The sequence below is a fragment of the Ranitomeya variabilis genome, chromosome 4 (genome assembly GCF_051348905.1).
Source record: "Ranitomeya variabilis isolate aRanVar5 chromosome 4, aRanVar5.hap1, whole genome shotgun sequence".
NCBI classification, from domain to species: domain Eukaryota; kingdom Metazoa; phylum Chordata; class Amphibia; order Anura; family Dendrobatidae; genus Ranitomeya; species Ranitomeya variabilis.
The window spans coordinates 582838713-582910801 of NC_135235.1; the positions used below are offsets into that span (position 1 = coordinate 582838713).

The window sequence follows — 72089 nt, forward strand, 5'->3', positions numbered from 1 at the left end:
ACACCACGCGCCAGCCGGAGATCTAACTACCCCTATCAGAGGAATATACAGGCCTGCCTTACCTCCAGAGATGAACCCCAAAAGGAGCAGGCCCCCACAAATATTGACGGTGAGTCAAGAGGAAAAGACATACGTAGGATGAACAGCAGATTTAGCACAGTGAGGTCCGCTTACTAGATAGCAGAAGTACAGGAAAGAGTTACTTCACGGTCAACTTCAAAACACTACTCAAAAACACCATCCTGAAATTACTTTAAAACTCCAGTGACAACTCATGCCACTGGAGTGGCAATTTCAGTCCACGAGAGCTTCCAGCTACAGAGAGTCACATTGCAGATAGCTGGACAAAAAATAGCATTAACTAGGAACAAAATTCAACTTAGCTGAACTGGAACTTGAGGCAGGAGAATGCAACAGAATGCTACTGATACATTGTTGGCCGGCATCAGACCAGCAGCCAAGCAGGCTTAAATAGGAAACTCCCCTAATGGGTGTCAACAGGTGATCAAGGATAGAAGAAGGCAAATAAGTGGCAATACCATAAAACACCACCGGGGGAGCCCACAAACAATTCACAACACACCGCTATACCACCGTTAACAGTACCTATTTGCAACGGACGTCCCCCACTGACAGACAGGGCCACGGACCGGGTCTAGCCACCGTGACAACCCCAGGACTGAGATCCCCGAGGCCCGGCTCCGGGTACCCCTCGGCCCTGCGGCGGTGTGGGGGCGCTCCAAATCTTGGCGTCACGAACAGGATCTACTTAAGCCTGAAGAATCAGGTCATGTGTGCCTAGAGACTGTGATTTGTTGTGCATGAACTGTAGCTTTATTGAGAGACTGTGTGCTACCACTGACCAATAGAAGTTCCCGCCAAAAGCCGCCGCCATTGCTACTTTGGAGAAGAAGGAGGGCGTGCTATGGGAGGAGACTACCAGAATGGCGCGAGAAATGGATACCGCCCTCTGCGCTTCGGGCTGCAAGGAGATGACCTGCCCCAAAGCAGAAGACAACCTCCTGATTTGCAACGGCGGGAAGCAGGAGATGGAGAAGCCCGACCTCGGAGAAATGGCGGAGTCAGGTGCATGCACTGCCACCGACTATCAGGCAGCGATGATGAACAGCAAGTGCCTGAGCGAGGAAGATGCGACTCCGGCTTGCCCCTCTTCACCGGAGATGGACTTATGTCCCCTGCAGCCGGAGGACCTGAAACTCCTGGAACAGATAACAGAGCTGAGTCCACCAACCCTGACCTTGGAGTCCGTGGAGGAGGAACCACAGCGAGCGGAGCAGCGTTCGGGGGCCGCATCGGAAGAGCCGCGGTCCGAGCAGCAGCCGACTCCAGCGTTCTTGTCAGCGGACCGGATCGACATCGGTGGAACCACATCAGGCGTAGGTATGGAAGACGCCCCTGCTCCCCCTCACGAGTCCGCTTCCACGACCCACCTCCATCTCAGTAAAGGTCGACCCTTCTCGGCAGGGTTAATGGTGTTATCCCCTGGTGACCTGGGGAGGATGGTGCCACCGCTGTCGACTAGAGTGGGAGAGCCCGTGGATGTGAGTCTAGATGGAGTAGTTCTTCGGTGGGACAGCCCCTGGGTTGGGACAGATGGATCCCAGGAGAACGGGTCCACTCTTGCGGTGCTTACGTGGGAACAATATAGACAGTGCTTGATTCTACAGTGGAAAGGCCGGAAATAGGCCGAGCCGATGGGTCCATCGAAAATACAACAATCCCCTCCGGCATGGGATGACAGAGACGTGATAAGGCGGGGCACTGTGTTGGCCTACCATGCAAGAAGGGGGTGGGGCCTCATACACGAGCCGGGATTGGATACTGACGTTTTTGTTGCGCACTGTAACGTGAGGGCTCCCTGCTGTGGCCGAAGTGGAGAACCATTGCAAAAGGGGGATCAGGTGACCTACAGCCGCCACCAGAACCCGCTCGGGTGGTATGCACGGAATGTTCGGCGGTGTATGTTTGGAGCCGCGACCCTTACCACCTCGGACCTGGTCCCAGGAGCACCCGACCTTGTCACCATCGCGACAGTGCGCCTGGTAGCGGCCACTGAGTTGGCCAGTCGAGTTCATCTGCACGTTCGAACCGCGGACACTGGCACCACAGTGGCCGGGGGGCAGGAGCCCAAGCCACCTGAGCAAGAGTAAACCTCGGAAACCTGAAAATGTAAATAGTTACTGTTTGTTCTTTAAGTTGCTGCTAAACCCGTCCAGGGTAAACTTTAAAAAGGTGACCCCTTTGTTGACCCGGGGTCACTATTGTTGTTTTCTTGAAGTTTTGCACAAAGTTACACAAACTGCGAAATCATGGACTGTGCATGATTTGAACTTTCTTGTAAATAGTTTGCACCTTCTTAAAGGTGCTTCCTACTGGTTTTGTTTAAAGACATTTTGCGAAGATACCATTCCGGAGCCTTTGCATGGACTGGTAGGCTGAGAAGAAGAGCTACCTCAGAAAGACTTGATCTCCTCTTAAAGGGGAGGTTAGAATTGAACTTGAAAGTGATACTGTTTTAGAACAGTAATGTCAAGATAATGCTTTGAAAGAAATGTAACTGTTTTTCATGGAAAAGTTATGTGTGTTTAATTTGTTTAAAATGTGAAACCTAGATAATGTTCTTTGAAGAGAAAGATGTAGAAAGCCCGTAGGGGTAGATGTAGAGTTCCGTTTAACTGAAAGTAAAGAAGTAATAACGAAGGTGAGGATAGAAGGTAAACCCTGCGTCCCCATAGAAAGTTAGTTCGTTACTAAGGACAGAAAGTAGACCCGTAGGGGTTAGTGAGTGAGTCCTTATAGGAGCCAAGCAGAGTGTGCTCCATGCTCTCAAACTGAAAGGAATGTTATGTCTATACTATGTATAGTAGAGAAAGGCAGTAGGCCCTGGCTGAACGGGGCGGTCCTGTAAAAGAAAGGAGAGGCAGTAGGTCTGGTGCCATAGGGACAGGCGGTCCTGCAGGTTCAAAGTAGGAGAATGTGAAGTTACCTTGCCCTGTAATGTGATTATAGGAAGGCCTTTGATAAACTAAGAGTGTATGTTTCTTAAAGGCAATGTTAATTTATTGTTCCAGCATTTGCACTTAGTAGAATACCCGGTTGGGTAATGAGAGTTAATTGTAGCCTGTTGCTATGATATTTGATTATGTTTTGTAACGTTAAAGTGTCCTCACCTCCCATAAAGGGAAGCCTGTTCAAGTATGCTTATTGTTTTGCACTCAACAAATTTGTATGTCTTTTTGCTAACCTGTATTGTTGTTTTCTTCCCAGTCCCGGAGTACTGTGTTTAACCAGGGGGGAGTGCAGCGCCCCAGAGTCCTGGTCGTTGCAGTACTGTGGCTCCGCCACTAAGGGGAGCCATGGTGCGTTCGATGGCACTGAAGGAGTTCCTCCAATCAGGTATCACAGACACCAATATGTTTCACAGCTGGGCCTCCGGGGGGAGCTAAGGGTGCTATTCATTAGGCCACTCCCCACCATAGTGGGTAAACTGGGGGTCAGGCAGGAAGTTAGTAGAGAAAGCTGACTGGATCGAACGAAGCAACACCTAGTGAGAGAGGGTGTTGTGGAGGAAGAGACAGTAGGGTCTCTGCCAGGGGTGGGATCCTGGCAGAGGCTTGGCATTGAAAGAACGTAACGGGACCGTGCCTGCTCAGAATAGCAGCGGTGCCCTAAGAAAGGATTAGAAGCGAGATAGATTGTGCTGAGTGAGAAACGAAATCAAGCAGAAGGAGAATACCAGCAGGGGTTTTGTTGAAAGAGGCAGCACCTTGCTGAGGCGCATTACCGGTGGCCGGAACGCCGAGGGAGTGGAATAATATACAGCTTTAAGCCATACTCCAAACAGCGGCAGGACAGTCAGTCTCAGGCGGGCTGTCTACCACATATCACCTATGAAGTCTTGGGGGGCAATTGCGGGAGAGGGGCGTCTCTAGGGTCCCGGAAGAACTCCAGGCCTACCTGACAAACGGGTGCCGTTCTTACTGTAACATCAGGAAGGGACGGAAGATTAGCAGAAGATCAGTTAATCGAGTTGTGAGGGAACTTAAGAAACAGACAACAGTTGTGGGGTACTTTCCGTAAGCACAGCAGGGAAGGACTACAACACAAAGCGCTAAGAAGGAAGGCACTGATTTCCACTTGTGAGGAGAACTCTGGAAGTGCCATTGGACCGGCCGGACTTGCGCAGCCTGGTGGACCGGATTCTGGACTGAGGACCGAGAGATCTCCAGTAAAGAGGTAAAGAGACTGCAACCTGGTGTCCTCGTTATTTACCGCGACCTGCACCCCACAACTGCACCGCTATACCACCGTTAACAGTACCTATTTGCAACGGACGTCCCCCACTGACAGACAGGGCCACGGACCGGGTCTAGCCACCGTGACAACCCCAGGACTGAGATCCCCGAGGCCCGGCTCCGGGTACCCCTCGGCCCTGCGGCGGTGTGGGGGCGCTCCATATAACCCTGGGTAAAGTAATTTCCTAACACACACATACACACACACAATATTCTAAAAGGGAAAAAAAATGTAAACTATGCACTTAACACTTTGGGCTCCTGTCACAGATGTGCTCCTGTCCGCGACTGAGACCGTTAGATTATGCTCAAAGAGGATTTATCACAGTTCTTGGTAGAATGGGAGAAAACTTCCATGACGTTGATGGTGTGCTCCAATGGTCCTGACGATGTCGGTGCTCTCTGGTGGTCCTGACGATGGCATTGTCCTGTTGTGGTCCCGGCGATGGCGGTGTCCTCCCCCAATCCTGATGATGGTGGCACTGGCCTCAAAGGATGAAGGAAGGAAGGGGAATAGTCTCTTCTCTCAGCAGTGAGAGCCCTTACACTAGCGGGGCCTATGACACTGTCCCGACACTGTTTATAATGGCCAGCGCGCTCCACTGCGCTGTACTGTTCAGCGCCTGTATCCACACACAGACCTTGCCTCTCACGGTCACCGGCCAGGGCAGATTTGTTAACGTAGTCGGCCACGTCAGCAGTCTCGTAAATGTCCGTGATGTAAGCAGGGACAGCGATGTTAGCGTGCACAGTGGTATCTTCGGTGTGTCAGTGGGACCCCGTCTGTCGACTCCTGTCAGTGCGTCCTCTTGTCCCGAGCTCCAGTCAGCACTGCCCCATCGCCTCACAGCTGATCTTTTCTGACAGGACTCTCCTGCGAGCACAGGGACACCCCAAGCTCTCCCCCCTGTATCCTAGATGACAGACCCGACGGTTCTGGACCTGTTACGGATGAGGCAAACCTAGTTAGTTTCTCCCCGTTACAGTAGCACCGATCATGGGCATTGCTGCGGAGTGTCAGCTGTCACATACAGCTGACACCCGCACACAATCGCCGCGGCACTCACCATGAAACCACGCAATCGTGCCGCCATACTAGTACTGAGGTTTGCGGGAACGCAGAATCTCACAGAACTGGAAGAATTTTCTAAGGAAGACTAGATGAAAATCCCTCAAACAAGAATTGAAAGACACTTGTCTAGCTACAAAAAACATTTACAAGCTGTGATACTTTCAAAAGGGGGTGCTACTAGGTACTAACCAGGCAGGGTGGCCAAACTTTTGCATCAGACCATTTTCCTTTTTGTTATTTTTAAAATGTAAAAGATCAAAATAAATATTTTCCTCTAAAATACAAAGGAAATATGTCAGCTTGAACTTCAGTCCTTTTAGAGATCATTTCATCTTCAATGTTCACAATATCAGTAATTTTAACGAGGGGTGCCAAACTTTTACATGCCACTATATGTCTGTTGACTTGATTATGTCCAATACAGATATTTTTAGGCTCGTGTCTCAAATACAGTTAGATTAGAACTGGTGTGTCAAATAAACATCATCTCAGGGGGCTCACTGTTCAGCTGCATGCAAATATTACATTACTAAATTTTATATACTGTAATAATATACTGGGTAGTTTGTTCAATGATGGATGAGATGCTGCCTTTGTCTCTACGTAGTGATTCAAGTGTATTCTGCCAAGTGCTGCACATTTAAGGGGTCGGAGGGCAGAGGGGGGATGGCTCATGTATGGACTGTGGCCCAGCAGGGGACTCACCTGTTCCCCTGTGAGCCAGTCCAAGCCTATATACAGTTATACCCAGTGCAGATGCATTTGTACACACATGAATGAGTAATATTCTAGTCATATGTGGATAGACGTATATGATGTACTGTAGAACAGGTGCTGCACTGAATCCAGGAAAGATCCTGTTTTTTATCTCCCCTGGATTCTGGCAAGAACACTGGGTCGTCCTCTCAATGATGCTGGTTCCATCTTTTGCTTTGCGCTACGGGTTGCCATTGCATCCCAATATGCCTCTGTGATGTAATTATCTCTGGTCATATAACATCCTATAAGTATTCCGGCAATTGACATCCATGTCACTACCATGTATTTCTAGCCCGCTGGCCAGTTCTACCTGGCATCTATCTATGATAAATCCAGGGCCGTATTTGCCACTAGGCACTTGAGGGCACGTGCCTAGGGTGGGGACAATGCAGGGGGCGGCACCTGAGCAAGGTTTTTTTTGGGGGAAGTCCTGGGTCACCACCCGACCCAGCCATGCATACAGGAGGGAGGAAGGATATGAGCCATGCATACAGGGGGGGAATATGAGCCAAGCATACAGGGGGGGGGGGATATGAGCCATGCATACAGGAGGGGGAATATGAGCCATGCATACAGGGGGGAATATGAGCCATGCATACAGGGGGGGGGAATATGAGCCATGCATACAGGAGGGGGAATATGAGCCATGCATACAGGGGGGGGATATGAGCCAAGCATACAGGGGGGGGGGAATATGAGCCATGCATACAGGAGGGGAAATATGAGCCATGCATACAGGGGGAATATGAGCCATGCATACAGGGGGGAATATGAGCCATGCATACAGGAGGGGGAATATGAGCCATGCATACAGGGGGGAATATGAGCCATGCATACAGGAGGTGGAAAATGAGCCATGCACACAAGAGGGGGGGGGGGATATGAGCCATGCATACGGGATGGAAGGGAGATGAGCCATGCATACAGGAGGGGGGGGGGTCATTATACAGTATTGAGCATCATGTGGGATCATTATTCAGTATGGAGAACTGTGTGTGGCCATTATACAGTATTGAGCATCATGTGGGATCATTATTCAGTATGGAGCACTATGTGTGGCCATTATACAGTATTGCAGAGCAAGGTTTTGGCGTGCACTCAGTCTATATAAAGGCAAGGTGCTGGTGTAATGGGCCAATAGGTCCCAGTAAGTAATGAATTTCGTAATTCACCGCACACTCTAATTCAATATCGCACAATATGCAAAATAAGGTATGAATTTATTATTAAACCTGGGAGCATAACAGAATAAAGCAGCTCATGCGATCATATACAACGTTTCGGCTCCACCGGAGCCTTTCTCACGTAATCGCTTATTCCAATGTGTAGACGCCGACTACTAGCAAGGCGCGGGAGCGCCACTCAGCCCTACATTTGGCCATCACCATTTACATACAGGCAGTTACATTGAAACTAGTATAAGTGTCACCACTGGAATCTCTTCCTTCTACCCACTCTTCCGTATGTTTTCACACATTGGAATAAGCGATTACGTGAGAAAGGCTCCGGTGGAGCTGAAACGTTGTATATGATCGCATGAGCTGCTTTATTCTGTTACGCTCCCAGGTTTAATAATAAATTAATACCTTATTTTGCATATTGTGCGATATTGAATTAGAGTGTGCGGTGAATTACGAAATTCATTATACAGTATTGAGCATCATGTGTGGCCGTTATACAGTATGGAGCATCATGTGTGGCCGTTATACAGTATGGAGCATCATGTGTGGCCATTATACAGTATGGAGCATCATGTGTGGCGTGGCCAATGGCCATTATACAGTATGGAGCATCATGTGTGGCCATTATACAGTATGGAGCATCATGTGTGGCCATTATAGAGTATTGAGCATCATGTGGGATCATTATACAGTATGGAGAACTGTGTGTGGCCGTTATTCAGTATGGAGCACTATGTGTGGCCATTATACAGTATGGAGCACTATGTGTGGCCATTATACAGTATTGAGCATCATGTGTGGCCATTAAACAGTATGGAGAACTGTGTGTGGCCATTATACAGTATGGAGCATCATGTGTGGTGGCCGTTATACAGTATTGAGCATCATGTGTGGCCATTATACAGTATGGAGCACTGTGTGGCCATATTTTTTTGTTTATAATTATTGTATATAAAACAGTGTGATCAGCAGTGCGAAATGGCTGTGGTTGGGACGTGGATATGGGTGTGACTAGTTGTGAAATGGGTGTGGTCAGAGGCATGGCCTAAATTTTGCCGCGGCGCACTACACGCACCGCAAACTTTATACCTCCTTCCCTTCTTCAAAAGTTGGGTGGTATGGTACCGCATTTTCCAGATCATGGCAATTGCCGCAAATCCCATAGGGAATGAATGAGGCCGAACGCAGTGTTGCCGTTAGTGATCCGTTACGCGGCAGATGCAGAAAAACTGCCGGATCTGCTGCAAAAGGTGACTTTCACATCAGCGATTCTTGCCAAAGTCACTGCTGATAGTGTCATACTCACCAAAGGGGGAGGCAGCACTAAAATGCCTAGGGCAGCAGAAACTCTAAATACGGCCCTTGATAAATCCAAATCTATTATTTTACTGTTGGTCAGTTCTGCCTAGATTCTGTGACAATCCCAGCTATGCCACTTTGCTAGGTAATTGCTTCACTGCTAGCCACTTCTGCCTTGACTCTGTGTCAAACAAAGCTCTGCTTCACTGGGTATCCGTGGCTAATGCTGTGCCAGTGCAAGGGGGGTACAGACACTGTCCCATGTCCCTACCCCTCTTGAAGAAGAGTATAATGTGTTACTGCTGTGCACATATATCATCCTGCTAAGTGTTATGTCTGGAAGTAGAGATAGGGTAAGTGTAGTACCCCGAATCGGACACTAGATGGGGCACATTAGTGTACATAGTTATTTAGGAGGAACTAGCTGTGGTTAAGAGAAGACTTCCTGTTGTAAGTCAGAAGGGGCCTCCGCAACATTAAGCAGAGCACCCAGGCATCTTGAGTCCAGATGGACAGAAATGCAGCAGAAGCAGCCGTGTGACAGTAGTGTGGAGCAGAAGCGAGAGAAGCGGCCCTAAACAGTATGGGGACGCAGGTCGCTCATCACATGGCAGATCGTTGCATGGGCTGATGCCCTCAGATCCAGGGTGAAACGGACGAGGGAATCCCAAGTGTAGTGAGTCTGGACAGGGAGGATACTGCGTTACCGCAAGATGTGGTACGACCCGGTCACGTACTGAGGGTCGTAGAAAGAAGCATAGGGAAAGTCGAGAAAGAGGACTGTATGAAACTATATGCTGATGTTGTAACTGATGTGCTGCGAACAGAGGAAAGTAAAGTTTCACATTATAAGTTCGAAATGGACTCTGTCTCTTTGTATGCAACAATGCCGGAGGCCGTACTTCAGTCAGCCCGGTGGGACCCTGAAGTGCAGAAGGAGAAGGACAAGGTATGCTGCGGAAGGGACATTATATTCATGTGACAGGAAACCAGGGCATATTAAAGCACATGCTCTTGGCCATGACTACAGCCCTGGCGCTCCCTCACACTTGGCGTAGTCAGCAGGATCCCGCAACCATGCAGCTTGGGAATGCCGTGGAAGATATCGAAAAGGTGAAAAGAAAGAATCAAAATAATGTGAATGTGACTGAAATGCTGGACTTGTCTAAAACCTTGAATGTGACTGACACTGTAATGGCGACAAAGATGGCGTCCTTGCAGATGATGGAAAATGGTGCCAATAAGGAAAATGACAACTATGATGACACCATTCGTAGGCGTGACAACGCTGAGGTGGTGTGAAATTCTGGCCAGCAGTGTCCCATGCCCTAGCCATGGAGGGTGTGCCCAAAAAAAGGAAGACCTTGCCCTCTGCCACAGACTGCGAGGAAATGGGTGGAGTGGCTGGAATTGACCCCACCTTGGAACGGGCGGGGCCCACAAGAAAACCCTGCATGCTGCCACACGGTGCTATTACAAGACACGGCACCGGCAGCGATCGATCACTCCTGCACTTGTCATTGCAGAAGTGTAGGCCGAAAGAGTGGAAATGGTGTCAGGAAGAGGAGAGGACCCGATCTGGATGGCAAGGAGGAGATGTGGACGAATCCTGGACTCACCGATTCCCAGTGCCTTCACTGGAGCAACACAGGTGGCTGCCGGAGCTGGAACATCAGCGGTAGCTGGAACCTCTTCATCGGGAGCCAGAACAGATGTGTCAGGTGCTGGAGGCCGGAGGACCGGAAACAGCGACCACCCCGGCGGAATATCGCCGGACGTCAAGACCGAGCCAGGACTTCATCCTCGGAAATTGGACAACACCGCTGAAACCGCGGAGGAATCCAACGGGTTCAGGACGGTCGCGCTCAGGCCATTAAAATCGGAGGTGGAGAGTACACCTCGGCCCTTGACCCCGGAGGATTGGTCTTTGCCCCGGCCCCTCACCTCGGAAAGCCGGTCTGTCCCCCAGACTCGTATCCCAAGGAGCAGGCCAAAACCTAGCGTCCCAGGTGCCCTAAACTTGTCACAAGGTCACCGCGCTCAGGAGGCCAGATCCCCAGTCAGCGCTGGGACATCATTAGGCGCATCGCATTTCCACCAGGCGGTGGAAGGCCCATTTCTATCTCATGGCCAGTCCGCCTGGATCGTGGGCATAATAGAGCGAAAGAAGCAGCGAGAAAGAGAAATCTGGGCACAACTGCACTGACCCGGTGAGGATGCTATGGCCGGTCATCACACTTGCTGCCAGCTTGTTTATGCTAAAGTGGACCGAGGTTTTGGATTCATACATGAGGTGGGCACTAACGATAAAATCTATGTGACCGCTGCCTCTATAAAGTTTGAGAGACTCCTAGATGAAGGGGACTGAGTCTCCTTCTATAAAGAGGACTTCTCCTGGGGCTATTTTGCGGTGGCTGTGACCTTATGTTCAGAGGAGGATGTGAAACTGTATGGTACGGTCGGCTCCCCGCGCATTATCTACTACTCATCCCCACACTGTCCCTGCTGCATCCTGGCAGCCTACCGACTCTGCAGCTGCAGAGTCCTCTTCAGTCCAAACTCAGGCATGGAACCATCCTGATAAAGCGGCATGGGACGCATTTCGTTGAGCTGTAAGATACTTTCTGCTAAGAATTACTAAGTAAGTGCTCATTGCACCATATAGTGTTGGAGTAAAGTAATGGGATATACAGGACTGTTCTGCATCCAGCCCTGGAACACTCCCAAAGTCAGGAGTAATACGGCCGGTACGATCAGAAGAAACTGTTGTCTTTTTTTTGTTTTGTTGCACCTGTTGCACCATTTTGTGCTGGATAGCAGGACTTAGCCCTTGTGAAAGCGACGGGTCCCTGGATTAATGGATCAGGTGCGGCTGCAGCAACAGACTGCGTTCTAAAACCAGGCAGCACACATGTGGCACACTGGACTGTGCCATACACAAAGGGAGAGGGACGCCTCCCCTAAGGACTGAGAACCTTCAGTGTGGGTTCGAATTTCTTTATTTGTGAACTGGCAGTGCTAACAGAAGGACTATCTCCGGGCGCACGATTAAAGGTACTCTGGTAAAACGAACTTTGTTTCCCACACTGCACCGGAGATGTACCTGGAGGACTGTGAGCCAGGCACTTCTCAATAGAGACAGGACTCTCACGCGTTGCTGTAAAGAGACTTTGCTTTGTTTAAGTTTCTACCTCATTGACCTCCCTGTGAGGATTATACAATGTACATATTAAAAGTTCTGGGTAAATGGTCGGGGACAACCATTGTTAAAGGGAGGGGGAATGTAAGGGGGTACAGAAACTGTCCCATGTCCCTACCCCTCTTGAAGAAGAGTATAATGTTTTACTGCTGTGTACATATATCATCCTGCTAAGTGTTATGTCTGTAAGTAGAGATAGGGTAAGTGTAGTACCATGAATCGGACACTAGATGGGGCACATTAGTGTACATAGTTATTTAGGTGGAGCTAGCCGTGGTTAAGAGGAAAAGACTTCCTGTTGTAGAGTCAGAAGGGGCCTAGGTGCCTGTGAAGGTGGATAGCTCCGCAACATTAAGCAGAGTACCCAGCCATCTGGAGTCCAGATGGACAGAAGTGCAGCTGAAGCAGCCATGTGACAGCAGAAGCGAGAGAAGCGTCCCTAAATAGTACTGGGACACAGGTCGCTCATCATGTGGCAGATCGTCACATGGGCAGATGCCCTCAGATCCAGTGCGAAACAGATGAGAGAATCCCCAAACGTCGTGAGTCTTTGAGAGGAAGGATGCTGCGTTACCACAAGATGTGGTACAACCAGGGCACGTATTGAGGGACGTAGAAAGTAGCGTAGGGAAAGTCGAGAAAGTGGACTGTATGAAACTATATGCTGATGCTGTAACTGAAAAGGATGTGCTGCAAACAGTGGAAAGTAAAGTTTCACGTTATGTTTGAAATGGACTCTGTCTCTTTGTATGCAACAATGCCGGCGGCCGAACTTCAGTCAGCCCAGTGGGACCCTGACAGTGCAGAAGGTGAAGCACAAGGTATGCTGCAGAAGGGACATTATATTCATGTGACGGGAGACCAGGGCACGTTAAAGCACATGCTCTCGACCATGACTACGGCCCTGGCACTCCTTCACACTAGAACTGCCTTGGACTCTGTCGCTGACTCACTTGCTACTTAGCTGAGTTACTCTCCTGCTATATCACTGGACCAATTTTGTCTCACAACCTCCCACGTGACCAGTCGACTCTGTTACATCACTGTCCAACTTGGCTCTACAAGTCGCCATGATTTCTACTCTGCTTCCTTGGTTTGCATGGTCCAAGTTCTGCTGCTCCAGTTCCCCTTGTGCATCCTCAGCACCAGCTGGTCCAACTGGATTGTTCCTGTGCTTCAACTTCACCTGTCCATGCTGCATCAGAACTGTTTATCCAGACAAAGGATTTGTCCAGATATTTGGTATCCAGATTTTTGGTCCAGTGGGCGGTGCTATCAGTGACTGACAGCCTTCTTTGTATTAGTGTGCATACAGTGATAGCTGTCAGTCACTGATAGGACCGCCCACTGGACTGAAAATCCTAGAAAGAGCAGAGAATTAAATGATGAAAACACGGGCTATACTGAGTGTTTTCTCACAATACTATATATTAATCTGCTCTGCTCCACCTTCTCTATATCATGGTGCCTGCAGATCAGACTGCATTTTCATGTGACAGGTTCCCTTTAATAGCTATGTGGTGAAGACTCCTTCAACCATTTTACAATAGTTGTCAGCACTAGTTATCCCCTGCAATTAATGATATTTATTTTTCTTGTTACTTATATAGACTGATTAAGCTACAGGGGGTCACACAGCAGCCGCAGCTGCCATCATTATTGCTACTGTTATTACTGAGTGCTGCCTGTGACAGGGGAGATGTGCATCGGATCATGTGGGTGCTGGAAAGTGAGAAGGTAAGAACACAGGCGACCGATGTGTGAGCTTAGTATGGGGTATTGTGTATATATTACATGCTGTATAGACTGGAAATATTATGGATATACTGTGTACAGGACACGTATGGTTCATTCTGTGTATTGTACATAGTGTGTATACTGTATATAGTGTATAGAACATGTATACATGTAATACAAGCTGTGTACATTGTAGGCTGTATATTGCAAATAGTTTATAGTGTGTACTACTTATGGTGTATATTATATACTTTATATAGTATATGTTGTGTATAGTTTATACAGTGTAGACTGTATATAGTATATCATGTGTATAATACATACTGTATGCAGTAGATACTGTATATAGTGACTGCTGTGTATAGACTATATAGATTATACTGTATATCAGGGGTGTCAAACTGCATTCCTCAAGGGCCGCAAACAGGTCATGTTTTCAGTATTTCCTTAGCATTGAACAAGGTGCTGTAATCATTATGTGTGTAGGTGATTAAATTATCACCTGTGCAATACAAGGAAATCCAGAAAACATGACCTGTTTGCGGCCCTTGAGGAATGCAGTTTGACACCCCTGCTGTATATAGTACTTCAAGTGTATAGTATATACTGTATACAACACATACTGTATATAGTACTTCAAATGTATAGTATATACTGTATACAACACATACTGTAAGTGCAGCGCCCCAGAGTCCTGGTCGTTGCAGTACTGTGGCTCCGCCGCTAACAGGGGCTATGGTACGTTTGATGGCACTGAAGGAGTTCATCTGACCAGGTATCACATACACCAATACATTTCACAGTCGGGCCTCCAGGGGGAGCTAAGGGTACTATTCATTAGGCCACTCCTCACATACTGGTAAAACTGGGGGTCAGGCAGGAAGTTAGAGAGAACGCTGACTGGGTTGGAACCAGGCAACACCTTGTGGCAGAGGGTGTTGCAGGGGAAGATTCGGTAGGGTCCCTGTCAGGGGTGGGATCCTGACAGAGGCCTGGCAAACAGAGAGAAAGCTACGGGACCGCGCCTGCACTTCATAGCGGCGGTGCCCTAAGAAAGGACAAGAAGCGAGATTTATTGTGCTGAGTGAGAAACGAGATCAAAGCAAGAAGGAGAATACCAGTAGGAGTCGTGCTGTAAGATCGAGGCAACATCCTACTGAGGCGTAAACAACCGGCGGCCGGAACGCCGAGGAGGTACAGAGCTCTAAGCCATACTTCAAACCAACGGCAGGACAGTCAGTCACAGGCGGGCTGTCTCACTTAAATCACCTACGCAGACATAGGGGGCAACCTGTGGAGAGGGGCGACTCTAGGGTCCCGGAAGAGCTCCGAGCCTACCCGTCATACGGGTGCGTCCCAACCATAACACCTGGGAGGGACGGAAGATTAGCAGAAGATCATCTAATCGAGTTGTGAGGGAACACGAGAAACAGACACAACAGTTGTGGGGACTATCCCGTAAGCTCAGCAGGGGAGGACCACAACACATAGCGCTAGAAGGAAGGCACAGATTTCCACCTGCAAAGGGAACTCTGGAGGTGCCATCGGACCGGCCGGACTTGCGCAGCCTGGTTAACAGTATTCCGGATTGAGGACTTTGAGACCTTCAGTAAAGAGGTAAAGAGACTGCAACCTGGTGTCCTCGTTATTGACTGCGACCGGCACTACACTACCCCCATCATCCACATCTATTACTGTACGCCCCTCAGCAGGGTCACGGACCGGGTCTAGCCACCGTGACAACCCCAGAGCAGAGACTCAGAGGCCCGGTACCGGGTACCCCTCGGCCCTGCGGCAGTGGGGGCGCTACATATATATTACATGCTGTGTATAGACTATAGTTTATAAGGTATATAGTACATCATTTGTATAGTACATGCTGTGTATAGTATATACTGTATATAGTTCATACTGTATATAGACTATTTGGTATATACTGAATATAGTGCATGTGTATAGTATATACTGTATGTAGTACATGCTATGTATAGACTATGGTATATACTGTATATAGTGCATGCTATGTATAGACTATGGTATATACTGTATATAGTACATGTGTATAATATATACTGTATATAGTACACGCTATGTATACACTATATGGTATATACTGTATATAGTACATGTGTATAGTATATACTGTACAGTATATAGTACATGATATGTATAGACTATATAGTTTATAAAGTATATAGTGCATCATTTGTATAGTACATGCTGTATATAGTATATACTGTATATAGTTCATACTGTGTACAGACTATATGGTATATACTGTATATAGTGCATGTGTATAGTATATACTGTATATAGTACATGCTATGAATAGACTATATGGTATATACTGTATATAGTACTTGCTGTGTATAGTATATACTGTATATAGCACATGCTATGTATAGACTCTGGTATATACTGTATATAGTACATGCTGTGTATAGCATATACTGTATATAGTACATGCTGTGTATAGTATATACTGTATATAGTACATGCTGTGTATAGTATATACTGTATATAGTACATGCTATGTATAGACTATATGGTATATACTGTATATAGTACATGCTGTGTATAGTATATACTGTATATAGTGCATGCTATGTATAGACTATATGGTATATACTGTATATAGTACATGCTATGTATAGACTATATGGTATATACTGTATATAGTACATGTCGTCTATAGTCTATAATGTATATAGTACATGCTATGTGTAGACTATATGGTATATTGTGTATATAGTACATGTGTACAGCACATACTGTATGTAGTCTATATAGTGTGTACTGTACATAGTACATGATATGACTCTTCTATAAATAAAACACAAGAGTGTATAGGGGCGACTCTCTTTCCAATATTTAGATTGTCGGCTCCTAGCGCAGCGTTTGGTAATACAATATGACTAGTTACAATAAAATCAGGTTTTTTCTTTTCTCCAGACAGAGGATAAGATGACAAGAAGGAGTTATGACATTCCCGGATCAAGGATCACAGGTTTACAATGAAGCCTAATGGAAGGAGGAGTGAGGGGACATGATGGGAGCCCCTCCCTGCGCACCTCCCCTCACATAAGTAGTTGTGAAGAGTCTCATGCACTCACAGGGACGGCAGGAGAACCTGGGACTGACTTGTGGAGTTAACATCACCTGCCTGGACCACAGAGGGGCGGCTGCTGCCCGACTCCTGACAGGCTGCATCGTCTTATAAACAGGTAACCTGGAGGACATTACATCTAACAACATACAGGTCCCCGAATACATCACATAGTCTGGCACCCTAAAAGAGCACGCACCCAGAGATGTGCCACCTCTATCACCTGCACCCCATATTTACAGCACCCCGATATTCCATGTAGATCACGCACCATCACCACACCGCACCCCATATGTACCAGATTTAGTACACAGCACAATTACGTCACATAGGACAATCATTAACAGATAACAATGTACCTTCCAATGTACCTTTATTTTACAACTAATCTTTCAGTTGTACCCTAAATTAATAGGACACGTAACATAGAACACAGCAGGGCACCTAATGGATTCTATAACAACATCACAACCCATGAAAGTACCGAAATGCAGCATTTAGCCCCCCTGGAAGACACTTTATACTGCAATGAACCCCAGATATACCTGACATTCTATAGAAAATGTGCACCCCAATATTCAGCCCCATGGTTTATTTCATAATTGCACTTTACATTTACTGAAAATAGTTGAATGCCGTTTTGTAGCACCCCAACATTATACCCGTCACACCACACAATCTGTAGCCAAGCAGAGAACCCTATAATGCACCCCATTATTATTTGACTTTATTGCACCCTAATATTACCAGACACCGTCTATAGCACATGGCACAATGGCTTATCACGTAATCTGCACCTCAAAGGATCAATCACCCCAATATCTGCCAGCTCCGTGCCCTATAGAACCCCACATTTCCCAGACAGAACATTACAGAATGATGTGCCCCAAAATCATATCCGACAGTTAACCCCATAAAGCCCAATGTATTCTTACACCATGATCAGTATATAGTGTACATTGCTGACTCCCACTTCATTTTTGCTTTAAGGGCTGGATCCCCAAAAGAGACGCAGGACGTACAATCTCCCGGAGGACGACTCTGCTCCCCAAAACCTGCGGCAAGCAAAAAGGAACTTGAGGAGCGTCCAAGATTCCAGTTTCACAGGTACATTTTCCCATAATGAATTGTTGTAGGATACAGCTGACATATACTGTGGGGTGGTACAGACATTATTCTGAGGGGTCTGGGGTAACACAATGTGACGCATCACTTCCATTTCTACAGAAACAGTAACCCTGACATCTTTATAGTATTATTTGCTATGCAGGTTAATACAATCTATTGCTTCCTGTTATCAGCCATTTCAGCCTGATGTGAGGCAGACTGTAGGACAGGTAAATAGAGTCTACTGCTCCCTGTTATCAGCCACATAGTCTGTGACAATACTAATGTGATGAGTGGTTGGAGGTGCACAAATCTGCCTGCCCCTACGACAACTACTTTAGAACCCATATATCCAGTGCTGAGATCCTCTGCTGCTCCTCTTATAATGCTCCAGACCGGTTATATTTACGGTTAGTGTCCCTTTAAATAACTGGAATGTAAAATATCCAAATCTGTATTTGTGCCAGTTCCAATTGCGCCGTTACCTGGTGCATCCGAGCCAAATTTATCACATGCCCCGTCCTGAGATGCAGCAGATGGGTACCATTTCAGCAGAAAAGCGATGTGGGGTACTCTAGTGTTACACTATATTTACCCATTCTATGCCCCCCTCATAAGCACCACGTCATGGCACCTCCACCCTCCCCATAGTTGCATCCATTGCTGTAGGTTTGATAATGTGCCGCTCCCCCTGCCCGGTCATGACGTGAGTGACACGGAGTAGGAGAGGACAGGGAGATGCGAGTTATTAACTTCATTTAAAGCAATTTTTCACCCCATTACAATCCCCAGGAGGGCACGGTTAATGACCTGAATCTTCATTCAGTCACATAGAAAATGAATAATGAGAAAAGAGAATGATAATACAAAAGCAGACTGTAAACGGCGGACAAAAAGCTGTGTACTCCACCGCCGCCGAAACCTACCACATGATAGCCTGGGTATAGGGTTAGTGCCCTCTGCAGAGCTATAGTAGTGATTTAAAGGGCCAGTATCCCTCTAGTACAACATTGAAGAAAAAAAAGGCTTATTTGAAAAAGGTGAAAAGAAGCGTTCCGGAAAGAATAGAAAATATTATTATGATGACCTGCAATCAAATTCATGCCACCCAAAACATGGGCAGGCTGAAGTGCTGTGGGGTTTCAGAGAAAACAAAGTTTAAAAAACTGTCCTGGGACTATGGCCCTAAATCATTAAGACTGGTGATGTTCATGCCGTATGCCTTTTAACGATTCAGGCGCGTCTGTAAAGGGGTGTGCGCTTCGTCAGAAATCTTACTCCGAGTCAGGGACTGGAGTAAGATTTGCGGCGTAAGGGATGTTACGTCCCCATACAACCCTTGCAGCTTGCACATGTAAAATTAAGTTGAAAATGCCAAAAGTCGCAAATATTTTTAGAGTTTTCAAATCAATTGGGTCAGAATTCTGGCATAATCGCTATAATGAATCGTGCCCCATGTGACTATCTGAACCCTTTAATTAATAGGTTTCTACCTATACACACACATAGGGAGCAGTAAGACAGCCGTATAACAACGACGATCGCATTGCAATGCACAGACTGGCCGACGGCCGTCCTATCCTGGGCATGACAGCTGCATAGGAATACAAGCTGTCACACTCGGGTCAGGAGATCAGCCGGCCAGTCCAAGCATTGCGATGTGATCGCCGTCTGTGCTTTGGACTGTGCCCATAGGGACCGTCAATCTACTGGAGCAGGGCAGGCAGAAGCCGGCAAGGATTTGCCTCGGATTAGTCATAGGGACCTGGGTCACTAAGACCATTGTTGTTCTTGATGAGGGGGCATGCTGGAGTCAGAGGCTCCTCTTCATGAATTGGGAATGTCGGATAAGTGGCCTGCTCCTCTGTGTGTGCCTCACCGTAGATCCTACTCTAGCCGTTGAATTTGACATTTCGGAGGCATGAAACTGGCATGAGGTCTCAATGTATGCACAGCTCTGAGTTGCACTTAAATTTTGTGACTTTTCAAAGCTTTTACACCAGAATTTTTGAGTGAAAGCTCTGATGGATCGGACCCATTATCCCCATCCGGCATTTCAAAGTATCTATATCTATATACACTCACCGGCCACTTTATTAGGTACACCATGCTAGTAACGGGTTGGACCCCCTTTTGCCTTCAGAACTGCCTCAATTCTTCGTGGCATAGATTCAACAAGGTGCTGGAAGCATTCCTCAGAGATTTTGGTCCATATTGACATGATGGCATCACACAGTTGCCGCAGATTTGTCGGCTGCACATCCCAAAGATGCTCCATACAAGGCAGGATGGATCCATGCTTTCATGTTGTTTATGCCAAATTCTGACCCTACCATCCGAATGTCGCAGCAGAAATCGAGACTCATCAGACCAAGCAACGTTTTTCCAATCTTCTACTGTCCAATTTCGATGAGCTTGTACAAATTGTAGCCTCAGTTTCCTGTTCTTAGCTGAAAGGAGTGGTACCCGGTGTGGTCTTCTGCTGCTGTAGCCCATCTGCCTCAAAGTTCGACGCACTGTGCGTTCAGAGATGCTCTTAGGCCTACATTGGTTGTAACGGGTGGCGATTTGAGTCACTGTTGCCTTTCTATCAGCTCGAACCAGTCTGCCCATTCTCCTCTGACCTCTGGCATCAACAAGGCATTTCCGCCCACAGAACTGCCGCTCACTGGATTTTTTTTCTTTTTCGGACCATTCTCTGTAAACCCTAGAGATGGTTGTGCGTGAAAATCCCAGTAGATCAGCAGTTTCTGAAATACTCAGACCAGCCCTTCTGGCACCAACAACCATGCCACGTTCAAAGGCACTCAAATCACCTTTCTTCCCCATACTGATGCTCGGTTTGAACTGCAGGAGATTGTCTTGACCATGTCTACATGCCTAAATGCACTGAGTTGCTGCCATGTGATTGGCTGATTAGAAATTAAGTGTTAACAAGAAGTTGGACAGGTGTACCTAATAAAGTGGCCGGTGAGTGTATATAATTGTCTAAGGGTTTTTCTGTCTGTCTGTCTGTCCTGGAAATCCCGCGTCTCTGATTGGTCGAGGCCGCCTGGGCCTCGACCAATCAGCGACGGGCACAGTATCGACGTAGATGTCATAATGGTTGCCATGGCGACGATGATGTCATAAAGGTTGCCTCGACCAATCAGCGACGGGCACAGTCTGCCGCGAATTCTGGAATCATCATTGTCCATATACTACGGGGACATGCATATTCTAGAATACCCGATGCGTTAGAATCGGGCCACAATCTAGTCTATATATATAATTGTCTAAGGGTTTTTCTGTCTGTCTGTCCTGGAAATCCCGCGTCTCTGATTGGTCGAGGCCGCCAGACCTCGACCAATCAGCGACGGGCACAGCATGGCGACGATGATGTCATAAAGGTCGCCTCGACCAATCAGCGACGGGCACAGTCTGCCGTGAATTCGCCTCGACCAATCAGCGACGGGCACAGTATCGACGTAGATGTCATAATGGTTGCCATGGCAACGATGATGTCATAAAGGTTGCCTCGACCAATCAGCGACGGGCACAGTCTGCCGCGAATTCTGGAATCATCATTGTCCATATACTACGGGGACATGCATATTCTAGAATACCCGATGCATTACAGTCGGGCCACAATCTAGTATTTTTTAACCGCGCAGCCGGTGTCTGATTTATGCTGCACATAGGTCGAGGGTCATGACGGGTTTTCTTTCTTTCATGATTATAGCGATCACTGTGATGTAATATTAGTGATCAGTTTACTGCAGATTTATAAATGGGGTCATCGTGTGTTGGGGTTTATGGGGTTAATCATTGTACTGATAGAATAATATGTGTTATGTGATGGTGATGGGGATGAGCATGGGTCGGATATTGGATGATGTGCTCTACACCTATGGATGGACCTAGGTTTTTGCAGTGACGGAGTTCATGGATCAGGAATTCTCCTTTAGGGCTCATTTCCACTTGTGAGAGATACGTCTGTGTCTCGCAGGTTAAAACCCTCTTCTGGCGCCGGCACTCCAGAGCAGAGCGTGCAGCCGCACAGCAACACATGGAGCTGCACGCTCTGCTCCCAAGTGTCGGCGCCAGAAGAGGGTTTTAACCTGCGAGACATGGACGTATGTCTCGCATGTGGAAATGAGCCCTTAGTCAGATGTATTCAAACCTCACATGGCTGATAACAGGGAACAATAGTTTGTATTCATTTTCACATCAAATGGAGGAAAAACTAGATTGGGGTGTGATGTCTCTTTAAAAAGGTTGAAGACAAAAGTTTATTATTATGAACATGTGAGATGGGCCCCAGAGGATGAAAATTCCCCAAATACAGGTACCGTACATAATGATAATAATAATAATCATCTTTATTTACATAGAAAACAAATCCAGTTCTGATTACTGAACAGTACGGTCACCCCTAACCCCAGTGGGTAATGTCCAAGTCACATCCCTCCCACCTGACCTCCCGCTCGGGTCTTTTCCATTTTCCGATTCATTTAAGTTCATCAATAAAGACAAATAGAACATAATAGGAAGACATTATGGGGCAGGCCGTCTATAATGGCTGTGCTGGAAGCGCAAGAAAGGGGGCAGACAATGGCCATGGAGGAGGAACACAGACAGCGTGCGTGATGCGGAAGATCTATATACACATGAGAGGTGTGGGTGAGAAAAAGAATACATATATACAGAATATTCTGCATCACTGGGATGTGATAGCTGCCGGATTATCAGATATTCTGGATTTACAGACCATCATTAAAAAGCATGGCAAACTCTCTTATAAGGATACAGAACCCATCTTCCACTGTTGTACACCTTTACTGCCTATATAAATCCTTAGGGTTCATTCATGCAGACGAATTTTGGCCATGTTTTCTATGCAGAATAGGTCTTTCTAATTCAAATCCCGTTAGTGCTGGATTATAGGATTTTCACTCAATGGTGGGATCTCCCACCAATAAAATGTACAGCTCTGGCAAAAATTAAGAGACCACTGCAAAATGTTCATTTTGTCTGATTTTTCTCTTTATAGATATATTTTTAAGTAAAATGTAAATTGTTCTTTTAGTCTATAAACTTCTCACAACATGTCTCTGAAGTTACAACCAATAAATTTTGTGGGTTTTTTCTGAAAACGTGAAATGGTCAAAATTAAAAGAAAAACCCAGTGCTTTCAGACCTCAAATAATGCACAGAAAACAAGTTCATAATCATTTAATCATTTAGAAACAACAATACTAATATTTTAACTCTGGAAGAGTTCAGAAATCAATATTTTGTGTAATAACCATGATTTTTAATCACAGCTCTTATGCGTCTTGGCATGCTTTCCACCAGTCTTTCACACTGCTCCTTTAAGCAGTTCTTCTTTGTTTGATGGCTTGCGACTATCCATCTTCCTCTTGATTACATTCCAGAGGTTTTCAACGGGGTTCAGGTCTGGAGATTGGGCTGCCCAGACAGGGTTTTGATGTGGTGGTCTCTTAACTTTTGCCGGAGCTGTAGATAGGTTTTATACTGTATCAGGGGATCGGGTACGTATTTGGATTTTTTTTTAATTAGTCTAGTAGATACTTTCTGCATGGGGATTATTTAGATACTGCTAGAGATGGAGGCTTAGATAAAGATTTAGGAGTGATGGGTACAAGACAAGTAATATAGATAACATTTAATAGGGGTCGGATACGTTGTTGCAGAAAAAATGTATGTAGAGAAAGCATTACTGCATAACATGCACACCATCCAAAGAATAACACATATGTAGGGAAAAATATATATAATTTATTAATGCGCTAAAAACACACCAAACAATGAATAAAACATACTTAAAAACTGACACAAAACATATAATACATAGCAGGTTGAGTCATATACAAAAATAAGGCAACCACCAAATCCTAACTAAACTGGCTCATATAATGGTATCCCGTGTGGCCATAGCAGGATAGAAGCCACTAATAAGGATCCAACATGGGAAAGTAAGTATATTCCCACAAATATACGGCCTAAGCTAGATGGAATACGTTGTTGCAGACAGAACAGTTGTTGCAGTGGAGACAATACATTGTGCAGAAAGAGTCACAAATCAATTAATAAGCAAAATTGGGGTTAAATAAGGATATAGGTATATAGTCTTAGATTCTGATATTCTGTTCATTGTTGTAGGTTGGATATAAGGGGCTTAGACGGGGGGGACAAAGGGATGGATGGATCCATTATAATGCAGAAGTTTTGCTATAAGCAATGGTGCTGCTCCAATATTTGGGATCTCCAGTACAATATTTGATCCTTGACGCTCCGTTGATTGCCGCAGCGTTGTACTCCGCACTTATGCATCCCCCTCCCTTTATTTCTATCTGCCTGGTACTTTTTATTTTTCTCTCTCTCTCAAGGACATATGTGGGCTCATACCTTTGTATGATGCATAGCTGCTTCCGGAGGATGAGTACCGAGACCTTACTACGTGCTTGCTCTGTACATTTCTTTGTTTTAGAACCTCTAATATAGGTGTAGTAATAGTGGTATCTGATGGGACTACAAATCACAGCATGCTTCAATGCCACTGTAAAGCTGCAGATTGCAAAAAAAGAATAGAAATAAGGGAAACAGCTAGCTCACCAATACAGCAAGACGTCCTCCAGAGCCCGGAACATAACATAGCTACCGCCATGGACATCAAATGGTTAAGGATATAGGGGAGATCCAGCTCAAGAGGGAGTCAAAATTCCAGACTTTATTGAAGTGCGTTAAAGTAGTGAGAACTTCAGAAAAAAATGCACCAACGCGTTTCTGGCGCGTATAGCACCAGTCACATTGGTGAATATGTTGTCTTCAGTAGGGGCAGAAGAATTGTCTCCATTCGGTAATGTTAGTTGTATAAAGCTGCAGAATTTCTTCTACCCACTAGAGGCACTAGAATTCCTTGCTGTTTCCAATCTGGCAAAATAGTCAAAATTAAGAGTCCTCCGTGGTTGATACATTTAATGTCAAACTGAAAAGAGGATAAAATATAGCTAAGCTTTTCAAATTTTTCAGCTCTCTTCATCAGGCATCATTTTCTACTTGGCAGTAATAAGGAGGTTTTCTGCAATGTAACTGCAGTACCATTGGTGACCAATTGAGGCAGCAGAATTTTCTGCTCTTATTTTGGAGTAAGGACTGTATGCATACTGAAAATATAGGCATTACATTTCTTAAGGGTGTCTTAAAGGTGAGAAATATTTGCAATTTGGATGAACTGGGACATAAATCTGTAATACCTCTTGCAGTAGCCATACCTACTCCTGTAATATAGTAGTAAAATTAAAACGTCCTTGTAATTTGCCAGGACTGGGAATTTTACCAGCAGAACCCTCTGAAGCAGCAGAATTAACCATTTCCTATAGTGGTCAAATTGCCTGCAATGTGTGCTGGAAATTATAGTTGGAGTACTAGTACTTCCCAGATCCCACATATATTTGCACTACCACTTGCGTCCTGTAGAGGTGATAGAATGTGACATCCATCAGACTAGACCTGGTATGCAGTGTTGAGCGTAAGTGGGGATTGCCCGTGTTTGTTAGGCAAACAGCTGCGAAATTTGTGGCCACGGGAACTCGAACATGTCACTGGAGCACCCTAGCAAACTCGAGTAATGATCACTTGCACCCATCACTACTGGCAGGGTCGTACTGGCCCACCGGAGAACCGGAGGATTCCCCGGTGGGCCCAGGCACTGACACCTGCTGGCATACTGGTCAGCAGCTACCTAAGGCCCTCACTGCTCTAGGGGTCCTCAGCCAGTGGCTATGGGGCCCCTGAGTCAAGGGGGCCCGCCCTGTGCCAATGGAACAGCAACGAATGACAGGAAGCCACGACTGTCCCTGCTGCTAAAGAGAAATGAATATTCACGCTTCCCCACGCCCCCATGGGCTTGGAGAGGAGTAAATACTATTTCACTTTAATAGCGGGCAGCATTAGCCACAGGCTGCAGCTAATATTGCCCGCATGTAAAGCCCCACCACCACTGCACCACTCTCACACACAAAGCACCGCACCACATACACACACACGCAGACAGACACACAGCACCACTCACCTCTTGCAGCACATCCCGGCGTCCTGCCTGGCGCTTCCTTTTTGAGACAGTGCAGCTGGATGACGTCATCATTCAGTGCACGGCTGTTTCAGACAGAAAGCTGCCGGTGAGGAAGAGACTGCCTGGATGTGCTGCGAGAGGTGAGTGGTGCTGTGTGTCTGTCTGCGTGCGTGTGTGTATGTGGTACGGTGCTTTGTGTGTGTGAGTGTGAGAGAGTGGTGCAGTGGTGTGTGTATGTGGTGCTGTGTGTGTGAGTGTGAGAGAGCGGTGCGGTGGTGTGTGTGTATATGGTGCAGTGGGTGTGTTTGTGTGTGTGTGAGAGAGAGAGAGTGGTACGGTGCTGTGTGTGTATTGGAGATTGGCAATGATGGGGTGGTGGGGAAAGATGATGGGGGTGGGGAAAGAGGCAATGATCGAGGTAATGAAATGGGCAATGATGGGGTGGTGGGGAAGAAGGCAATGATGGAGGTAGTGAAATGGGCAATGATGGGGTGGGGGGAAGGAGGCAATGATGGAGGTGGTGAAATGGGCAATGATGGGGTGGTGGTGGAAGGAGGCAATGATGGAGGTGCTGAAATGGGCAATGATGGGGTGGTGGGGAAGTAGGCAATGATGGAGGTGTTGAAATGGGCAATGATGGGGGTGTTGAAATGGGCAATGATGGAGGGTGGTGGGGGAGAAAGCAGTGATGGTTGTAGTGTAAGGGACAATGATGGTAGTGGTGGAAAAGACAATGGTGGTGGTGGAATGGGCAATGATGAGGGTTGTGAGGGGGGAGGGAATGATGGAGGTGGTGTAAAGGGCAATGATAGAGGTGATGGGGAGAAGACAATGATGGGGTGAAGGGGGAGAACAATGATGGAGGTGGAGAGGGGCTGCATTATACCCTATGAGGGGGGCTGCATTATACTTTATGAGGGTATGAGGGGGCTACATTATATTCTGTGGGGGATGGCATTATTCTCTAAGGGGACTACATTATATTCTGGGGGGCTACATCATACTATATGAGGGAGCTACAGTATACTCTATGAGAGGCTACATAATATTCTGTGGTGGGGCTGCATTATTCTCTCAGGGGACTACATTATATTCTGGGGGGCTACATCATACTATATGAGGGGGGCAGCATTATGCCCTATGAGGGAGCTACAGTATACTCTATGGTGGGGACTGCATTATACCTTATGAGGGGGTTGCATTATATTTTGTGGGGTGCTGCATTATATTCTATGAGGTGGGCTGCATTATATTTTATGAGGGGGCTGCATTATATTCTATGAGAGGGGGCTACATTATATTCTTTGAGGGGGGCTACATTATTTTATGAGGGGGGCTGCATTATATTCTATGAGAGGGGGGTGCATTATATTCTATGAGGGGGCTGCATTATGTTCTTTGAGGGGGGCTGCATTATGTTCTATGAAGGAGGCTACATTATACTCTACGAGGGAGGCTGCATTATATTCTATGAGGGGGCTGCATTACATTCTATGAGAGGGGGTGCATTATATTCTATGAGAGGGGCTGCATTATATTCTTTAAGGGGGGCTGCATTATATTCTATGAAGGAGGCTACATTATATTCTATGAGGGAGGCTGCATTATATTCTATGAGGGAGGCTGCATTATATTCTATGAGGGGGCTGCATTACATTCTATGAGAGGGGGTGCATTATATTCTATGAGAGGGGGCTGCATTATATTCTTTAAGGGGGGCTGCATTATATATTTTAAGGGGGGCTGCATTATATTCTATGAAGGAGGCTACATTATATTCTATGAGGGAGGCTGCATTATATTCTATGAGGGAGGCTGCATTATATTCTATGAGGGGGCTGCATTACATTCTATGAGAGGGGGTGCATTATATTCTATGAGAGGGGGCTGCATTATATTCTTTAAAGGGGGGCTGCATTATATTCTATGAAGGAGGCTACATTATATTCTATGAGGGAGGCTGCATTATAGTCTATGAGGGGGCTGCATTACAATCTATGAGAGGGGGTGCATTATATTCTATGAGAGGGGGCTGCATTATATTCTTTAAGGGGGGCTGCATTATATTCTATGAAGGAGGCTACATTATATTCTATGAGGGAGGCTGCATTATATTCTGTGAGGGAGGCTGCATTATATTCTATGAGAGGGGGTGCATTATATTCTATGAGAGGGGGCTGCATTATATTCTTTAAGGGGGGCTGCATTATACTCTATGAAGGAGGCTACATTATATTCTATGAGGGAGGCTGCATTATATTCTATGAGGGAGGCTGCATTATATTCTATGAGGGGGCTGCATTACATTCTATGAGAGGGGGTGCATTATATTCTATAAGAGGGGGCTGCATTATATTCTTTAAGGGGGGCTGCATTATATTCTATGAAGGAGGCTACATTATATTCTATGAGGGAGGCTGCATTATATTCTATGAGGGGGCTACATTATATTGTATGAGGTGGCTACCCCAACCCCTGCTACATAATTAAGACGTGTACTACCTTATATTATACCCTGATATTAGCGTGTTTTACCACACAGTTGGTGGTCTTGTATTTATTTCTATGTAGCTACATACTGGGCCCCAAGAATGATTTTCTCTGGTGGGCCCAAGGTGCTCCAGTCCGACGCTGACTACTGGTATGTGATAAGTTTCTTTTCTCAGGCCGGTTTCACACGTCAGTGGCTCCGGTACGTGTGGTGACAGTTTCCTCACGTACCGGAGACACTGACTCACGTAGACACATTAAAATCAATGTGTCTCTGCACATGTCAGCGTGTTTTCACGGACCGTGTGTCCGTTTGAAAAACACGGCGACATGTCAGTGTTCGTGGGAGCGCACGTATCACACAGACCCATTAGAGTCAATGGGTCCGTGTAAAACACGTACCGCACACGGACGCTGTCCGTGTGCCGTGCAGGAGACAGCGCTACAGTAAGCGATGTCCCCCCAGCTTGTGGTGCTGAAGCCCCCATTCATTTCTTCTCTCCAGCAGCGTTTGCTGGAGAGAAGAAATTAAAAATAATTGTTTTTTTATTATTTTTGTCTTTAAAATAAAGATCCTTGTCACCACCCCCTTCCCACCCCCTGTGCGCCCGCCTGCTGGAAATAAAATACTCACCCGGCTCCCTCGTTGCTTCCTCTCAGCGTCGCAGCTTGTCCTGTATGAGCGGTCACGTGGTGCCGCTCATTACAGTGATGAATATGCGGCTCCACCTCCCATAGGGGTGGAGCCGCATATTCATCACTGTAATGAGGGGCCCAACGTGACCGCTCATACAGGAAGAAGCTGCGGCGCTGAGAGGAAGCAACGAGGGAGCTGGGTGAGTATTTTATTTGCAGCGTGCGGGCGCACAGGGGGTGGGAGGGGGTGGTGACATGGATCTTTATTTTAAAGACCAAAATAATAAAAAAACAATTATTTTTCATTTCTTCTCTCCAGCGAACGCTGCTGGAGAGAAGAAATGAATGGCGGCTTCAGCACCAGATGCAGGGGGCAGTGCTTATCTCTAGAGCTGTCTCTAACTTTTGCATCAACCCATTCTCGGGCTTCGTGCTTGCCCCTCCCTTGGCTATTTAACAGACTCAACAACGCCCTCTAGTTCACAGTTATCGGGCAATCTGTGATATTCAGTCCTGGTGATGAGCTACAATAGAAGATTTCCCTTTTTCACCTGCAAATATTTTTTACACTAAAATGGCGATCACAAAGAGGGATAAATATCTGATCCAAACTGAGTGCGATCCCTGATGACACTGTAGTCTACAGCGCATTGTATCCATGGAGATTATTATCATCCATATTGCCTAAAACAAATGAGACCGAGGTTCTTCTTAATATTGGCATGACAACCTGGCCTCCACAACTAGTCCGTCATCATGCCAGGAAGTTTTGACCTGCCCCTCCCCCGCAACTTATGCTTGGATTTTTCCATATGTGTATTGCATCCGCAAAGTACAATGCACTTCTCATTCTCAAGTTATTTAAGACCATGTTCCCACATGCAGTTTTTTTTCTGCTGCATTTTTTTTATGTTGATGACTGCCCTAAAATACACAATCTGCTCTGGTTATTTTTTTTTTTCTTTTTTAATGCATTTTTCCTTTTTCCTTTTTTTTAATGTGTTTTTGGTGCAGATTTGTGCAGTGCAGCAACAGCGGGATTCTGCTCCTATAAACAGTGTTTTTTCAGGCTCCCCAGAGGACAATAGGGGAAAAAAGGCTCCAAAGCAGAGTTCAACAGCGTTTTTGCACTCGCAGACGGCACGAGTTTTCATGAAAATCCTATTAACGACTCCCATTTTCTGCACAGAGATAAAAAACGAGTTTACGCTACATCGGAGCATGGTTTTAAAGGCAGAAAAAAAGCTTCCTGAAGATATAGTGCCTTAATTGCGCTAAATTCTCAGTGCCCACAGAGTCTGCCAACAATTGTGCCCTGGAATTAGCCACAGTGCCGCATAGTACGCAATAGTATTAGCCACAGTATCACCCACTGTATGTGGACGCCACCACTGTCAGGAACGGATACAGAGAGGAGAGGGCCCCTGTGTGAGAACAGTATATGGGTCCTTTTTGGGTCCAATAATTTATCATAGTGCACAATTCCACCTGCTTTGGAGATGATAGCAGACCCCCTTTCTTCTTGGGACTCTGTGCGGCTGCACAGGTTGCACCAATGGTATGTCCTCCCTGACCACCTTGTGCCCTGACTACAATATTCCAGAGTCAGCCACAGTGCCACCAGTACCAACCACTGCACTCCCTGTCCCAGGGTTTCAGCTCACTCACACCTTCCTGTGCCCATAAGACCTAATCAAGCGTGGTCAAGACAAGACTGATGGGGAAGAGTGTAAAAGAGGGGCTAGGGATAGAGTGAGGGAGGTATGGCTACCCGCAGTGGCTACTATTATGCACTGCATCTTATTTTGTCAAATCCTAGCAAAAACCATGACATGTGAATAAAATATCTGTAAGTGCTATCAGTAATTGTGATTTTTTTTGTGTGTGTGTAATTTGTGTCCATGCAGAAAATCTTGGCAATGGGTTTGCTGGTTTTGATAATCCTGCTGAGTCTCTCCGCTCCACATGCGACCTGTGCAGACTGTGTGTCCTGGTGCTTCTCCTGTGCTCTACAGATCCAAGCCACCAACACCCACTTCAACCCTCTGGTAGGTTTTCTAGGGATGACAGCTCCAGCTGACGAGCTAGTACTATGTGCACAACACTGAGGCATGGGCATGTGGGAACCCTGGTTCCAACCAGCGTAGGTGAAGTCTTCAGCCTCTTCGGTGAGGGGGGATAAGGGCCATTGCGTGATAATTTTGTACAGTAGGCAAGCTCTGGAAATGATGATGTCCAGTAGACTGGATACTTGGTGCTAAGCACATGGCACAAGGAAATTTGCCATTTTTCAAACACAATCTTGAAAAAAGTGCCCTAGTATATTCTGGCTTCTGATGTCACCCGCATTGACTACTTCTTTCTCATTCCACAGGTTTGTTCTTTACAATGTGAAGGATCCATGACCTCTGTGACAGAGTGGGAGCAATGTGAAAAGATCTTGATTCCTATAGGAGCCGCACTCGAAATTTCCAAAAGGGACCAAGAGAGAGTGCCCACAACCTCCGAACTCCTGGAGGTACCAGTCAAGCGTTATGGAGGATTTATGAAAAAACTGGATAAAAACAAATTCTTCTTTAACTCCCCCAAGCGAGAGAGTGGCAGCTACAAGGGAGAAGCCATTAATCCCTATAGTGGTCTGCACAAATATGGAGAGAGGGACCTCCTGGAGATACCTGACTCAGACCAGGAGTTGGAGGTCAATAATGAATCGGAGGAGCAGAACCAGGCATGGAACGCAAGAGATGAGAGGAAGCGCTATGGAGGGTTCCTACGAAAATACCCCAAGAGGAGCCTGGACGATTTACAGGGGGTAGAGTTAGACAGGAGGATGGTACTAAACCCAGAGCTGGGATCAGAGCAGGGGGTGGAGGAGGTGGAGACAGAGCAGGGTGTAGAGACAGAACAGGGGGTGGCAGATCTGCAGAAGCGATATGGGGGATTTATGCGAAGGATCCGGCCCAAATTGAAGTGGGACAATCAGAAAAGATATGGGGGATTCCTTCGGCGTCAATTCAAGGTCACTACAAGGTCAGATGAAGATCCCAGCACCTTTTCCGGGGAGTTGTCCAACCTTTAAGAAGCGTTAGTGTCTACCATAGTTGGCAAAGTGGTGTTGGAATAGTTAACGCTCCAAAAATCTATAAAAACACTTTTCATTCTGTTTGGTTCAACTTTATTTCAACCATCCCATAGACCGACAATGACATTGAAGGGATCCTGTAGCTCTTTAGAAATGGAAAATTATTAACCTACACCCCCCTCAGTAAGTCATCAGGAGGTACTGCACGCAAGTTGAGATTTGTTTTGCCACATTACGCTGAATGTATAGTATGTTCTTGTTTGTACTGTGCACAGATGTATATAGCGCTTTACATTATAAAGTTACACAACTAAGTCCCCATAGAATAGCGTGTGGAGTACAAGAGCTACTGAAATATCACAAGCAACTAATCAACTGAAAATTATAATAAAACAATAAAACTAATACTTGCAGCAAGAAGATGTGATTATTTATGAAACTGAAATGGAATTTATAGCTCAATGTCCCTTTAAGGTCAATGTAGTACATCCATGGAACACAGACCGAGCTCAGATTGTGAAGCATGGATGTGTTAAAGCGCCCTAAGGTAAAGGTGGCGCCAAAAGAGATGAATTAGTGGTCACATTCCACCTAAAGTGTCAGTTTGGGATGCCGAAGACCATGCCCCAAAGCCAGGTGCCTTTATACACTGCTCAAAAAAAATAAAGGGAACACAAACAACAGAATATAACTCCAAGTAAATCAAACTTCTGTGAAATCAAACTGTCCACTTAGGAAGCAACACTGTTTGACAATCAATTTCACATGCTGTTGGGCAAATGGAATAGACAACAGATGGAAATTATTGTCAATTATCAAGACACCCTCGATAAGGGAGTGGTTCCGCAGGTGGGGACCACAGACCACATCTCAGTACCAATGCTTTCTGGCTGATGTTTTGGTCACTTTTGAATGTTGGTTGTGCTTTCACACTAATGGTAGCATGAGACGGACTCTACAACTAACACAAGTGGCTCAGGTAGTGCAGCTCATCCAGGATGTCACATCAATGCGAGCTGTGGCAAGAAGGTTTGCTGTGTCTGTCAGCGTAGTGTCCAGAGGCTGGAGGCGCTACCAGGAGACAGGCCAGTACACCAGGAGATGTGGAGGGGGCCATAGGAGAGAAACAACCCAGCATCAGGACCTCTACCTCAGCCTTTGTGCAAGGAGGAACAGGAGAAGCACTGCCAGAGCCCTGCAAAATGACCTCCAGCAGGCCATAAATGTGCATGTATCTGCACAAACGGTTAGAAACCAACTCCATGAGGATGGTCTGAGTGCCCAACCTCCACAGATAGGGGTTGTGCTCAGAGCCCAACACCGTGCAGGATGCTTGGCATTTGCCACAGAACACCAGAATTGGCAAATTTGCCACTGGCACCCTGTGCTCTTCACAGATGAAAGCAGGTTCACACTGAGCACATGTGACAGACGTGACAGAGTCTGGAGATGCCATGGAGAGCGATCTGCTGCCTGCAACATCCTTCAGCATGACCGGTTTGGCAGTGGGTCACTAATGGTGTGGGGTGGCATTTCTTTGGAGGGCCGCACAGCCCTCCATGTGCTCGCCAGAGGTAGCCTGACTGCCATTAGGTACCGAGATGAGATCCTCAGTTCCTCCTAATGCAGGACAATGCCAGACCTCATGTGCCTGGAGTGTGTCAGCAGTTCCTTCAAGATGAAGGCATTGAAGCTATGGACTGGCCTGCCCGATTCACAGACCTGAATCCGATTGAACACATCTGGGACATCATGTCTCGCACCATCCACCAACGTCACATTGCACCACAGACTGTCCAGGAGTTGGCGGGATGCTTTAGTCCAGGTCTGGGAGGAGACCATCCGCCGCCTCATCAGGAGCATGCTGAGGCGTTGTAGGGAGGTCATACAGGCACGTGGAGGCCACACACACTACTGAGTATCTTTTCCTTGCTTTGGGGCATTTCCGCTGAAGATGGACCAGCCTGTAATTTGATTTTCCACTTTGATTTTGAGTATCGCTTCAAATCCAGGCCTCCATTGGTTAATAAATTTGATTTCCATTGATGATTTTTGTGTAATTTTGTTGTCAGCACATTCAACTTTGTACAGAACAAAGTATTCAATGAGAATATTTCATTCATTCATTCAGATCTAGGATGTGTTATTTGAGTGTTCCCTTTATTTTTTTGAGCAGTGTATTAGATACCAGGAGCATAATGATCGTGATCACAGGTCGTATGACAGAGTCATGAGTGAGATGGTCCCGTTGGGAGTTGCCTTATTTTACTGCAGGTGCAGTCTTGAACACACCTCTAGCTGAAAACTATTGTGGAGCAGATAGCCACTGGCTCCCTGCCCCACAATTACTCTACAGCCGAAGGCCTATCATCTGCAGATCACTCCAGTATGACATCAGCGGCGTAGGCAGGGCTTGCTATGGGATGCCGGCGTGCTATGTACCTGGGACCTCTGATGTGGCCTGTGGCTGCAAAGTAAGTGCCAGCAGATATTCATCTGAGAGAAGGAAGAGTACCAAGCTGCTTGGCGTGCACACGGGGACAGGTGAGAGAGTAATGGAGAGCCCCCAAGGGCAAGGAGTACTCGGTACCGGGTCCTTCGGTTCACAGGGGATGTTACGGAGGCTGACCCGGTCCGTGGCCCTGGGACGTCCGTATTAAAGGGAAAGGTCTTTAAAGGGGAAATGTTCGTGACGCCACCTGTGGTATTTGGTCAGGGTGACCGACGCTGCTTTAAGGGGTCCGCTGGGGTGATGTTATGGCAGCTAGATGGTATACCTTCCCACAGGTGAAGTGTATCCCCAGGGCTTCCCAGTGTGTAGATGGTGGATGGTGAGAGGCGCAGTGAAGAACGAGGATACAAGGTTGCAGTCTCTTTACCTTTACTGAAGGCTTCTGCATCCACAGTCCAGGGCACCAGGCCGGTTTGGAGGCAAATCCAGAGTATCCTTGTCCAGGTAGAAATCAGTAGCCTTCCTCTAGCGCCGTGGTGTTGTAGTACCTTACTGCTAAGCTTCTCATAAGGTCATCACAGATGTTGTAGTTGTTATGTCTCTCTCTCTGTCCTCCAGATGGATAGGACAAACCCGTATGACCGGTGGCTTGAGGCGTTTTACAGGGACTCTATCATGCCCCAGCCTCTAAGGGGCGCCACCTTGCCTCCTGGGTGTAGGGCGGGCAGGTAACCTGAAATTAGCTGTCCTGCCAGTCTCTGGAGCAAGGCATAAAGGATCATTGCTCCCTCGGTGTTCCGGCTACCAGGATCCTGCGCCTCAGAAGGAGGCAGCCTGTGTAGGGCAGAACTCCTCCTGGTACTCCTTTGCTACGACTTCTTCACCCTCTCTACAATACAGTTCTCCTTCAGTGTCTCTTTCTAGAAGCTGCCGCACTTAGGGCAGGCACAGCTCCTTGTCCTTCTGTCTCGATCTCTGACAGGATCAAACCCCTGTCAGGGACCAACTACCTTAGCGAAGCTCAGCCAGCAACTAACTAACTTCCTCCCCAGACAACCAGTTTTACCTAAGTGTGAGAAGTGCCCTAATAAATAGGAGCATAGCTCCCCCTGGTGGCCTGGAATGCGAAATGTGTTGCATGTTTGTGATACCTGGATGCAGTTGTCCTTCTTTGCCTCCAAACGTAATATCACTTTGCCCTAGAGGAAAATGACATTACTGCAATGACCAGGACCCTGGGGCACTGCAGTAACATTTTTTTTAATAGCAGTGAACTGTTGTAGAGGTAGACCGCAGGGGCATAGTGTGGGCCACATAGGGAGGTAACAGTATTTTATGGGACCAGAGTTGGGGGACAGTATTACTGTATGGTGGCCATATAAGAAGACATTATTACTATATGAGGGTCACACAGGGGGACACTATCACTATATGGGGATCACACAGGGGGGGAATTTTTTTTACTATATGGAGGCCACACAGAAGACATCATTACTGTATGGGGGCCAAGTATGGGGCATAATTACTATATGGGCTCACACGAGCGTATAACTAGGACTAGTGCTATTGGATGGTTTATCAGATAGCACTTGGACCAATATTAAATAATGGGGCAATGCAGATCTGCGTTTTTTTCCCACAGACTGGATCTGTCAGTGGAAGTAATCGCAGCATGCAGAGATTTACTCTGCAAATTGGAAGACATTCAAGTCTGCGAGTGTGTGTAAAACATCGGACTGCACTCGGATGCCATCTGGGCAACATGCTAGTAGCTGGGGAAAGTGATCCAGGCTCAAATTTTGTCTTGAAGCCCACAGGACTCTAGTTTTTCCACTGTTACATGTTCTTATATCACGTGCCAGTCAGAGGCTGGAAAATTACTTTCTACAAAGGTTTAAAGGGGGGGGAAAGCAAGCGGGGAATCTGCCAGCAGAGGGCACCGCTGGGCCACCTTATGAGGCGGTCCGAGGTAGCATTTTACCTGGGAGTGGGAATATGCTGTTCTCCAAGACGGTTCTCAAACAGAAAGTCATCTCAGAAAACCTGTAAATGCTGGATCCCTACACTCAATTCCACTTGTGTCTTTCAAGCGTCGTTTAGTGTGAGGGAAAGTGTACATAGTATAAGGGGGTAGTATAGAGATGGGGCAGAGTGGAGGGACAGTGTAAGGGGACAGTATGGAGGAGACAGTATGAGGGGGGAGAATGTGAGAAGGGGGAATAATATAGTGCATACGTAGTATGGGGGGACACCGTGTGATTGGACAGTGTGAAGTGGGGTCTCAGTATGGAAAGGAGGGGACAGTGTGGAGGCCATGTACCATAAGAAATCTCTATATATGTTAGTAGGATTAATTCTAAAAGTCAGCATTGTAGCATGCCAAATCCTAAAAGCATGTAAAATAGAGCATGTGAAAGGATCCATTTTTTTCTTATTGGATTGGTTTCAAATGGAAGAAAGTGGATGGCTAATTAACAGATCTATTTTCCATAGAGTTCAATGTTAAAAAAATGGATCTAGTTTTTTCTAGACAAGCAAAAATGTTGTCTGCACAACTGTTTGTTAATGGAATGCTTGGATCCATTCTAAGATGATTACTGTACACGTGAATGTATCTGTAGCGCCCCCACTGCCGCAGGGCCGAGGGGTACCCGGTACCGGGCCTCTGAGTCTCTGCTCTGGGGTTGTCACGGTGGCTAGGCCCGGTCCGTGACCCTGCCGAGGGGCGTACAGTGATAGATGTGGATAGTGGTAGTGGTGCAGTGCAGTAAATAACGAGGACACCAGGTTGCAGTCTCTTTACCTCTTTACTGAAGATCTCTGGGTCCTCAGTCCGGAGTCCGGATAACCAGGCTGCGCAAGTCCGGCCGGTCCAATGGCACCTCCAGAGTTCTCTTAACAGGTGGAAATCTGTGCCTTCCTTCTAGCACTAGGTGTTGTGGTCCTTCCCTGCTGTGCTTACGGAAAGTCCCCACAACTGTTGTGTCCGTTTCTTAAGTTCCCTCACAACTCGATTAGATGATGTTCTGCTAATCTTCCGTCCCTCCCTGATGTTACGGTTAGGACGGCACCCGTATGACGGGTAGGCTCGGAGCTCTTCCGGGACCCTAGAGTCGCCCCTCTCCACAAGTTGCCCCCCAAGACTGCATAGGTGATTTGGGTGAGACAGCCTGCCTTAGACTGACTGTCCTGCCGTTGATTTAGAGTATTGCCTGAAGCTGAATATTGTAATACTCCCTCGTCGTTCCGGCCGCCGGTTGTGCGCCTCAGTAGGATGTTGCCTCAGTCTCACAGCACGACTCCTACTGGTATTCTCCTTCTTGCTTTGATCTCGTTTCTCACTCAGCACAATCTATCTCGCTTCTTATCCTTCCTTGGGCACCGCCGCTATGCTGAGCAGGCACGGTCCCGTTACATTCCTTCTTGTAGCCAGGCCTCTGTCAGGATCCCACCCCTGACAGGGACCCTACCGAATCTCCTCCCACAACACCCCCTGCTACAAGGTGTTGCCTGGTTCCAACCCAGTCAGCTTTCTCAACTAACTTCCTGCCTGACCCCCAGTTTACCCACAATGGTGGGGAGTGGCCTAATGAATAGAACCCTTAGCTCCCCCTGGAGGCCCGGCTGTGAAATGTATTGGTGTCTGTGATACCTGGTCAGATGAACTCCTTCAGTGCCATCAGATGTACCATAGCTCCCCTTAGTGGCGGAGCCACAGTACTGCAACGACCAGGACTCTGGGGCGCTGCACTCCCCCCCGGTTAAATCCAGTACTCCTGGACTGGGAAGAAAACAACAATACAGGTTAGCAAAAAGACATACAATTTTGTTGAGTGCAATAACAATAAGTATACTTGAACAGAGCTTCCCTTTATGGGAGGTGAGGACACTTGAACGTTACAAACATGGTTAAATACTTTTAAATAACTTTTCTATAAATAACTCTCTTTACCCAACCGGGTATTCTACTAAGTGCAAAAATTTTTAGACATTAATTCAACGTTGCCTTTAAGGATGTACACTCTGAATCCACTAAAGACCTTCTTATAACACACTATAAGGCAATTAACTTCATACTCCTTCTTTAAATCTGCAGGAACGCCTGTCCTAACGGCTCCAGACCTACTGCCTCTCCTTTCTTTACAGGACCGCCCCTTTCAGCCCGCGCCTACTGCCTTTTCAACTACTATACATAGTATAGAACATAACATTTACCTTCAGTTTGAAATCACTGGGCCATCTCTCTCTGGCTCCTAAGAGGACTCACCACTAACCCCTATGGGTTCACTTCCTGTCCTCGTTCTTCCATCAACATTATCAAACACTTTTCACATTTAACTAGTTAGGTACATTTAACGTGTTCATATCAACATTATTACTTCCTTTTTCCAAGACATTATTGCCACCCAACTGTCTTAAGGCAATACGGTTCATCAGCAATACGTGAACATCCCCTTTAAGAGGGGACCAAGTCTTTATGAAGTAGCACATCTTCTCAAGCTACCAGTCCATACTCAGCAAAAGCTCCGGTGCGGTATCTTCGCAAAGAGTCTCTCTTTAAGTAAAACCAGTAGGGAGCACCTTTAATAAGGTGCGAACTATTTACAAACAGTTTGTATCATGCACTGTTCATGATTGCGGCAGTTCTTTTCAACAGGAAACAAAAAGTGGAAAAACAACCAAAAAGCAATAGGGATCCCGGGTCAACAAAGGGATCCTGTTGTGATTTTGCTTTTTGCGCCCTCTAGTGGTCATTAGTGATTTGACTCTGGAGCTTCTGTCTTTTCCTATATCCTCACCTGGGCCGTTAGTTCAGGGGCGTTGCTATATAAGCTCCCTGGACCTTCAGTTCAATGCCTGGCATCGTTGAAATCAGAGCTAATCTGTTGTGCTCTTGTCCTATGATCCGGGTTCCTGTATTTCAAGCTGAGTCTGCTTCCTTGCTTTTTGCTTTTGTTTTGTTTGGTATTTTTGTCCAGCTTGTTCCAATCTGTATCCTGACCTTTGCTGGAAGCTCTAGGGGGCTGGTGTTCTCCCCCCGGACCGTTAGACGGTTCGGGGGTTCTTGAATCTCCAGCGTGGATTTTTATAGGGTTTTTGTTGACCAGATAAGTTATCTTGCTATATTCTGCTATTAGTAAGCTGGCCTCTCTTTGCTGAACCTGGTTCATTTCTGTGTTTGTCATTTCCTCTTACCTCACCGTTATTATTTGTGGGGGGCTAGTATCTTGCTTTGGGGTCCCTTTCTCTGGAGGCAAGAGAGGTCTTTGTTTTCTTCTCCTAGGGGTAGTTAGATTCTCCGGCTGGCGCGAGTCATCTAGCGATCACCGTAGGCATGATCCCCGGCTACTTCTAGTGTTGGCGTTAGGAGTAGCTATTTGGTCAACCCAGTTACCACAGCCCTATGAGCTGGATTTTTGAATCTCGCAGACTTACACGTTCCTCTGAGACCCTGTCCACTGGGGTCATAACAGTATGCCAGGCCAGTATTAAATGTTTAGTGCATTGCAGAAGTGGGATTATAAGAAAGAAAATTTTGAGTTTTTTTTTCCCTCTCTCATTTTTTTTTTTTTTTTTTTTTCTTTTCCCCTTTACCTCAGAGTGGCTTAAGCTTGCTGCAGACATGAATGTCCAGACCTTGATTACAAGTGTGGACCAGCTTGCCGCTCGTGTGCAGGGTATACAAGATTATGTTACCAGAAATCCTAGGTCTGAACCCAAGATTCCGATTCCTGAACTGTTTTCAGGAGACCGATTTAAGTTTAGGAATTTCAGGAATAATTGTAAATTGTTTTTGTCCCTGAAACCTTGTTCGTCTGGAGACTCTGCTCAACAAGTAAAAATTGTTATTTCATTCTTACGGGGTGACCCTCAAGATTGGGCTTTTTCGTTGGCGCCAGGAGATCCGGCATTGGCTGATATTGATGCGTTTTTTCTGGCGCTCGGTTTACTTTATGAGGAACCCAATCTTGAGATTCAGGCAGAGAAAGCCTTGCTGGCTATGTCTCAGGGCCAGGACGAGGCTGAGGTGTATTGCCAAAAATTTCGGAAATGGTCCGTGCTGACACATTGGAACGAGTGTGCACTGGCCGCTAATTTTAGAAATGGCCTTTCTGAGGCCATTAAGAATGTTATGGTGGGTTTTCCCATTCCCACAGGTCTGAATGATACCATGTCCCTGGCTATTCAAATTGACCGGCGGTTGCGGGAGCGCAAAACCGCAAATTCCCTCATGTTGTTGTCTGAACAGACACCTGATGTGATGCAATGTGATAGAAAAACCGCAAATTCCCTCATGGTGTTGTCTGAACGGATACCTGATTTGATGCAATGTGATAGAATCCTGACTAGAAATGAGAGGAAAATTCATAGACGCCGGAATGGCTTGTGCTACTACTGTGGTGATTCTACACATGTTATCTCAGCATGCTCTAAACGTATATCTAAGGTTGTTAGTCCTGTCACCGTTGGTAATTTGCATCCTAAGTTTATTCTGTCTGTAACTTTGATTTGCTCACTGTCATCTTATCCTGTCATGGCGTTTGTAGATTCAGGTGCTGCCCTGAGTCTTATGGATCTCTCATTTGCTAAGCGCTGTGGTTTTATTCTTGAACCATTAGAAAATCCTATCCCTCTTAGGGGTATTGATGCTACGCCATTAGCAGAAAATAAACCGCAGTATTGGACACAGGTTACCATGTGCATGACTCCTGAACACCGCGAGGTGATACGTTTTCTCGTTCTACATAAAATGCATGATTTGGTTGTTTTGGGGCTGCCATGGTTACAGACCCATAATCCAGTCCTTGACTGGAAGGCTATGTCAGTGTCTAGTTGGGGCTGTCGTGGTATTCATGAGGATTCCCTGCCTGTGTCTATTGCTTCTTCTACGCCTTCGGAAGTTCCTGAGTATTTGTCTGATTATCAGGATGTCTTTAGCGAGTCCAGGTCCAGTGCATTGCCTCCTCATAGGGAATGTGACTGTGCAATAGATTTGATTCCAGGCAGTAAATTTCCTAAGGGAAGACTGTTTAATCTGTCGATACCTGAACATACCGCTATGCGTTCATATATCAAGGAGTCTCTGGAGAAAGGACACATCCGTCCGTCTTCTTCCCCTCTTGGTGCGGGATTCTTTTTTGTGGCTAAAAAGGACGGATCTTTGAGGCCTTGTATTGACTATCGGCTTTTAAATAAGATCACTGTCAAATTTCAGTATCCTTTGCCGCTGTTGTCTGACTTGTTTGCCCGGATTAAAGGTGCCAAGTGGTTTACCAAGATAGACCTTCGTGGTGCGTACAACCTTGTGCGCATTAAGCAAGGGGATGAATGGAAAACCGCATTCAATACGTCCGAAGGTCATTTTGAGTACTTGGTGATGCCTTTTGGGCTCTCTAATGCCCCTTCAGTTTTTCAGTCCTTTATGCATGACATTTTCCGGAACTATCTGGATAAATTTTTGATCGTTTATCTGGATGATATTCTGTTTTTTTCTGATAATTGGGACTCGCATGTGGAGCAGGTCAGGATGGTCTTTAAAATTTTGCGTGAAAATTCTTTGTTTGTCAAGGGCTCAAAGTGTCTTTTTGGTGTACAGAAGGTTCCCTTTTTGGGGTTCATTTTTTCCCCTTCTGCTGTGGAGATGGACCCAGTCAAGGTCCGAGCTATTCTTGATTGGACTCAGCCCTCGTCAGTTAAGAGTCTTCAGAAGTTCTTGGGTTTCGCTAACTTCTACCGTCGTTTTATCGCTAACTTTTCTAGCATTGTGAAACCTTTGACGGATATGACCAAGAAGGGCTCCGATGTGGTTAATTGGGCTCTTGCTGCCGTGGAGGCTTTCCAGGAGTTGAAACGTCGGTTTACTTCGGCGCCTGTTTTGTGCCAGCCTGATGTCTCGCTTCCCTTTCAAGTTGAGGTGGATGCTTCAGAGATTGGAGCAGGGGCCGTTTTGTCGCAGACAGGCCCTGGTTGCTCTGTTATGAGACCTTGCGCCTTTTTCTCTAGGAAGTTTTCGCCTGCGGAGCGAAATTATGATGTGGGCAATCGGGAGTTGTTGGCCATGAAATGGGCATTTGAGGAGTGGCGTCATTGGCTCGAGGGTGCTAAGCATCGTGTGGTGGTCTTGACTGATCACAAAAATCTGATGTATCTCGAGTCTGCTAAACGCCTGAATCCTAGACAGGCCCGCTGGTCATTGTTTTTCTCCCGTTTTGACTTTGTTGTCTCGTATTTACCAGGTTCAAAAAATGTGAAGGCCGATGCTCTTTCCAGGAGCTTTGTGCCTGATGCTCCTGGAGTCGCTGAACCTGTTGGTATTCTTAAGGATGGTATTATCTTGTCAGCTATTTCTCCAGATCTGCGACGTGTGTTGCAAAGATTTCAGGCTGATAGGCCTGATTCTTGTCCACCTGACAGACTGTTTGTGCCTGATAAGTGGACCAGCAGAGTCATTTCCGAGGTTCATTCCTCGGTGTTGGCAGGTCACCCAGGAATTTTTGGCACCAGAGATCTGGTGGCCAGATCCTTTTGGTGGCCTTCCTTGTCTAGGGATGTGCGGTCATTTGTACAGTCCTGTGGGACTTGTGCTCGAGCTAAGCCTTGCTGTTCTCGTGCCAGCGGGTTGCTCTTGCCCTTGCCTGTCCCTAAGAGACCTTGGACACATATCTCCATGGATTTCATTTCTGATCTTCCGGTGTCTCAAGGCATGTCTGTTATCTGGGTGATATGTGATCGCTTCTCCAAGATGGTCCATTTGGTTCCTTTGCCTAAGCTGCCTTCCTCTTCCGATCTGGTTCCTGTGTTTTTCCAGAACGTGGTTCGTTTGCACGGCATCCCTGAGAATATTGTGTCAGACAGAGGATCCCAGTTCGTTTCCAGATTCTGGCGATCCTTTTGTAGTAGGATGGGCATTGACTTGTCGTTTTCGTCTGCTTTCCATCCTCAGACTAATGGACAGACGGAGCGAACTAATCAGACTTTGGAGGCTTATTTGAGGTGTTTTGTCTCTGCTGATCAGGACGATTGGGTGACCTTCTTGCCGTTGGCTGAGTTTGCCCTTAATAATCGGGCTAGTTCCGCCACCTTGGTTTCGCCGTTTTTCTGCAACTCTGGTTTCCACCCTCGTTTTTCTTCGGGTCATGTGGAACCTTCTGACTGCCCTGGGGTGGATTCTGTGGTGGATAGGTTGCAGCGGATCTGGAATCTTGTGGTGGACAACTTGAAGTTGTCACAGGAGAGGGCTCAGCGCTTTGCCAACCGCCGCCGCGGTGTGGGTCCCCGACTACGTGTTGGGGATTTGGTGTGGCTTTCTTCCCGCTTTGTTCCTATGAAGGTTTCCTCTCCCAAATTTAAACCTCGTTTTATTGGTCCTTACAAGATATTGGAAATCCTTAATCCTGTATCCTTTCGCCTGGATCTTCCTGTGTTGTTTGCTATCCACAACGTGTTTCATAGGTCCTTGTTGCGGCGGTACGTTGTGCCTGTGGTTCCTTCTGCTGAGCCTCCTGCTCCGGTGTTGGTTGAGGGCGAGTTGGAGTACGTGGTGGAGAAGATCTTGGATTCTCGTCTCTCCAGGCGGAGGCTTCAGTACCTGGTCAAGTGGAAGGGCTATGGTCAGGAAGATAATTCCTGGGTGGTCGCCTCTGATGTTCATGCGGCCGATTTAGTTCGTGCCTTTCACGCCGCTCGTCCTGATCGCCCTGGTGGTCGTGGTGAGGGTTCGGTGACCCCTCACTAAGGGGGGGGTACTGTTGTGATTTTGCTTTTTGCGCCCTCTAGTGGTCATTAGTGATTTGACTCTGGAGCTTCTGTCTTTTCCTATATCCTCACCTGGGCCGTTAGTTCAGGGGCGTTGCTATATAAGCTCCCTGGACCTTCAGTTCAATGCCTGGCATCGTTGAAATCAGAGCTAATCTGTTGTGCTCTTGTCCTATGATCCGGGTTCCTGTATTTCAAGCTAAGTCTGCTTCCTTGCTTTTTGCTTTTGTTTTGTTTGGTATTTTTGTCCAGCTTGTTCCAATCTGTATCCTGACCTTTGCTGGAAGCTCTAGGGGGCTGGTGTTCTCCCCCCGGACCGTTAGACGGTTCGGGGGTTCTTGAATCTCCAGCGTGGATTTTTATAGGGTTTTTGTTGACCAGATAAGTTATCTTGCTATATTCTGCTATTAGTAAGCTGGCCTCTCTTTGCTGAACCTGGTTCATTTCTGTGTTTGTCATTTCCTCTTACCTCACCGTTATTATTTGTGGGGGGCTAGTATCTTGCTTTGGGGTCCCTTTCTCTGGAGGCAAGAGAGGTCTTTGTTTTCTTCTCCTAGGGGTAGTTAGATTCTCCGGCTGGCGCGAGTCATCTAGCGATCACCGTAGGCATGATCCCCGGCTACTTCTAGTGTTGGCGTTAGGAGTAGCTATTTGGTCAACCCAGTTACCACAGCCCTATGAGCTGGATTTTTGAATCTCGCAGACTTACACGTTCCTCTGAGACCCTGTCCACTGGGGTCATAACAGGATCCCTTTAAGAGTTAACCCTGGACAGGTTTAGCAGCAAAGTAGTAGAAAACAAACAGTTTGAAGAACTATTTACAAATAATGCAGTGTCTTACTCATTTTTCGGTAGCCCCCACCGAGGCTTCACCTGGCAGGTGGCCCTCTGCGGCCCAGACAGGTCGGACTCCAAGTTCACTCCCGCGGCCAGGTGCACCCCGTGGGTTCGAGTCTCCTGCACGACCAGGTCGTGCGCTGCGATGGGTGTCTGCGTGGGTCGATGGATGATGCTGGCAGCGGCAGCAGCAGCAGCAGCGGCTTCAGCGGCCAGCTCCTCCCCCTCGGTTCGGGATACCGCCAGAACGGCGGTGCAGCGCTGCATATCCCGGGCCCACCAGCTGTTCCCCTTTAGGTGCCGGCGGTATGTGACCACATCCCCCGGCTTCAGGAAGGACTTGGCGCCGTCTCCGCACAAGCAAGGTTCCACTTCATCCCGAGTGATGCGGACTCTTAGGGCTGTCCCAATCTCCTGCACGAAGCCTTTTCCCGTCTGGGGCAGGTAAACAATCACAACGCCCCACTTCGGCAGGGAGCCCTCCAGCAGTTCTCCTCGCGCCTCCCGCTCCACTTCTCGCTGGAACTCCGCGATCAGTTGGTTCCGATATTCCCCCCAGGGGAAAGGCCCGAGGTCATGCCCCCCCGGTGCATTGGTGCCAGACGGCGGGGACATCGGGGCGCCACTGGTCGCAGCAGTGGCCGGGTCGTGTGCAGAGGTGGGGTGGCCTCACCGGGGGTTGCGGCACTGGGTACCTTCACTTGCGGTAGCTCCTCCGGCGCCGCTCCCCTCTCCTGTGGAAGGCGTACGAACCGGGGACCATTCAGGCATGGGATGCCCCATCGGCAGCTCCCAAGGATTCAAATCTTCCAGCGGGGGCATATCGGAATAATCCGCTGGTGACGGGGGTCGATGCGGGGCCATTCTTTTCTGCAGGCCTTCCCTGGTCTCCAGTTCCACCTCACCTGAGTCATAGTTTCGTTTCTTCGGTTTCCGCCCAGCATAGAAAATCAGAAGGCGGGCCCCGACTGCTGACGGACACGTCCTCAGAACACAGCAATATTTAGACTGGGCGGTCATTGCTGTTCGCGCTCTCCAGCTTGTCTACGCCCACTCCACGCCCCTCTTCTTCTCCTGCGCTCTCCTCAGCGCTGTAATGGCGGCGGATTTTGGCGGCAAGTGGCACAGCACAGTCTTTGCAATAAAGTACAGTCCAAGCACAATAAATCACAGTCCCAAGGCACACATGACCTGATTCTTCAGGCTTAAGTAGATCCTGTTCGTGACGCCAAGTTGTAGCGCCCCCACTGCCGCAGGGCCGAGGGGTACCCGGTACCGGGCCTCTGAGTCTCTGCTCTGGGGTTGTCACGGTGGCTAGGCCCGGTCCGTAACCCTGCCGAGGGGCGTACAGTGATAGATGTGGATAGTGGTAGTGGTGCGGTGCAGTAAATAACGAGGACACCAGGTTGCAGTCTCTTTACCTCTTTACTGAAGATCTCTGGGTCCTCAGTCCGGAGTCCGGATAACCAGGCTGCGCAAGTCCGGCCGGTCCAATGGCACCTCCAGAGTTCTCTTAACAGGTGGAAATCTGTGCCTTCCTTCTAGCGCTAGGTGTTGTGGTCCTTCCCTGCTGTGCTTACGGAAAGTCCCTACAACTGTTGTGTCCGTTTCTTAAGTTCCCTCACAACTCGATTAGATGATGTTCTGCTAATCTTCCGTCCCTCCCTGATGTTACGGTTAGGACGGCACCCGTATGACGGGTAGGCTCGGAGCTCTTCCGGGACCCTAGAGTCGCCCCTCTCCACAAGTTGCCCCCCAAGACTGCATAGGTGATTTGGGTGAGACAGCCCGCCTTAGACTGACTGTCCTGCCGTTGGTTTAGAGTATTGCCTGAAGCTGAATATTGTAATACTCCCTCGGCGTTCCGGCCGCCGGTTGTGCGCCTCAGTAGGATGTTGCCTCGGTCTCACAGCACGACTCCTACTGGTATTCTCCTTCTTGCTTTGATCTCGTTTCTCACTCAGCACAATCTATCTCGCTTCTTATCCTTCCTTGGGCACCGCCGCTATGCTGAGCAGGCACGGTCCCGTTACATTCCTTCTTGTAGCCAGGCCTCTGTCAGGATCTCACCCCTGACAGGGACCCTACCGAATCTTCTCCCACAACACCCCCTGCCACAAGGTGTTGCCTGGTTCCAACCCAGTCAGCTTTCTCAACTAACTTCCTGCCTGACCCCCAGTTTACCCACAATGGTGGGGAGTGGCCTAATGAATAGAACCCTTAGCTCCCCCTGGAGGCCCGGCTGTGAAATGTATAGGTGTCTGTGATACCTGGTCAGATGAACTCCTTCAGTGCCATCAGACGTACCATAGCTCCCCTTAGTGGCGGAGCCACAGTACTGCAACGACCAGGACTCTGGGGCGCTGCATATCCCTAGAAGGGTGTTATGGGAAGTGCACTATTTTTCTTTTTCTACCTGGTTTTATTTCCTGTGTTCTGTCCTATCATCCATACACAACCATAACTAATTTGAGTATATTCCACCTGGGTGCAAATAATTATGCAAAATGGTACATAAACAAACACATCCAGTATAATACAGCATTTAAAGGGGTATTCATATTTTGTACAATACCCAGAGAGAACCACAATACCCAGAAAGATTAGTAAAATTAGGATTATTTAGTCTAGAAAAAAGACGACTGAGGGGCGATCTAATAATATGTATAAGTATATAAGGGGACAATACAAATATCTCACCGAGGATCTGGTGATGGCGAACTCAGTCAAGGGGTTCAAGAGAGGCCTGGATGTCTTCCTGGACTGTAACAATGTTGTGTCTTACAGTTATTAGGTTCCTTAGAAGGACGTAGAACTGGGGATTTATTCTGACGGAATATAGGCTGAACTGGATGGACAAATGTCTTTTTTCGGCCTTGCTAACTATGCTACTATGTATTCCCTAGGGCATGTGTGGCCCCCCAGGGTCCTGGTCGTCACTGTAGTATTGCTTTCCTCACGGAGAGATTGATGTTACTTTTGGAAGCGATGAAGGATATCTTCTATCATGTAATCACCATACACACAACATGTTCATGCACTCCAGGCCACAAGGGGGAGCTTTTGATCCTATTCCTAGGTGACTCCCATATAGATATTGTGGTGTGGGAGGGAAGGTGAGTCAGAAAGTGCCAGGAAGCAGACTGGATCAGTCTGAGGCAGGAAGAACGTACGAAGAGGCCATGTAGTCTGAAGTACTACAGCTCCTAAAGTAAGAGACATACAGAAAGCCGAACATTGTTCAGTGAGCATGCAGGAGAGCAAAGCACACCAGGGGGAGGACAGCAGCGGGCAGACTGTCTCCCTGGCAAAGCGCAGATAACCGATAGCTGGACCACCGAGGTTGTAAGGGACTCTAAGACTTACATCAGAAACTGGCAGGACAGCTGAACTGCAAGTTACCTGTCTGCCACACACACATGAAGACACAGTAACACATAGAGCCCGGGGCGTGATAGAGTCCCTATAAAAAGGCTCGAGTTACCTGTCATACAGGTATTGTCCTATCCTATACGGGGGACAGAGAAGAACTGTGAGGACCTTATCTGAAACCATAGGCAGTTAGGGACTACAACATCACCACGCTAGAGGAAGGCTTTTAACGCCACCTGGTAAAGGGGACTCTAGATTTGCTTCCAAGCCGGCAGGACCCTGCCTGCCCTGTGATCTGGTACCCTGGATTGTGGCTGCCTGAAGTCTTCAGTAAAGCAGGTAAAGAGACTGCAAACCTGTGTCCTCATTCTTTACTGCACCATTCACCATCTTCCATCTGCACATCGGGAGCCCGGGGGATACACTTCACCTGTGGGAAGTTATAGCATCTAGCTGCCATAACATCACCCCAGAGGACCCCTTAAAGCAGCAACGGTCCCCACTGACCGAATACCACAGGTGGCGTCATGAACATAAACCTTATTCAATTTCCCCTTTTACATGGGCGCCCAGGGCCACGGACCGGGTTGCCACTGTGACATCCCTCTGTGAATACCGGACCCGGTACGGCGTACCCCACAGCCCTGGCGGGCGACTCATCTTGGCGCCACGAACAGGATGGACCGACCCTGAGAATCGGGTCATGTGCGCCTAAGAGACTGTGCCTAATTATGATTTATTGAGAGACTGTTACTTGTGAATTGCCGCCAAAACTGCCACGATTATAGCACCACGAGGAGCCCTGGAAAAGACAAGTGCGCCATCGTGGGCGGGAACTAACTGTGTGGCGCAAAAATAATGGCCGCCCACTCCAAATACTAGTGTACCATGCGGACGTGCCCATCAGCAACTGAGATCCGCCTCCTAATCCTAAATGGCGGAAGAAAGAGAAAGAAGAAGTTCCTCCCTGAATGAGAGAGCTGGAACCGGAGAAAGACACACAGAGCAACGTGGAGGACGCCATGGCAAGCAGCGCGGAACCAGAGCGTGCAGTGGAAGTGGAGGACTCCCCCCAGCCATCTGGACGGAAGCTGCGGCGAGCCGTCACCAGCCATCCTCGAAGTCCTGCAAACCGGAGTGGAAGGACTCATCGACCAGCTCCTGCGGATGCAGCTGGACGTCGGGACCACATGCAAGGCGTCGCCAGGAGAAGAGCTGCAGGAATCGCATCCTGTCCGACAGCCCTTGACACCGGCAGAGGAGATCGGCACCGGAGACACCGCAGCGGCAGGTAAGGAGATCGACCCTACCCTGGTAGTCGAGGAACTCCTAGTGGGCCCGCTAGCTACATCACCCCGTTATGGATCTGGACGGATTCAGATCCTGGGGAAATGGGACCAGGCCACAGGGATGGAACATTTTATGAAGGCCCCGATCCAAACCACCAGCCTGCCGAGTGAAATCTACGCAGAAAGGACTGTATACCACTGGGTGAAAACTGGGACAGATCTTATGGGGTTCCCCAGGGCAGAAAAGAAGGAAGGAGAAGTCCTAGAGGTTCTGAGCTGGGAGGAATACCAACAACAACTTGCACGTAAATGGGAGGCTAAGGAGGAGGAGTACCCGGCCCGGTGCAAAGCCTTTGACGAGAGGGACCTGTGTGCTAAGGCCCAGGCCCGCAAGGACCGCCAGACAAACCAGGCCCCGCTGAAGCAGGGCACAGTGGTGGCCTTCAGACTAAAGAAAGGTTGGGGTTTCATTAAAGAGCCAGGCCTGTACGTGGAGATCTTTGTCAATAGGAGGGACGTGGAATCCCACCTCTGGGAGGGACACCCGGACAGGGACCTATACCCCGGCGATCGTGTCGTGTACACCTGACATCTCAGTGACAAAGGGTGGTATGCTCTGAATGTGAAAAAGCACAGGGACACTGTTATGATCCCAAGTGGCGGAGGATCACAAATAGATCAGCAAGTGATTAAACTAAGGACGAGCTCTAGGGAGATGGTAACTGGACTGATCGCAAATCTGAACCTATCCAAAACAACTAGAGGTAGCCGGTGAACGTGCCTAAAAAATTCTTAGACGTCTCGAGCCAGCCTGAGGAACTAGCTACCCCTAAAGAGAAAGAAAGACCTCGCTTGCCTCCAGAGAAATAATCCCCAAAGATATAGAAGCCCCAAACAAATATTAACGGTGAAGTAAGAAGAAGGCACATACATAGGGATGAAATCAGATTCAGCAAAAGAGGCCCACTAGTACTAGAAAGCAGAAAATAGAGCAGGGGTCTATGCGATCAATAAAAAACCCTTACAAAATATCCATCCTGAGATTTCAAGAACCCACACACCAACTAACGGTGTGTGGGGAGAAACTCAGCCCACTAGAGCAACCAGCAAGCGAGGGAATTACATTTTAGCAAGCTGGAACAGAAAACATGATAAACACTAGCTGATCTACAAATGAGCAAACAAAACTTAGCTTATCCTGGATGGACTGGGAGCAAGGTAGTCAGAAGGAATCTGAGTAGCACTGATTACATCGACAGCCGGCAACAAGTGAAAGTAAAACAGAGCTATATAGGAACCTCCCAGAGGATAACGAACCAGCTGATAGCCAGAGACCAGCAGGATAACAAACAAGGTCACCAGGGGGAGCCCAAAGCAAAAGGCACACCATACCACCAGTGACCACAAGAGGGAGCCCGAAAACAGAGTTCACAACAGTACCCCCCCCTTAAGGAGGGGTCACCGAACCCTCATGAAAACCCCCAGGGCGATCAGGATGAGCCACATGGAAGGCACGAACCAAATCGGCCGCATGAACATCAGAGGCGACAACCCAAGAATTATCCTCCTGACCATAGCCCTTCCACTTGACCAAATACTGGAGCCTCCGTCTAGAAACACGAGAATCCAAGATCTTCTCCACCACGTATTCCAATTCTCCCTCAACCAGCACCGGGGCAGGAGGCTCAACCGGAGGAACCACAGGTACCACATACCTCCGCAACAACGAGCGATGGAACACATTATGAATAGCAAATGATGCCGGGAGGTCCAGACGGAATGACACAGGGCCAAGGACTTCCAGAATCTTATAAGGACCGATAAACCGAGGCTTGAACTTAGGAGAAGAGACCTTCATAGGAACGAAGCGAGAAGACAACCACACCAAGTCCCCAACGCGAAGTCGGGGACCCACACAGCGACGGCAGTTGGCAAAGAGCTGAGCCTTCTCTTGTGACAACTTCAAATTGTTCACCACATGATTCCAAATCTGATGCAACCTATCCACCACAACATCCACTCCAGGACAGTCAGAAGGCTCCACCTGACCCGAGGAAAAACGAGGATGAAACCCCGAATTACAAAAAAAAGGAGAAACCAAAGTAGCAGAACTAGCCCGATTATTAAGGGCAAACTCGGCCAACGGTAAAAAAGTAACCCAGTCGTCCTGGTCAGCAGAAACAAAACATCTTAAATAAGTCTCCAAGGTCTGATTAGTTCGCTCGGTTTGGCCATTCGTCTGAGGATGGAAGGCCGATGAAAAAGACAATTCAATGCCCAACTTAGCACAAAAGGTCCGCCAAAATATAGACACAAACTGGGATCCTCTGTCAGAAACAATGTTCTCAGGAATCCCGTGCAAACGAACCACATTTTGAAAAAACAGCGGAACCAACTCGGAGGAGGAAGGCAACTTAGGCAAGGGCACCAAATGGACCATCTTAGAAAAACGATCACACACCACCCAGATGACAGACATTCTCTGAGAGACAGGGAGATCTGAAATAAAATCCATGGAAATGTGCGTCCAAGGCCTCTTCGGGACAGGCAAAGGTAACAGCAAACCACTGGCACGAGAACAGCAAGGCTTCGCCCGAGCACAAATTCCACAAGACTGCACAAAGGAACGCACATCCCGCGACAAGGAAGGCCACCAAAAAGACCTGGCCACCAAGTCTCTGGTACCAAATATTCCAGGATGGCCCGCCAACACCGAAGAATGAACCTCGGAGATGGCTCTGTTGGTCCATCTATCCGGGACAAACAGTCTCTCCGGTGGACAGCGGTCAGGTCTATCCGCCTGAAACTCTTGCAGCACACGTCGCAAATCTGGGGAGATGGCAGACAAAATCACCCCTTCTCTAAGGATACCAGCCGGCTCTGAATCTCCAGGAGAGTCAGGCACAAAACTCCTAGAAAGAGCATCAGCTTTCACATTCTTCGAACCCGGCAGGTACGAGACCATGAAATCAAAACGAGAGAAAAACAACGACCAACGAGCCTGTCTGGGATTCAGCCGCTTGGCCGACTCGAGATAAATCAAATTCTTGTGGTCAGTCAAGACCACCACACGATCTTTAGCTCCCTCGAGCCAATGTCGCCACTCCTCAAATGCCCACTTCATAGCCAACAGCTCCCGATTACCGACATCATAATTCCGCTCGGCAGGCGAAAACTTTCTTGAAAAGAAAGCACATGGCTTCATCACAGAGCCATCGGGGCTTCTCTGCGACAAAACAGCCCCCGCTCCAATCTCGGAAGCATCAACCTCCACCTGGAAGGGAAGTGAGACATCTGGCTGACATAAGACCGGAGCCGAAGAAAACCGACGCTTCAGCTCCCGAAAGGCCTCCACAGCCGCAGAAGACCAATTAGTCACATCAGAACCCTTCTTGGTCAAATCCGTCAAAGGCTTAACAACGCCAGAAAAATTAGCTATGAAGCGACGGTAAAAATTAGCAAAACCCAAGAACTTCTGAAGACTCTTAACAGATGTAGGCTGCGTCCAGTCATGAATAGCCTGAACCTTGACTGGGTCCATCTCAATAGTAGAAGGAGAAAAAATGAAACCCAAAAAAGAAATCTTCTGGACTCCAAAAAGACATTTTGAGCCCTTCACAAATAAAGCATTGTCACGTAGGACCTGAAAGACCATCCTGACCTGCTTAACATGAGACTCCCAATCATCCGAAAAAAACAGAATATCATCCAGATACACAATCATAAACTTATCCAGATATTCACGGAAGATGTCATGCATAAAGGACTGAAAGACTGAAGGAGCATTAGAAAGTCCAAAAGGCATCACCAAGTACTCAAAATGGCCTTCAGGCATATTAAATGCAGTTTTCCATTCATCACCCTGTTTTATACGCACAAGGTTATACGCACCACGAAGATCTATCTTGGTGAACCAACTAGACCCCCTAATGCGAGCAAACAAATCAGTTAACAATGGCAAAGGATACTGAAATTTGACCGTGATTTTATTCAAAAGGCGTTAATTAATACAGGGTCTCAGGGAACCATCCTTTTTAGCCACAAAAAAGAATCCTGCACCAAGAGGGGATGAGGACGGGCGAATATGTCCCTTCTCTAAAGACTCCTTTATATAACTCCGCATGGCAGCATGCTCCGGCACAGATAAATTGAAAAGTCGTCCCTTAGGAAACTTACTACCAGGAATCAAATTTATAGCACAATCACAGTCCCTATGAGGAGGTAGAGAATTGAGTTTGGGCTCCTCAAATACATCGTGGTAGTCTGACAAAAACGTAGGGACTTCAGAAGGAGTGGACGAACGAAATTGACACCACAGGAGCGTCACCATGAATTCCCTGACAACCCCAACTTGACACCGACATAGCTTTCCAATCCAGGACTGGATTATGAGTCTGCAACCATGGTAGACCCAACACGACGACATCATGCAAATTATGCAGTACAAGAAAGCGAATCACCTCCCGATGAACAGGAGTCATGCACATGGTCACTTGTGTCCAGTACTGAGGTCTATTCGTAGCCAATGGTGTAGAATCAATTCCCCTTAGTGGAATAGGGAATTTTAAAGGCTCCAAATCAAAACCACAGCGCCTGGCAAATGACCAATCCATCAGACTCAGGGCGGCACCTGAATCTACAAAAGCATTAACCGGGTAAGATGACAGGGAACAAATCATGGTAACAGACAAAATGAACTTAGGCTGTAAAGTACCAATGGTGACAGATTTATCAACCTTTTTTTTGCGCTTAGAGCATGCTGAGATAACATGAGCTGAGTCACCACAGTAAAAGCACAACCCATTTTGCCGTCTATAATTTTGCCGTTCACATCCGGTCAGAATTCTGTCACATTGCATAGATTCAGGTGTCTGTTCAGAAGACACCGCCAAATGGTGCACAGGTTTGCGCTCCCGCAAACGCCGATCAATCTGAATGGCCAGAGTCATTGACTCATTCAGACCTGCAGGCGTAGGGAACCCCACCATGACATTCTTAATGGCTTCAGAAAGACCTCTGAAATTTGCAGCCAGGGCACACTCATTCCACTGAGTAAGCACCGACCATTTCCGAAATTTCTGGCAGTACACCTCTGCTTCATCTTGCCCCTGCAAGAGGGCCAATAACGTTTTTTCAGCCTGGTTCTCAAGATTAGGTTCCTCATAGAGCAATCCAAGGGCTAGAAAAAACGCATCTACACTAAGCAATGCAGGATCCCCTGGCGCCAATGCGAAGGCCCAATCTTGGGGGTCACCATGCAAAAAGGAAATGATAATCTTAACTTGCTGAACGGCATCACCAGAGGAACGAGGTTTCAAAGAAAGAAACAACTTACAATTGTTCCTAAAATTCAGGAACCTAGATCTATCTCCAGAAAACAACTCCGGAATAGGTATTCTAGGCTCTGACATAGGACTGTGAACAACTAAATCCTGAATACTCTGAACTCTAGCAGCAAGATGATCCAGACTGGAAGCCAAGCTCTGGACATCCATGTCAGCAGCTGAACTCAGAGCCACACCAAGATTAAGAGGAGGAGAGAAGCTAGCCACAGCAGCTAGACACACGGCAACAACAACAACAACAACAAAAAATTCTCAAGGCTTCTTTTCTCCTGCTTCTGCCATGCAATTAACACTTTACAGGCCGGCTGTACTGTTATGATCCCTAGTGGCGGAGGATCACAAATAGATCAGCAAGTGATTAAACTAAGGACGAGCTCTAGGGAGATGGTAACTGGACTGATCGCAAATCTGAACCTATCCAAAACAACTAGAGGTAGCCGGTGAACGTGCCTAAAAAATTCTTAGACGTCTCGAGCCAGCCTGAGGAACTAGCTACCCCTAAAGAGAAAGAAAGACCTCGCTTGCCTCCAGAGAAATAATCCCCAAAGATATAGAAGCCCCCAACAAATATTAACGGTGAAGTAAGAAGAAGGCACATACATAGGGATGAAATCAGATTCAGCAAAAGAGGCCCACTAGTACTAGAAAGCAGAAAATAGAGCAGAGGTCTATGCGATCAATAAAAAACCCTTACAAAATATCCATCCTGAGATTTCAAGAACCCACACACCAACTAACGGTGTGTGGAAAGAAACTCAGCCCACTAGAGCAACCAGCAAGCGAGGGAATTACATTTTAGCAAGCTGGACAAGAAAACATGATAAACACTGCTGATCAAAAAATGAGCAAACAAAACTTAGCTTATCCTGGATGGACTGGGAGCAAGGTAGTCAGAAGGAATCTGAATAGCACTGATTACATCGACAGCCGGCCACAAGTGGAAGCAAAACAGAGCTATATAGGAACCTCCCAGAGGATAACGAACCAGCTGATAGCCAGAGACCAGCAGGATAACAAACAAAGCCACCAGGGGGAGCCCAAAGCAAAAGTCACACCATACCACCAGTGACCACAAGAGGGAGCCCGAAAACAGAGTTCACAACAGTTAAGACCATGTAGCAAAAGTTGAACAGAACGCTAAACTAATGTATAAGAGTATAATATCCCTCACTGTAAATAATAAATTCAGTTCAGTATCGTATACACTAGAGACCCACTAATATAAATATATCGCTAATAAAATACCTCATACTCCCTATTTAAACCATTGGGTTCCAATGTTTGGAGAGTATGAATCCAATAAGCCTCTTTCTCCTTAAGCTTAGAGATCCTATTTCCTCCTCTTCGAGCTAAAGGTATACTGTCAATGATCTGATATCTTAGCTGAGCTATATTATGGTTGTGAGAGGTGAAGTGGGCTGGTATGGGCAGCATAAGTCTCTTGCACCTAATTGTAGACTTGTGTTGAGAGATACGGTCTCGGATATGTTGGGTAGTTTCACCAACATATCCGAGACCGCATGGACATTTAATGAAATAAATGACATAGGTAGAATCGCAGCTGTAAAAGTTGCGAATAGGAAACTGTTTACCAGATCTTGGATGGGTGAATGTGTCCCCTCTAGTAATATTCGAGCATTGGAGACAATGGTGACAAGGAAATGTCCCCCTCCGTGTTGTTGTTAAAAAAGATTGTCTCATTACAGTTTTAGAGCTCCCAATATCGGCTGAGACCAGGAGGTTACGTAAATTTGGAGGTTTTTTATGGCACATCAGTGGAGGAACAGCAAACTCGGGGATATCGGGATATGATTGTCCTAATAATGACCAATGTTTATGTATAATCCCATGAAATACCCGCATGAAGGGATGGTGAGTATTCACAAAGGCCATTCTCTTGGGTCGTTTTGCAATAGGAGGTGCAGTAGCAGCAGGAGGTACCAAAAGGGTATCCGGATATCCTCGATTGCGAAATTTAGTGGCCATATCATTAAGCCTCAATGTACGTTGTAAAGGATCAGAAACGATCCTATTAATTCTCTGAAACTGTGACTTCGGGAGAGCCCTGGTGATGTGACGGGGGTGACAACTTGAAAAAAGAAGTAAGCTATTTTTGTCAGTCAGTTTAACATAAAGATCGGTAGATAACGATCCATCTTCGTTAATGATGACCCGAGTATCCAAAAATGCAATAGATCTATGATCGTATTGAATAGTAAAAGTCAGTTTGGCCACACTATTATTAATAGTGTGATGAAAAGACATAAGAGATTCAATATCTCCACTCCATATAAGGAAAATGTCGTCTATATATCTCTTCCACAGTATGCCATACTGTTGGAAGAGAGAATGTGTATACACAAATTTGGATTCGAAATCTGCCATAAAAATATTGGCGTAAGGTGGCGCTATATTGCTGCCCATTGCAGTACCATTCTGTTGAATGAAAAAATCATCCTCAAAAAGAAAAAAGTTTTTTGTTAAAACAAATGTCAGAAGTGAAATACAAAATTGTTTCAAATCAGGGTGGAATTGGGTCGTATTGTTCAGAAAATTTTCCACAGCCTGGATACCTTTGCTGTTGTCAATATTAGTGTACAGACTATTTACATCTAATGTCACCAAATAACAATCAGAGACATCCATATGTAGGTCCCTAATATGGGACAAAAATTGGGAGGTATCTCGGAGAAAGGAGGGAATATGATGCATTAGTGATGATAAAAATTTTTCCAAAACTATTGCTAAAGGGGAAAGTAATGAACCAATGGACGCCACAATGGGTCGACCCGGGGGGTTGGTGAGATTTTTATGGATCTTGGGTAACGTATATAGTACCGGGCAAATAGGGTGATTGTTAATCAGGAATTCCCCCAGTTTCTGATCTATCACTCCTAAGGTCTTAAAATGATGAGATAGATTACGGATTTCTTTAGCAATCTTGAATGTGGGATCCTGTGAAATCGGAAGATAAGTGTCCAAGTCGCTCAATTGTGAGCGGATTTCACTGATATAATGATGTTTGTCCATGACAACTACCGCCCCACCTTTGTCGGCAGGTTTTATAATCAAATTTTTATTGGACCTCAGGTTGTGCACGGCTATTTTTTCTGTTTGGGTCATATTACTAGTCACATTCAGACGACTTTGTTGAATATCAGTTATCTTTTTGCTTACGTCCCTCTGGACCAGTGAAATAAATGTCTCTACTGGATGATAGGTCCTAGGAGGAGAAAAGTTACTCCGTTGGACAAAATCAAGTTTCTTCAAAGTCAATATCTCTGTAGATGGTGGAGGTAAATCTGTATCAGGTATCAATATCTTGGAGAAATGTACTTTAAGACGAAGAGATCTATAGAAACGATTCAATTCTTGGTCTAACAAAAAGCCGTTAAACGGAGGGGTAGGGCAAAAGGAAAGGCCTTTTTGTAAAACAGAGAGTTCCGTGGAAGACAAAATATGTGATGAAATATTATATACAAGTTGGTCATTAAGTACCTGTGAACGGGTCTGCATCCTTGTTGTAGTAGATTCTGATCCCATTAGATTCCGTCTGTTGCTCTTGGTTCTGAAATTGCGTCCTCGTCTCTGATCATATGAGCGGAAGGGTAAATGAGAGTTGTCGCTTTCTGAACCTGAGGAAAAGGAAGAGGAATTCCAACGTCTTGGGGCTCTCCTTTCAGGATTCCTATTCATCCAGCGGTATAATTCACCGCGTTGATAATCGTCTGAATCGCGAATAAATTTCATTCTTTTCCGCTCCTGGAGTGAGGACTGAAATTCATTAATAGATTTATCAGTTTGAATTTTAATTTTATTAAACTCTTCTTGAGATAAGGTGCTGCGGAGCTGTTGTTCAATATTTTCAATTTCTGTTTCAATAATCGGAATCTCTTTATGTAAATACTCCACTGTAAGGAGAATCAGATCCAGGGAACACTTGTATTCTGCCACCGATATACGTGGATGAGATGTGTCTGAGGGATGTGATCACAAATCGCTATATAAACAATGGCGGACAGCGTTACTCACTAACTGTGCTCCTAGTCCTTATCAGCTGTGCGTGGTGATCCGGAAGGATGATGCAGTGATACATTCAACAGGTTTTATTTACAGTACCTTGGTGAGATGAGGACTGTAGGTTAGAGGTATTACAGGATCACCAGATAGAGATAGTAGAAGCTCCAGGTTAGAGGTAACAAGAGAATCCTTTCTCCAGCTCTGCAGCACATGTGAGATCTAAGATGGCACAGAGTACAAAACAGGAAAAGAAGCAAGAAGATAGGAGGAGCTAAAGACAGAAAGGCATTGTGGTGAAAGTTCCATAAGGAATATTACAGTGTGATACAGCAATGGCCAGTAGATGGCAGCAAAGTATAACAAATACAATAAATGATAGAACTAGGTATATTACCATTACATAAATGTCCATGTATGACTGAAAGTCTATCAGAATAAACTGAACAGCACACTCCACGTCTGAAATCCTTGGATTTCACTATACCATAAGTCTCGAATTGGGAGTGTTAACCAGAAGTGCATGGAGGGATACCTCAACCTGTAAGATAAAAACAATGCATGCAATGCAACAATAACATATTGTATAACAAGATAGACAAATGTCTATAACGAGTTCCTGAAGTAATCCAACGGATAACCCATCTTCGGATTGGAGAAGCCGCGCTAGGCCAAACTGTCCCCAACCCATTTGTAATCCAAAGGTTGAAGTTCCTTAAAAGAGTTCTTACTGACTGGATGGATAATCAATCCTCAACTGGTATGAGTAAGATAATCTCTGATATAGGCCTAATGAAAGATTTGGGGTCACCTTGCTTAGTAACTGTCACTTCTACCTTACGTACCTTGCCATCATCACTTGGAAAGGTTTTAGATATAAGTCCCATAGGCCATGCATTTCTTTCCTCCTTCTGGTCTTTCATGAGGATAATATCTCCTACTTGTAAATTTGGCTTTACTTGTTGCCATTTTCTTCGTTTTTGGAGAAGTGTCAGGTACTCCCTCTTCCATCTATTCCAGAAACAATCAGCCAGATGTTGCACATATTTCCACCGTCTCTGATATTTGTTACTGGACACAGAGTCTTCAGGCGGGTTAGGAACAGTTCTAAGTTTCTGGGTGAGGAGAGTTGCCGGAGTGAGAATTGTAGGAGATTCTGGATCCGTAGATATGGGTACAAGAGGTCTTGAGTTTACTATAGCAGAGACTTCTGCTAAGAAAGTGGTCAAGGTCTCGTGAGTGAGTCTTGAAAGATTTGAGTCATTCAGCATAGATTCCAGTATCCGACGAGTAATGCCTATCATTCTTTCCCATGATGGGAAGCATGAGGAGGATTGAAGACCCAGGAACAGCCATCCTCAATAATCAGAACCTCCCACTCCCGTCTCCAAGACTTTACACGTGCGGCGCCGATTCTTTGGAATGCACTACCTAGGTTAATACAATTAATCCCCAATCCCCACAGTTTTAAGCGTGCCCTAAAAACTCATTTGTTCAGATTGGCCTACCGCCTCAACGCATTAACCTAATTATCCCTGTGTGGCCTATTAATAAAAAAAAAAAAAAAAAAAAAAAACATAATCACGTTCCTCCATCATGTTCTCATACACTTTATGCAGTTAATAGCCTCTGTGTCTGTACTGTTACATACTTAGGCAGTTAACTGGTTCATGCAGCTTTACATGAACACCCGAGCCTTACACTATGGCTGGTCCAAATAACTAAAGCAATTGTTACCATCCACCTCTCGTGTCTCCCCTTTTCCTCATAGATTGTAAGCTTGCGAGCAGGGCCCTCATTCCTACTGGTATCTGTTTTGAACTGTGATTTCTGTTATGCTGTAATGTCTATTGTCTGTATAAGTCCCCTCTATAAGTTGTAAAGCGCTGCGGAATATGTTGGCGCTATATAAATAAAATTATTATTATTATTATTATTGGTTGTCAAGAAGTTCTGGACTGGTGTTGAATTCAGTTGTAGTTCTCGACAGGCACCTACAAAGTTTGTTCCACAATCAGATCTTAGTTGTTTTACTGGTCCTCTGATGGAGAAGAATCGTCTTAGGGCATTAATGAAACTGGAGGAATCCATGGACTCTATCACTTCTATGTGTATTGCTCGTATACTCATGCACGTGAACAACACTGCCCAACGTTTACTTTCTGCATGCCCGCCTCTGGTCCGACGTGCAGCGACTGCCCATGGGCCAAAAACGTCCAAGCCAACATAGGTAAATGGAGGCTCTGTGCTTGTCCTATCAGCAGGTAAATCAGACATCTGTTGTTGTTGCAGTTTTCCTCTTGTCTTACGACACTGAACACAATTATGAATTAAATGGGAAACTGGTCTCTTTGCTCCCACAATCCAGAAGCCTGCAGCTCTTAAGGCTCCTTCAGTGAAGTGTCTGCCTTGATGTTTGATTTTTTCATGGTAATGTCGTATTAGTAGAGTGGTGATATGATGATGACCAGGAACAATTAGAGGATTCTTTTCTTTCTCATCCAATTTAGCTTTGTTTAAATGACCACCAACTCTCAATAAACACCTCTCGTCTATTGCTGGGTTTAGGTTGACAATGGGGCTGTTTTTAGGAACGTCTTGTTTTTTACGTATACAATCCAGTTCCTTGTGAAAAACATTCTGCTGCACATTGCGTATCACAATGAGTTCACTCAGAGCAATGTCTTCTGCAGAGAGAGGCTTATGGCAGATATGCCAACCGTGACAATCAGTGTTACTGTCCTTATTGCGATAGCATTGTACAATGTGTACTAACCTTGCAATGGCACGAACCAGTCTCGTCCATCTTGAGAAGCGATCAAAACGCCGACAGTCCAAGTCAACCTTCTCCTTGAATTTGGTGATGAAGGTGCTGACATCAGGACGGATCTCTGGGTCGACATCTGGATCCTGAAGGCTGAAGCTGTCTTCAACGTCAGTCTCTTCGCACTGTTCGTGAAGGAACTCTGGTCCTGTCAACCAAGAAGAGCTTGCGAAGGCACCAATAGACACTGGTCTAGTAGCAAGGTCCGCAGGGTTAAGATGGGATGGGACGTGCTGCCATTGCTGGGGTTTGGAGGATTTCCTGATTCTTTCCACTCGGTTACTGACATAGACGTAGAAGCGTTTCGTCTGGTTGTATATGTAGCCCAGAACTACCTTACTGTCTGTGTAGAATTTTGTGTCATCCACGTGAATAGCTAGTTCACTCTGTATGATGTCTGCAATCTCTATGGCTAGTACAGCCCCGCAGAGCTCAAGTCTGGGTATGGTGTGCTCGGGTTTAGGAGCCAGTTTAGCCTTTCCAAACAGAAATCCAACATGGGCTTCATTATTAGAGTCTACAACCTTCAAGTAAGCGACAGCGGCAATAGCTTCAGTGGAGGCATCAGCGAATACATGAATCTCTTTCCTTTGACTCGTAGTTAGGGATGCCGGAGTGAAACAACGTGGTATGTGGATCTTATCCAAGGCGCAAAGAGATTCTCTCCACGACTTCCACCTTAGTTGTTTGTCCGCAGGGAGTGGTATATCCCAGTCCTTAATGCACTCTGAGAGTTGTCTCAGCAGGAGCTTGCCTTGTATAGTCAGGGGTGTGACAAACCCAAGTGGATCATATAGACTGTTCACCACTGACAGAACCCCACGCTTAGTAAATGGTTTTTCTGCACCATTAACCTGAAAGCTGAAGGAGTCCTTTAGCAAATTCCACCTCAGGCCTAGGCTTCTCTGTACTGGTGGATTGTCTGAGCCTAGGTTCAAGTCCCTAAATTCTGCGGCATGATCATTAGGGTGAAAGGCCTTCATGACAACAGCACTATTGGAGGCAATTTTATGCAATCTTAAATGAGCTTTAGAAAGCATACCTTGTGTCCGTTTGAGCAGATCTATGGCTTCCTCCGCTGTAGGCAGGGATTTAAGGCCGTCGTTCACGTAGAAGTCCTTTTCAACGAACTGTTGGGCATCCTTCCCGAACTCTGCGGCGCCATCGGAGGCGGTCCTACGTAGGCCGTATGTAGCGACTGCAGGAGAGGGACTGTTTCCGAAAACGTGCACCTTCATGCGGTATTCGATCATTTCCTTGTTGGTGTCGTTGTCTCGGTGCCATAGAAAATGGAGATAATTTCTGTGATCTTGTTGCACGATGAAACAATGGAACATTTGTTCGATGTCAGCGGTAATGGCGACAGGTTCCTTTCTGAATCTCATGAGCACTCCCACCAGGTTATTAGTCAGGTTCGGACCAGTGAGGAGAACGTCATTCAGAGATACTCCGTCATGTTTGGCGCTAGAATCGAACACCACTCTGATTTGTTTCGGCTTTCTTGGATGATACACTCCAAAGGAAGGTAGATACCAGCATTCTTCATCAGCTTGCAATGGTGGAGCTAGCTCTGCGTGATCATTGCGAAATATCTTGTCCATAAAAGCTATGAAATGTTCCTTCATTTCAGGCTTGTTCTTTAATGTTCTCTGCAGTGAGATGAATCTGGATAAGGCCTGTTCTCTGTTGTTAGGAAGCCTGGTCCTTGAAGCCTTGAAGGGTAAGGGAGCAACCCAGCGGTCAGATTCATTTTTGAAGAATCCACTGTCCATGATTTTAAGAAACTCCTTGTCTTCTATGGATAAGGCGACTTTGTTATCATCTTTTGTTGTGTGAAACACTGTTCTCTCTAAGTCATCACCGTAGGGAGTGGGGATGATGTCAGGCTCCTGGATGCAATCAGAGAACCTTTCTTTCACTTCGTAGTGATGAAGGCATGGCTTAAAGTGAGTTGCGCGACCATTTTGGAGCACATACGTTTTACAGGCGTTGACTTCAGATGCCTTATGACTCCTATCCAGACATACATCGCCCACGATTACCCAGCCTAGGTCGAGTCTTTGGGCGGATGGAGCATCATCTGGGCCGTTGCATTGTTGGCGTACCTTGTGGACCTTCAGAATGTCCCTTCCGAGTAGGATTAGAATATCAGCATTCATGTCCAGAGGAGGAATTTCATTAGTCAGGTGCCTCAAGTGGCGATGATGAAGTGCGGCTTCCGGAATGGGGATCTCCTCCCTGTTATCAGATATCTGGTCACATTCAATTATGGTTGGCAAGGGTATATGCACGTTTCCCTTGATTGAAGAGACTGTACCCAGAGGCTCTCCTGCCAGAAGTCTCAATACGACCAGAGCAGGTGTTGAGGGTGTATGGAGTCGTTTGTCCCTTTATGTTGAAGATCTCAAAGAATTTGGGCCTTGCTAGAGATCGGTTACTTTGCTCATCTATTATGGCATACATTTTAGAGGCCTTGTCGGGTTGTCCTTCTGGATAGACCTTAACCAGACATACCTTGGCACAGCATTTAGGAACGATCCCTTCTCCACATACCTCAGTACATGAGGAGGAAACAGCAGTTGCAGTTGGGTCAGGGACTTGTGGCTCCCCGCCATGCTTTTGAGCAGGGTCGGATGCTGCAGAAGGTTGTGAGTTGTGTGGAGCTGGCGTGGGATGCATGGCTGTGACGTGTTTATCACTGCTGCATTCAGTGCACTTAATGGCGGCCTTACAGTCCTTAGCGAGGTGGTCTGAGGAGGTGCAACACTTATAACATATCCCTAGCTCCTTGAGGGTGTCTTTACGCTCCTGCAGAGTTCTTGCTCTGAATCCACGGCATTCTTTGAGTGGGTGAGGCCTTTTGTGGATAGGGCACATACGGTCACTGTCCATGACTTTAGGAGCAACATTATTTGTTTTAGTGAAGGCAGGTGTAGTAAGTGGAACGTCAGTCTTTCTCACAGATACTGTGTTCCTTGAATCTCTACGTTTGGCAATGTTATCATACCTTGTAGATGATGATGATGCTGGTGAAGTAGGCTCAGTGAAGTCGAAGCTGGGATCATTCTTCTTCCGAGCTTGGTCACTGATGAACCTGGAAAAAAGTGAAAAGGGGGGAAAGGACACATCATACTGCCTTTTATACCGTGAGCCGTGGTCTGCCCATTTATCCTGCATGCCGTGTGGCAACTTGGACACTATTGGATTAACGCCATGAGCAGTATCTAGGTAGCTCAGTCCTGAAAGACGTGGGTCTAATTTTGCCAATTCTATTTCCTTTAGCAGGTCGCTCAAATCTTGAAGTTTTCTATTGTCCTTGTTAGTTATCTTTGGGAAGGTTTGCAGTCTTTTAAATAAGGCACTTTCTATTGCTTCTGAGCTGCCGTAGGTTTGTTCCAGTCTCTCCCAGGCTGCAATAAGACCTGCATCTGAATAGTCCACATGAACTGCCCTTATTGTCTTTATGCGCTCTGCTGATTCAGGGCCTAACCAGTTAACAAGCAAATCCAGTTGTTCCTTGCCGGTGAGATTAAGGTCTTGGATCACTGCTTGGAAGGTGGATTTCCAGGCTCTATAATTCTCAGCACGATCATCAAACTTTGAGAGACTAATGTTTATTAACTCCCGGCGAATCATGTATCTGGCGAAGTCAGACATGTCCGATCTCCCTGTCATTGTTGCAGGATGAACTTGTGGTATCCGTAGGAAATGTAAGTTCTCTGGCTTATATGACTGCAACAAATCAGGACGAAATGATGCGGCATAAGGGTAAAACTGCGGTTTAGTCTCTAAAGGTTCTGTTGGCTGTTGCCTAAATTGTGGGTTAGTGCTGGATGTTACTTTGTTGGCAGTAGGTGGCGACATTTCTTGACTTGCGGGCACATCCGTGTTAGAAACTGGAGGTGGCGCTGGTGCAGATGTTGAATGTCTTAGCACGTAGTCAGTAGTGCGATCAGCTGCGTCCTCCATTTCTTCTGGAATAAGACAGTCCGAATTATCATCTTGTCCCAGTGCTTGTTCAAGGACCTTCAGTTTAGCAAGGGCTGTTGCTTCTTCCCTTTCTGCTTGGAGTATTTTTAATTTCCTTTGAGCTTCCATTTTGTTTCTTTGAGCTTCCATCTCATTTCTTTGAGCTTCCATTTTGTTTCTTTGAGCTTCCATTTGGGCTTCCACTTCCACTTCAGCCTCCCTCTTAGCAAAGGAGCTTTTTACTCTAGCTTCTTCTGCAGCCGCACGGATCTCCAGTAGCTTGTTGGACAATGTTGACTTCCTGGAGTGAGATGATCTGGAAAACCGAGCTGTGATTTTGGTCGATGTTGTGCGATGTGACCTAACCTCTTGGAGGTGAGCGATGCGGAGTTCTGCTTTATCCTGAGCATCTCGGACTAATGAGGTCTTTTCTTGGAGAAGAGTTTCCCTTTCAGTTAGTTCTGCTGGGGCATCTTCCATGTCACAGTTACTCAGGAATGTGATGTACTTTACAGACAGTCTCTGGTAGCGATCATAGGCGGCAGATAAACTCTTCAATGTGGCGGTTAAACCTGCGGCGTCACTGTGATAGCGTGGAAGAGCTGCTAAATAGTGATCAACTCTGCCCCATAAATGTTCTAGGTTATCATGGAACTCGTCTCTAGTAGTCTCAAAGTTCTCTCTGACCTTTTGTGTCGGCTTGGTTACACGTCTGGGTCGTACGTCCTGCTCTGTAGTAAGTGTGGACTCTGCTCCTGCAGCATCTATGGTGTCGGGAACCTGATGTGCTTCGCTTGCAGATGGGTCCACGGTGCCCTTTGTGGACATGTTTTAGCTAAGATGGTGGATGGTTAAGACTTGCTAGCAGACAATGCATATGCACACAGACACTGTAGACTTAGGTCTCTTGTTACTATTCTGCCACCGATATACGTGGATGAGATGTGTCTGAGGGATGTGATCACAAATCGCTATATAAACAACGGCGGACAGCGTTACTCACTAACTGTGCTCCTAGTCCTTATCAGCTGTGCGTGGTGATCCGGAAGGATGATGCAGTGATACATTCAACAGGTTTTATTTACAGTACCTTGGTGAGATGAGGACTGTAGGTTAGAGGTATTACAGGATCACCAGATAGAGATAGTAGAAGCTCCAGGTTAGAGGTTAGAGTTACATAATGTAACTGGAGGGCTGTTTTCCTTCTATATACTTTCTCATAATTACGAGTCTTCATCTGGTCAGCTGGAACATGCAGGAACTGGCCCGGTATATTAACCTGCGCAATAATGGATTCAGCTTCTGATTGGTTATATGAAAGTGTTTTTTTTTGTTGTTTTTTTTTTCTCTTTCAGACTTAGTCCAGTGTTTTTTTCACTTGCTGGATATCTTGATCTTATACAGGTTTGTGGGTTTCTAGTTATCTTTTTCTTTTCTTTTCTCTTCTTTCATTCTCCCCTTATTTTTATTTTTTTCCTTGCTTCATAGATAGATAAATCCCATTAATATCCATTTTAGTATATCATTATATACGGAAGCCGTCTTACACACTTATATCTCTTAATTGATCTTGCCATGATTCGCTCCTATTTCTGTCCTTCCTGTCCCCATAGCACAACGCACACATATCTGGATTGGGAGACATTCCCTGTCCCACCTCTGCCTGTTCTCTCCATTGCGCAAGCGCGACATCGTTATTTTGCTTATGTTTGATGTTTTTTTCTTTTTTTCTCTATTTTTGCCCTTTAGTTCTCACAGCGCAAGCGAACATATTTGTTTACATTGGGAGACACCTTCTCTTGTTTCACCAATGTTTTATTTGTTTACATCTTAGCCGCTAGCTCCGGTTGCCCCACTTCCGTCCGCGCGGTGTTGAGGATTCACGCATGCGCAGTTGCCCATTAGTGTTTCTTTCCCTTCTTCCGGCCGCTCTAATTACTGACGCCATAAATAGGCGCAGCACCAGCCTCTTAGCACACCACGCACGTTGCCGGCAGTATCCGGGTTGCCCTACATCATATTTTTCCTATATCTCCGATTCTTCAGGTATGTTTAGTGCTCTCTCTGTACCTATCTCACCATTTTTCCTTTGTTCCATGCACTTATGGCTATATATTCTATCTTTACAGCACCATTTCCTATATCGACATACAGGTAAACCATGGACCTTGTTTTTTCTTATGTTATCCACTGGACTGACTCTGACTCCCTAGGACTATTATCCATTTTCCTGGAGTATTATATGGACCTATAACTATATAGATTTGCAATTTGCAATTTTTATGTTATGTTTTTTCTTTTTCTTTTCCTTCACTTATTTTCTCTTCAGCAATAGGAGTGATAAGAGATTTATCTCTATTACCTCGAGGAGAATATCCCCCCTGATGATGATTACTACTATTAGTAGCATTTTGCATTGTTTATTTATAGCAACACAAGTATGTTGGTATTTACTTCTGATTTGTTATCTCGACCATGTTACGAATATCTGTAATGTGATATTTATTTTCATTCTGTGTATTGTGACTTGTTTATAGATAAATTGCCGTGTAAAAGGCCGTTTTAGGCCGAAACGTTGGCACTCTGTATGTCTGGTCGAAGATCTTGGTTTTTCCTGAAGAATTAATTAATGAAATAAATATATATTCTGTATATTCATCTTTTGCCCTCAGATTGATCAATTTATAGAACTGTTTTTTTCTGAGGACTGTCCAAATCAAGACGATATTGATTCCCTTGATCTATTAATGTTACATGTTCTTTTGGGGATCATCAGTCTATTTGACATTATGTCATTGAATACACTTTCATATAACCAATCAGAAGCTGAATCCATTATTGCGCAGGTTAATATACCGGGCCAGTTCCTGCATGTTCCAGCTGACCAGATGAAGACTCGTAATTATGAGAAAGTATATAGAAGAAAAACAGCCCTCCAGTTACATTATGTAACATTAGCCAAATACCATAAGGTTCAGCGTATACCTAGAGGCCTGAGGGTCTCTCTTAGACCTACCCTTTTCTCAGAGAAAGACGATTTTTGTCAAAAATTTGAAGCTATCTTAAACAAGTGTTCCCTGGATCTGATTCTCCTTACAGTGGAGTATTTACATAAAGAGATTCCGATTATTGAAACAGAAATTGAAAATATTGAACAACAGCTCCTTAGCACCTTATCTCAAGAAGAGTTTAATAAAATTAAAATTCAAACTGATAAATCTATTAATGAATTTCAGTCCTCACTCCAGGAGCGGAAAAGAATGAAATTTATTCGCGATTCAGACGATTATCAACGCGGTGAAGTATACCGCTGGACGAATTGGAATCCTGAAAGGAGAGCCCCAAGACGTTGGAATTCCTCTTCCTTTTCCTCAGGTTCAGAAAGCGACAACTCTCATTTACCCTTCCGCTCATATGATCAGAGACGAGGATGCAATTTCAGAACCAAGAGCAACAGACGGAATCTAATGGGATCAGAATCTACTACAACAAGGATGCAGACCCGTTCACAGGTACTTAATGACCAACTTGTATATAATATTTCATCACATATTTTGTCTTCCACGGAACTCTCTGTTTTACAAAAAGGCCTTTCCTTTTGCCCTACCCCTCCGTTTAACGGCTTTTTGTTAGACCAAGAATTGAATCGTTTCTATAGATCTCTTCGTCTTAAAGTACATTTCTCCAAGATATTGATACCTGATACAGATTTACCTCCACCATCTACAGAGATATTGACTTTGAAGAAACTTGATCTTGTCCAACGGAGTAACTTTTCTCCTCCTAGGACCTATCATCCAGTAGAGACATTTATTTCACTGGTCCAGAGGGACGTAAGCAAAAAGATAACTGATATTCAACAAAGTCGTCTGAATGTGACTAGTAATATGACCCAAACAGAAAAAATAGCCGTGCACAACCTGAGGTCCAATAAAAATTTGATTATAAAACCTGCCGACAAAGGTGGGGCGGTAGTTGTCATGGACAAACATCATTATATCAGTGAAATCCGCTCACAATTGAGCGACTTGGACACTTATCTTCCGATTTCACAGGATCCCACATTCAAGATTGCTAAAGAAATCCGTAATCTATCTCATCATTTTAAGACCTTAGGAGTGATAGATCAGAAACTGGGGGAATTCCTGATTAACAATCACCCTATTTGCCCGGTACTATATACGTTACCCAAGATCCATAAAAATCTCACCAACCCCCCGGGTCGAACCATTGTGGCGTCCATTGGTTCATTACTTTCCCCTTTGGCAATAGTTTTGGAAAAAAATTTATCACCACTAATGCATCATATTCCCTCCTTTCTCCGAGATACCTCCCAATTTTTGTCCCATATTAGGGACCTACATATGGATGTCTCTGATTATTTGGTGACATTAGATGTAAATAGTCTGTACACTAATATTGACAACAGCAAAGGTATCCAGGCTGTGGAAAATTTTCTGAACAATACGACCCAATTCCACCCTGATTTGAAACAATTTTGTATTTCACTTCTGACATTTGTTTTAACAAAAAACTTTTTTCTTTTTGAGGATGATTTTTTCATTCAACAGAATGGTACTGCAATGGGCAGCAATGTAGCGCCACCTTACGCCAATATTTTTATGGCAGATTTCGAATCCAAATTTGTGTATACACATTCTCTCTTCCAACAGTATGGCATACTGTGGAAGAGATATATAGACGACATTTTCCTTATATGGAGTGGAGATATTGAATCTCTTATGTCTTTTCATCACACTATTAATAATAGTGTGGCCAAACTGACTTTTACTATTCAATACGATCATAGATCTATTGCATTTTTGGATACTCGGGTCATCATTAACGAAGATGGATCGTTATCTACCGATCTTTATGTTAAACTGACTGACAAAAATAGCTTACTTCTTTTTTCAAGTTGTCACCCCCGTCACATCACCAGGGCTCTCCCGAAGTCACAGTTTCAGAGAATTAATAGGATTGTTTCTGATCCTTTACAATGTACATTGAGGCTTAATGATATGGCCACTAAATTTCGCAATCGAGGATATCCGGATACCCTTTTGGTACCTCCTGCTGCTACTGCACCTCCTATTGCAAAACGACCCAAGAGAATGGCCTTTGTGAATACTCACCATCCCTTCATGCGGGTATTTCATGGGATTATACATAAACATTGGTCATTATTAGGACAATCATATCCCGATATCCCTGAGTTTGCTGTTCCTCCACTGATGTGCCATAAAAAACCTCCAAATTTACGTAACCTCCTGGTCTCAGCCGATATTGGGAGCTCTAAAACTGTAATGAGACAATCTTTTTTAACAACAACACGGAGGGGGACATTTCCTTGTCACCATTGTCTCCAATGCTCGAATATTACTAGAGGGGACACATTCACCCATCCAAGATCTGGTAAACAGTTTCCTATTCGCAACTTTTACAGCTGCGATTCTACCTATGTCATTTATTTCATTAAATGTCCATGCGGTCTCGGATATGTTGGTGAAACTACCCAACATATCCGAGACCGTATCTCTCAACACAAGTCTACAATTAGGTGCAAGAGACTTATGCTGCCCATACCAGCCCACTTCACCTCTCACAACCATAATATAGCTCAGCTAAGATATCAGATCATTGACAGTATACCTTTAGCTCGAAGAGGAGGAAATAGGATCTCTAAGCTTAAGGAGAAAGAGGCTTATTGGATTCATACTCTCCAAACCTTGGAACCCAATGGTTTAAATAGGGAGTATGAGGTATTTTATTAGCGATATATTTATATTAGTGGGTCTCTAGTGTATACGATACTGAACTGAATTTATTATTTACAGTGAGGGATATTATACTCTTATACATTAGTTTAGCGTTCTGTTCAACTTTTGCTACATGGTCTTAACATTATGTTTTTTTTTTTTTGTTTGTTTTTATTCTCTTTCAGACTTAGTCCAGTGGTTTTTTCACTTGCTGGATATCTTGATCTTATACAGGTTTGTGGGTTTCTAGTTCTCTTTTTCTTTTCTTTTCTCTTCTTTCATTCTCCCCTTATTTTTCTTTTTTTCCTTGCTTCATAGATAGATAAATCCCATTAATATCCATTTTAGTATATCATTATATACGGAAGCCGTCTTACACACTTATATCTCTTAATTGATCTTGCCAT

The 72089-nt window shown here is 46.1% G+C and overlaps 1 protein-coding gene across 1 annotated transcript; it reads left to right on the forward strand.

Moving 5' to 3' along the window:
- Nucleotides 1–16641: 16641 nt before the first annotated feature.
- PDYN (prodynorphin) lies at nucleotides 16642–32476 on the forward strand. The gene is made up of 4 exons (XM_077257750.1): nucleotides 16642–16787; nucleotides 17660–17776; nucleotides 30887–31027; nucleotides 31354–32476. Exons 3-4 carry the CDS (start codon nucleotides 30899–30901, stop codon nucleotides 32056–32058), a joined length of 834 nt encoding a protein of 277 aa, XP_077113865.1. The 5' UTR covers nucleotides 16642–16787; nucleotides 17660–17776; nucleotides 30887–30898; the 3' UTR covers nucleotides 32059–32476.
- The last annotated feature ends 39613 nt before the right edge of the window (nucleotides 32477–72089 follow it).

Bases quoted from the DNA above. Each gene is read 5' to 3' on its own strand.
- PDYN (XM_077257750.1), top strand. From the start codon at position 30,899: ATGGGTTTGCTGGTTTTGATAATCCTGCTGAGTCTCTCCGCTCCACAT. The intron at 31,028-31,353 runs GTAGGTTTTCTA...CTCATTCCACAG, and splicing joins ACACCCACTTCAACCCTCTG to GTTTGTTCTTTACAATGTGA.